We start from the raw sequence: 72,089 nt of genomic DNA on the forward strand, positions 1-72,089 counted from the left end.
TTGTTCAGACTATAATCTAACAGGGTGAGAGTGCTCTCTCCATGTTGTTCAGACTATAATCTAACAGAGTGAGAGAGCTCTCTCCATGTTGTTCAGACTATAATCTAACAGGGTGAGAGTGCTCTCTCCATGTTGTTCAGACTATAATCTAACAGGGTGAGAGTGCTCTCTCCATGTTGTACAGACTATAATCTAACAGAGTGAGAGTGCTCTCTCCATGTTGTTCAGACTATAATCTAACAGAGTGAGAGTGCTCTCTCCATGTTGTTCAGACTATAATCTAACAGGGTGAGAGTGCTCTCTCCATGTTGTTCAGACTATAATCTAACAGGGTGAGAGTGCTCTCTCCATGTTGTTCAGACTATAATCTAACAGAGTGAGAGTGCTCTCTCCATGTTGTTCAGACTATAATCTAACAGGGTGAGAGTGCTCTCTCCATGTTGTTCAGACTATAATCTAACAGAGTGAGAGAGCTCTCTCCATGTTGTTCAGACTATAATCTAACAGGGTGAGAGTGCTCTCTCCATGTTGTTCAGACTATAATCTAACAGGGTGAGAGTGCTCTCTCCATGTTGTTCAGACTATAATCTAACAGAGTGAGAGAGCTCTCTCCATGTTGTTCAGACTATAATCTAACAGAGTGAGAGTGCTCTCTCCATGTTGTTCAGACTATAATCTAACAGGGTGAGAGTGCTCTCTCCATGTTGTTCAGACTATAATCTAACAGAGTGAGAGAGCTCTCTCCATGTTGTTCAGACTATAATCTAACAGGGTGAGAGTGCTCTCTCCATGTTGTTCAGACTATAATCTAACAGGGTGAGAGTGCTCTCTCCATGTTGTACAGACTATAATCTAACAGAGTGAGAGTGCTCTCTCCATGTTGTTCAGACTATAATCTAACAGAGTGAGAGTGCTCTCTCCATGTTGTTCAGACTATAATCTAACAGGGTGAGAGTGCTCTCTCCATGTTGTTCAGACTATAATCTAACAGGGTGAGAGTACTCTCTCCATGTTGTTCAGACTATAATCCAACAGGGTGAGAGTGTTCTCTCCATGTTGTTCAGACTATAATCTAACAGGGTGAGAGTGCTCTCTCCATGTTGTTCAGACTATAATCTAACAGGGTGAGAGTGCTCTCTCCATGTTGTTCAGACTATAATCTAACAGGGTGAGAGTGCTCTCTCCATGTTGTTCAGACTATAATCTAACAAGGTGAGAGTGCTCTCTCCATGTTGTTCAGACTATAATCTAACAGGGTGAGAGTGCTCTCTCCATGTTGTTCAGACTATAATCTAACAGGGTGAGAGTGCTCTCTCCATGTTGTATAGACTATAATCTAACAGTGTGAGAGTGCTCTCTCCATGTTGTACAGACTATAATCTAACAGAGTGAGAGTGCTCTCTCCATGTTGTTCAGACTATAATCTAACAGTGTGAGAGTGCTCTGTCCATGTTGTACAGACTATAATCTAACAGAGTGAGAGTGCTCTCTCCATGTTGTTCAGACTATAATCTAACAGAGTGAGAGTGCTCTCTCCATGTTGTTCAGACTATAATCTAACAGGGTGAGAGTGCTCTCTCCATGTTGTTCAGACTATAATCTAACAGGATGAGAGTGCTCTCTCCATGTTGTTCAGACTATAATCTAACAGGGTGAGAGTGCTCTCTCCATGTTGTACAGACTATAATCTAACAGGGTGAGAGTGCTCTCTCCATGTTGTACAGACTATAATCTAACAGAGTGAGAGTGCCCTCTCCATGTTGTTCAGACTATAATCTAACAGAGTGAGAGTGCTCTCTCCATGTTGTTCAGACTATAATCTAACAGGGTGAGAGTGCTCTCTCCATGTTGTACAGACTATAATCTAACAGGGTGAGAGTGCTCTCTCCATGTTGTTCAGACTATAATCTAACAGAGTGAGAGTGCTCTCTCCGTGTTGTACAGACTATAATCTTACAGGGTGAGAGTGCTCTCTCCATGTTGTACAGACTATAATCTAACAGGGTGAGAGTGCTCTCTCCATGTTGTACAGACTATAATCTAACAGAGTGAGAGTCTTCTCTCCATGTTGTACAGACTATAATCTAACAGAGTGAGAGTGCTCTCTCCATGTTGTTCAGACTATAATCTAACAGGGTGAGAGTGCTCTCTCCATGTTGTTCAGACTATAATCTAACAGAGTGAGTGTCTTCTCTCCATGTTGTACAGACTATAATCTAACAGGGTGAGAGTGCTCTCTCCATGTTGTTCAGACTATAATCTAACAGATTGAGAGTCTTCTCTCCATGTTGTACAGACTATAATCTAACAGAGTGAGAGTGCTCTCTCTATGTTGTACAGACTATAATCTAACAGAGTGAGAGTGCTCTCTCCATGTTGTACAGACTATAATCTAACAGGGTGAGAGTGCTCTCTCCATGTTGTACAGACTATAATCTAACAGGGTGAGAGTGCCCTCTCCATGTTGTACAGACTATAATTTATCAGAGTGAGAGTGCTCTCTCCATGTTGTACAGACTATAATCTAACAGAGCGATAGTGCTCTCTCCATGTTGTACAGACTAAAATCTAACAGTGTGAGAGTGCTCTCTCCATGTTGTACTGACTATAATCGAACAGAGTGAGAGTGCTCTCTCCATGTTGTACAGACTATAATCTAACAGGGTGAGAGTGTTCTCTCCATGTTGTACAGACTGGAATAAAACAGGGTGAGAGTGCTCTCTCCATGTTGTACAGACTATAATAAAACAGGGTGAGAGTGTTCTCTCCATGTTGTACGGACTATAATAAAACAGGGTGAGAGTGTTCTCTCCATGTTGTACAGACTGGAATAAAACAGGGTGAGAGTGCTCTCTCCATGTTGTACAGACTATAATAAAACAGGGTGAGAGTGTTCTCTCCATGTTGTACAGACTATAATAAAACAGGGTGAGAGTGTTCTCTCCATGTTGTACAGACTATAATAAAACAGGGTGAGAGTGCTCTCTCCATGTTGTACAGACTATAATAAAACAGGGTGAGAGTGTTCTCTCCATGTTGTACAGACTATAATAAAACAGGGTGAGAGTGCTCTCTCCATGTTGTACAGAGTATAATAAAACAGGGTGAGAGTGTTCTCTCCATGTTGTACAGACTATAATAAAACAGGGTGAGAGTGTTCTCTCCATGTTGTACAGACTATAATAAAACAGGGTGAGAGTGCTCTCTCCATGTTGTTCAGACTATAATCTAACAGAGTGAGAGTGCTCTCTCCATGTTGTTCAGACTATAATCTAACAGGGTGAGAGTGCTCTCTCCATGTTGTTCAGACTATAATCTAACAGGGTGAGAGTGCTCTCTCCATGTTGTACAGACTATAATCTAACAGGGTGAGAGTGCTCTCTCCATGTTGTACAGACTATAATCTAACAGAGTGAGAGTGCTCTCTCCATGTTGTTCAGACTATAATCTAACAGGGTGAGAGTGCTCTCTCCATGTTGTTCAGACTATAATCTAACAGAGTGAGAGTGCTCTCTCCATGTTGTTCAGACTATAATCTAACAGAGTGAGAGTGCTCTCTCCATGTTGTTCAGAATATAATCTAACAGAGTGAGAGTGCTCTCTCCATGTTGTTCAGACTATAATCTAACAGGGTGAGAGTGCTCTCTCCATGTTGTTCAGACTATAATCTAACAGGGTGAGAGTGCTCTCTCCATGTTGTTCAGACTATAATCTAACAGGGTGAGAGTGCTCTCTCCATGTTGTTCAGACTATAATCTAACAGGGTGAGAGTGCTCTCTCCATGTTGTTCAGACTATAATCTAACAAGGTGAGAGTGCTCTCTCCATGTTGTTCAGACTATAATCTAACAGGGTGAGAGTGCTCTCTCCATGTTGTTCAGACTATAATCTAACAGGGTGAGAGTGCTCTCTCCATGTTGTACAGACTATAATCTAACAGGGTGAGAGTGCTCTCTCCATGTTGTAACAACTATAATCTAACAGAGTGAGAGTGCTCTCTCCATGTTGTTCAGACTATAATCTAACAGAGTGAGAGTGCTCTGTCCATGTTGTACAGACTATAATCTAACAGTGTGAGAGTGCTCTGTCCATGTTGTACAGACTATAATCAAACAGAGTGAGAGTGCTCTCTCCATGTTGTTCAGAGTATAATCTAACAGAGTGAGAGTGCTCTCTCCATGTTGTTCAGACCATAATCTAACAGAGTGAGAGTGCTCTCTCCATGTTGTTCAGACTATAATCTAACAGGATGAGAGTGCTCTCTCCATGTTGTTCAGACTATAATCTAACAGGGTGAGAGTGCTCTCTCCATGTTGTACAGACTATAATCTAACAGGGTGAGAGTGCTCTCTCCATGTTGTACAGACTATAATCTAACAGAGTGAGAGTGCCCTCTCCATGTTGTTCAGACTATAATCTAACAGAGTGAGAGTGCTCTCTCCATGTTGTTCAGACTATAATCTAACAGGGTGAGAGTGCTCTCTCCATGTTGTACAGACTATAATCTAAGAGGGTGAGAGTGCTCTCTCCATGTTGTACAGACTATAATCTAACAGGGTGAGAGTGCTCTCTCCATGTTGTTCAGACTATAATCTAACAGAGTGAGAGTGCTCTCTCCGTGTTGTACAGACTATAATCTAACAGGGTGAGAGTGCTCTCTCCATGTTGTACAGACTATAATCTAACAGGGTGAGAGTGCTCTCTCCATGTTGTACAGACTATAATCTAACAGAGTGAGAGTCTTCTCTCCATGTTGTACAGACTATAATCTAAAAGAGTGAGAGTGCCCTCTCCATGTTGTTCAGACTATAATCTAACAGAGTGAGAGTGCTCTCTCCATGTTGTTCAGACTATAATCTAACAGGGTGAGAGTGCTCTCTCCATGTTGTTCAGACTATAATCTAACAGAGTGAGAGTCTTCTCTCCATGTTGTACAGACTATAATCTAACAGGGTGAGAGTGCTCTCTCCATGTTGTTCAGACTATAATCTAACAGAGTGAGAGTCTTCTCTCCATGTTGTACAGACTACAATCTAACAGAGTGAGAGTGCTCTCTCTATGTTGTACAGACTATAATCTAACAGTGTGAGAGTGCTCTCTCCATGTTGTACAGACTATAATCTAACAGAGTGAGAGTGCTCTCTCCATGTTGTACAGACTATAATCTAACAGGGTGAGAGTGCTCTCTCCATGTTGTACAGACTATAATCTAACAGGGTGAGTGTGCCCTCTCCATGTTGTACAGACTATAATTTATCAGAGTGAGAGTGCTCTCTCCATGTTGTACAGACTATAATCTAACAGAGCGATAGTGCTCTCTCCATGTTGTACAGACTAAAATCTAACAGTGTGAGAGTGCTCTCTCCATGTTGTACTGACTATAATCGAACAGAGTGAGAGTGCTCTCTCCATGTTGTACAGACTATAATCTAACAGGGTGAGAGTGTTCTCTCCATGTTGTGCAGACTGGAATAAAACAGGGTGAGAGTGCTCTCTCCATGTTGTACAGACTATAATAAAACAGGGTGAGAGTGTTCTCTCCATGTTGTACAGATTATAATAAAACAGGGTGAGAGTGTTCTCTCCATGTTGTACAGACTGGAATAAAACAGGGTGAGAGTGCTCTCTCCATGTTGTACAGACTATAATAAAACAGGGTGAGAGTGTTCTCTCCATGTTGTACAGACTATAATAAAACAGGGTGAGAGTGTTCTCTCCATGTTGTACAGACTGGAATAAAACAGGGTGAGAGTGCTCTCTCCATGTTGTACAGACTGGAATAAAACAGGGTGAGAGTGTTCTCTCCATGTTGTACAGACTATAATAAAACAGGGTGAGAGTGCTCTCTCCATGTTGTACAGACTATAATCTAACAGAGCGATAGTGCTCTCTCCATGTTGTACAGACTAAAATCTAACAGTGTGAGAGTGCTCTCTCCATGTTGTACAGACTATAATCTAACAGGGTGAGAGTGTTCTCTCCATGTTGTGCAGACTGGAATAAAACAGGGTGAGAGTGCTCTCTCCATGTTGTACAGACTATAATAAAACAGGGTGAGAGTGTTCTCTCCATGTTGTACAGACTGGAATAAAACAGGGTGAGAGTGCTCTCTCCATGTTGTACAGACTATAATAAAACAGGGTGAGAGTGTTCTCTCCATGTTGTACAGACTGGAATAAAACAGGGTGAGAGTGTTCTCTCCATGTTGTACAGACTGGAATAAAACAGGGTGAGAGTGCTCTCTCCATGTTGTACAGACTATAATAAAACAGGGTGAGAGTGTTCTCTCCATGTTGTACAGACTATAATAAAACAGGGTGAGAGTGTTCTCTCCATGTTGTACAGACTATAATAAAACAGGGTGAGAGTGCTCTCTCCATGTTGTACAGACTATAATAAAACAGGGTGAGAGTGTTCTCTCCATGTTGTACAGACTATAATAAAACAGGGTGAGAGTGTTCTCTCCATGTTGTACAGACTATAATAAAACAGGGTGAGAGTGCTCTCTCCATGTTGTACAGACTATAATAAAACAGGGTGAGAGTGTTCTCTCCATGTTGTACAGACTATAATAAAACAGGGTGAGAGTGTTCTCTCCATGTTGTACAGACTATAATAAAACAGGGTGAGAGTGTTCTCTCCATGTTGTACAGAGTATAATAAAACAGGGTGAGAGTGTTCTCTCCATGTTGTACAGACTATAATAAAACAGGGTGAGAGTGTTCTCTCCATGTTGTACAGACTATAATAAAACAGGGTGAGAGTGCTCTCTCCATGTTGTACAGACTATAATAAAAAAGGGTGAGAGTGTTCTCTCCATGTTGTACAGACCATAATAAAACAGGGTGAGAGTGCTCTCTCCATGTTGTACAGACTATAATAAAACAGGGTGAGAGTGTTCTCTCCATGTTGTACAGAGTATAATAAAACAGGGTGAGAGTGTTCTCTCCATGTTGTACAGACTATAATAAAACAGGGTGAGAGTGCTCTCTCCATCTTGTACAGACCATAATAAAACAGGGTGGGAGTGTTCTCTCCATGTTGTACAGACCATAATAAAACAGGGTGAGAGTGCTCTCTCCATCTTGTACAGACCATAATAAAACAGGGTGGGAGTGTTCTCTCCATGTTGTACAGACCATAATAAAACAGGGTGAGAGTGCTCTCTCCACGTTGTACAGGCTGTAATAAAACAGGGTGAGAGTGCACTCTCCATGTTGTACAGACCATAATAAAACAGGGTGAGAGTGCTCTCTCCACGTTGTACAGGCTGTAATAAAACAGGGTGAGAGTGCACTCTCCATGTTGTACAGACTATAATAAAACAGGGTGAGAGTGTTCTCTCCATGTTGTACAGACCATAATAAAACAGGGTGAGAGTGCTCTCTCCACATTGTACAGGCTGTAATAAAACAGGGTGAGAGTGCACTCTCCATGTTGTACAGGCTGTAATAAAACAGGGTGAGAGTGCACTCTCCATGTTGTACAGACCATAATAAAACAGGGTGAGAGTGTTCTCTCCATGTTGTACAGACCATAATAAAACAGGGTGAGAGTGCTCTCTCCACATTGTACAGGCTGTAATAAAACAGGGTGAGAGTGCACTCTCCATGTTGTACAGACCATAATAAAACAGGGTGAGAGTGCTCTCTCCACGTTGTACAGGCTGTAATAAAACAGGGTGAGAGTGTTCTCTCCATGTTGTACAGACTATAATAAAACAGGGTGAGAGTGTTCTCTCCATGTTGTACAGACTATAATAAAACAGGGTGAGAGTGCACTCTCCATGCTGTACAGGCTGTAATAAAACAGGGTGAGAGTGCACTCTCCATGTTGTACAGACTATAATAAAACAGGGTGAGAGTGCTCTCTCCACGTTGTACAGACCATAATAAAACAGGGTGAGAGTGCTCTCTCCACATTGTACAGGCTGTAATAAAACAGGGTGAGAGTGCACTCTCCATGTTGTACAGACTATAATAAAACAGGGTGAGAGTGTTCTCTCCATGTTGTACAGACTATAATAAAACAGGGTGAGAGTGTTCTATCCATGTTGTACAGACAATAATAAAACAGGGTGAGAGTGCTCTCTCCATGTTGTACAGACTATAATAAAACAGGGTGAGAGTGCTCTCTCCATGTTGTACAGACTGTAATAAAACAGGGTGAGAGTGTTCTCTCCATGTTGTACAGACCATAATAAAACAGGGTGAGAGTGCTCTCTCCATGTTGTACAGACTATAATAAAACAGGGTGAGAGTGCTCTCTCCATGTTGTACAGACTATAATAAAACAGGGTGAGAGTGTTCTCTCCATGTTGTACAGACTATAATAAAACAGGGTGAGAGTGTTCTCTCCATGTTGTACAGACCATAATAAAACAGGGTGAGAGTGCACTCTCCATGTTGTACAGACTATAATAAAACAGGGTGAGAGTGTTCTCTCCATGTTGTACAGACCATAATAAAACAGGGTGAGAGTGCTCTCTCCATGTTGTACAGACTATAATAAAACAGGGTGAGAGTGCTCTCTCCATGTTGTACAGACTGTAATCTAACAGGGTGAGAGTGCACTCTCCATGTTGTACAGACTGTAATAAAACAGGGTGAGAGTGCACTCTCCATGTTGTACAGACTATAATAAAACAGGGTGAGAGTGCTCTCTCCATGTTGTACAGACTGTAATAAAACAGGGTGAGAGTGCACTCTCCATGTTGTACAGACTATAATAAAACAGGGTGAGAGTGTTCTCTCCATGTTGTACAGACCATAATAAAAGAGAGTGAGAGTGCTCTCTCCATGTTGTACAGACTATAATGAAACAGGGTGAGAGTGTTCTCTCCATGTTGTACAGACCATAATAAAACAGGGTGAGAGTGCTCTCTCCATGTTGTACAGACTGTAATAAAACAGGGTGAGAGTGTTCTCTCCATGTTGTACAGACCATAATAAAACAGGGTGAGAGTGCTCTCTCCATGTTGTACAGACTATAATAAAACAGGGTGAGAGTGTTCTCTCCATGTTGTACAGACCATAATAAAACAGGGTGAGAGTGCACTCTCCATGTTGTACAGACTATAATAAAACAGGGTGAGAGTGTTCTCTCCATGTTGTACAGACCATAATAAAACAGGGTGAGAGTGCTCTCTCCATGTTGTACAGACTATAATAAAACAGGGTGAGAGTGCACTCTCCATGTTGTACAGACTATAATAAAACAGGGTGAGAGTGCTCTCTCCATGTTGTACAGACTGTAATAAAACAGGGTGAGAGTGCACTCTCCATGTTGTACAGACTATAATAAAACAGGGTGAGAGTGTTCTCTCCATGTTGTACAGACCATAATAAAACAGGGTGAGAGTGCTCTCTCCATGTTGTACAGACTATAATAAAACAGGGTGAGATTGCTCTCTCCATGTTGTACAGACTATAATAAAACAGGGTGAGAGTGTTCTCTCCATGTTGTACAGACCATAATAAAACAGGGTGAGAGTGCTCTCTCCACATTGTACAGGCTGTAATAAAACAGGGTGAGAGTGCACTCTCCATGTTGTACAGACCATAATAAAACAGGGTGAGAGTGCTCTCTCCACGTTGTACAGGCTGTAATAAAACAGGGTGAGAGTGCACTCTCCATGTTGTACAGACTATAATAAAACAGGGTGAGAGTGTTCTCTCCATGTTGTACAGACCATAATAAAACAGGGTGAGAGTGTTCTCTCCACGTTGTACAGGCTGTAATAAAACAGGGTGAGAGTGCTCTCTCCATGTTGTACAGACTATAATAAAACAGGGTGAGAGTGTTCTCTCCATGTTGTACAGACCATAATAAAACAGGGTGAGAGTGTTTTCTCCATGTTGTACAGACCATAATAAAACAGGGTGAGAGTGTTCTCTCCACGTTGTACAGGCTGTAATAAAACAGGGTGAGAGTGCTCTCTCCATGTTGTACAGACTATAATAAAACAGGGTGAGAGTGTTCTCTCCATGTTGTACAGACCATAATAAAACAGGGTGAGAGTGTTCTCTCCACGTTGTACAGGCTGTAATAAAACAGGGTGAGAGTGCTCTCTCCATGTTGTACAGACTATAATAAAACAGGGTGAGAGTGTTCTCTCCATCTTGTACAGACCATAATAAAACAGGGTGGGAGTGTTCTCTCCATGTTGTACAGACCATAATAAAACAGGGTGAGAGTGCTCTCTCCACGTTGTACAGGCTGTAATAAAACAGGGTGAGAGTGCACTCTCCATGTTGTACAGACCATAATAAAACAGGGTGGGAGTGTTCTCTCCATGTTGTACAGACCATAATAAAACAGGGTGAGAGTGCTCTCTCCATCTTGTACAGACAATAATAAAACAGGGTGGGAGTGTTCTCGCCATGTTGTACAGACCATAATAAAACAGGGTGAGAGTGCACTCTCCATGTTGTACAGACTATAATCTAACAGGGTGAGAGTGTTCTCTCCATGTTGTACAGACTATAATAAAACAGGGTGAGAGTGTTCTCTCCATGTTGTACAGACTATAATAAAACAGGGTGAGAGTGTTCTCTCCATGTTGTACAGACTATAATAAAACAGGGTGAGAGTGCACTCTCCATGTTGTACAGGCTGTAATAAAACAGGGTGAGAGTGCACTCTCCATGTTGTACAGACCATAATAAAACAGGGTGAGAGTGCTCTCTCCACGTTGTACAGACCATAATAAAACAGGGTGAGAGTGCTCTCTCCACATTGTACAGGCTGTAATAAAACAGGGTGAGAGTGCACTCTCCATGTTGTACAGACTATAATAAAACAGGGTGAGAGTGTTCTCTCCATGTTGTACAGACTATAATAAAACAGGGTGAGAGTGTTCTATCCATGTTGTACAGACAATAATAAAACAGGGTGAGAGTGCTCTCTCCATGTTGTACAGACTATAATAAAACAGGGTGAGAGTGCTCTCTCCATGTTGTACAGACTGTAATAAAACAGGGTGAGAGTGTTCTCTCCATGTTGTACAGACCATAATAAAACAGGGTGAGAGTGCTCTCTCCATGTTGTACAGACTATAATAAAACAGGGTGAGAGTGCTCTCTCCATGTTGTACAGACTATAATAAAACAGGGTGAGAGTGTTCTCTCCATGTTGTACAGACTATAATAAAACAGGGTGAGAGTGTTCTCTCCATGTTGTACAGACCATAATAAAACAGGGTGAGAGTGCACTCTCCATGTTGTACAGACTATAATAAAACAGGGTGAGAGTGTTCTCTCCATGTTGTACAGACCATAATAAAACAGGGTGAGAGTGCTCTCTCCATGTTGTACAGACTATAATAAAACAGGGTGAGAGTGCTCTCTCCATGTTGTACAGACTGTAATCTAACAGGGTGAGAGTGCACTCTCCATGTTGTACAGACTGTAATAAAACAGGGTGAGAGTGCACTCTCCATGTTGTACAGACTATAATAAAACAGGGTGAGAGTGCTCTCTCCATGTTGTACAGACTGTAATAAAACAGGGTGAGAGTGCACTCTCCATGTTGTACAGACTATAATAAAACAGGGTGAGAGTGTTCTCTCCATGTTGTACAGACCATAATAAAAGAGAGTGAGAGTGCTCTCTCCATGTTGTACAGACTATAATGAAACAGGGTGAGAGTGTTCTCTCCATGTTGTACAGACCATAATAAAACAGGGTGAGAGTGCTCTCTCCATGTTGTACAGACTGTAATAAAACAGGGTGAGAGTGTTCTCTCCATGTTGTACAGACCATAATAAAACAGGGTGAGAGTGCTCTCTCCATGTTGTACAGACTATAATAAAACAGGGTGAGAGTGTTCTCTCCATGTTGTACAGACCATAATAAAACAGGGTGAGAGTGCACTCTCCATGTTGTACAGACTATAATAAAACAGGGTGAGAGTGTTCTCTCCATGTTGTACAGACCATAATAAAACAGGGTGAGAGTGCTCTCTCCATGTTGTACAGACTATAATAAAACAGGGTGAGAGTGCACTCTCCATGTTGTACAGACTATAATAAAACAGGGTGAGAGTGCTCTCTCCATGTTGTACAGACTGTAATAAAACAGGGTGAGAGTGCACTCTCCATGTTGTACAGACTATAATAAAACAGGGTGAGAGTGTTCTCTCCATGTTGTACAGACCATAATAAAACAGGGTGAGAGTGCTCTCTCCATGTTGTACAGACTATAATAAAACAGGGTGAGATTGCTCTCTCCATGTTGTACAGACTATAATAAAACAGGGTGAGAGTGTTCTCTCCATGTTGTACAGACCATAATAAAACAGGGTGAGAGTGCTCTCTCCACATTGTACAGGCTGTAATAAAACAGGGTGAGAGTGCACTCTCCATGTTGTACAGACCATAATAAAACAGGGGAGAGTGCTCTCTCCACGTTGTACAGGCTGTAATAAAACAGGGTGAGAGTGCACTCTCCATGTTGTACAGACTATAATAAAACAGGGTGAGAGTGTTCTCTCCATGTTGTACAGACCATAATAAAACAGGGTGAGAGTGTTCTCTCCACGTTGTACAGGCTGTAATAAAACAGGGTGAGAGTGCTCTCTCCATGTTGTACAGACTATAATAAAACAGGGTGAGAGTGTTCTCTCCATGTTGTACAGACCATAATAAAACAGGGTGAGAGTGTTTTCTCCATGTTGTACAGACCATAATAAAACAGGGTGAGAGTGTTCTCTCCACGTTGTACAGGCTGTAATAAAACAGGGTGAGAGTGCTCTCTCCATGTTGTACAGACTATAATAAAACAGGGTGAGAGTGTTCTCTCCATGTTGTACAGACCATAATAAAACAGGGTGAGAGTGTTCTCTCCACGTTGTACAGGCTGTAATAAAACAGGGTGAGAGTGCTCTCTCCATGTTGTACAGACTATAATAAAACAGGGTGAGAGTGTTCTCTCCATCTTGTACAGACCATAATAAAACAGGGTGGGAGTGTTCTCTCCATGTTGTACAGACCATAATAAAACAGGGTGAGAGTGCTCTCTCCACGTTGTACAGGCTGTAATAAAACAGGGTGAGAGTGCACTCTCCATGTTGTACAGACCATAATAAAACAGGGTGGGAGTGTTCTCTCCATGTTGTACAGACCATAATAAAACAGGGTGAGAGTGCTCTCTCCATCTTGTACAGACAATAATAAAACAGGGTGGGAGTGTTCTCGCCATGTTGTACAGACCATAATAAAACAGGGTGAGAGTGCACTCTCCATGTTGTACAGACTATAATCTAACAGGGTGAGAGTGTTCTCTCCATGTTGTACAGACTATAATAAAACAGGGTGAGAGTGCTCTCTCCATGTTGTACAGACTATAATAAAACAGGGTGAGAGTGTTCTCTCCATGTTGTACAGACCATAATAAAACAGGGTGAGAGTGCTCTCTCCACGTTGTACAGGCTGTAATAAAACAGGGTGAGAGTGCACTCTCCATGTTGTACAGGCTGTAATAAAACAGGGTGAGAGTGCACTCTCCATGTTGTACAGACCATAATAAAACAGGGTGAGAGTGCTCTCTCCACGTTGTACAGGCTGTAATAAAACAGGGTGAGAGTGCACTCTCCATGTTGTACAGACCATAATAAAACAGGGTGAGAGTGTTCTCTCCATGTTGTACAGACTATAATAAAACAGGGTGAGAGTGCTCTCTCCACGTTGTACAGACTATAATAAAACAGGGTGAGAGTGTTCTCTCCATGTTGTACAGACCATAATAAAACAGGGTGAGAGTGTTCTCTCCATGTTGTACAGACCATAATAAAACAGGGTGAGAGTGCTCTCTCCATGTTGTACAGACCATAATAAAACAGGGTGAGAGTGCTCTCTCCATGTTGTACAGACCATAATAAAACAGGGTGAGAGTGCTCTCTCCATGTTGTACAGACCATAATAAAACAGGGTGAGAGTGTTCTCTCCATGTTGTACAGACCATAATAAAACAGGGTGAGAGTGCTCTCTCCATGTTGTACAGACCATAATAAAACAGGGTGAGAGTGTTCTCTCCATGTTGTACAGACTATAATAAAACAAGGTGAGAGTGTTCTCTCCATGTTGTACAGACCATAATAAAACAGGGTGAGAGTGTTCTCTCCATGTTGTACAGACCATAATAAAACAGGGTGAGAGTGCTCTCTCCATGTTGTACAGACCATAATAAAACAGGGTGAGAGTGCTCTCTCCATGTTGTACAGACCATAATAAAACAGGGTGAGAGTGCACTCTCCATGTTGTACAGACCATAATAAAACAGGGTGAGAGTGCTCTCTCGATGTTGTACAGACCATAATAAAACAGGGTGAGAGTGTTCTCTCCATGTTGTACAGACTATAATAAAACAGGGTGAGAGTGCTCTCTCCACGTTGTACAGGCTGTAATAAAACAGGGTGAGAGTGCTCTCTCCATGTTGGACAGACTATAATAAAACAGGGTGAGAGTGTTCTCTCCATGTTGTACAGACTATAATAAAACAGAGTGAGAGTGCTCTCTCCACGTTGTACAGGCTGTAATAAAACAGGGTGAGAGTGTTCTCTCCATGTTGTACAGACTATAATAAAACAGAGTGAGAGTGCTCTCTCCACGTTGTACAGGCTGTAATAAAACAGGGTGAGAGTGCTCTCTCCATGTTGTACAGACCATAATAAAACAGGGTGAGAGTGCTCTCTCCATGTTGTACAGACCATAATAAAACAGGGTGAGAGTGTTCTCTCCATGTTGTACAGACTATAATAAAACAAGGTGAGAGTGTTCTCTCCATGTTGTACAGACCATAATAAAACAGGGTGAGAGTGTTCTCTCCATGTTGTACAGACCATAATAAAACAGGGTGAGAGTGTTCTCTCCATGTTGTACAGACTATAATAAAACAGGGTGAGAGTGCTCTCTCCACGTTGTACAGGCTGTAATAAAACAGGGTGAGAGTGCTCTCTCCATGTTGTACAGACTATAATAAAACAGGGTGAGAGTGCTCTCTCCACGTTGTACAGGCTGTAATAAAACAGGGTGAGAGTGCTCTCTCCATGTTGTACAGACTATAATAAAACAGGGTGAGAGTGCTCTCTCCACGTTGTACAGGCTGTAATAAAACAGGGTGAGAGTGATCTCTCCATGTTGTACAGACCATAATAAAACAGGGTGAGAGTGTTCTCTCCATGTTGTACAGACTATAATAAAACAGGGTGAGAGTGCTCTCTCCACGTTGTACAGGCTGTAATAAAACAGGGTGAGAGTGCTCTCTCCATGTTGTACAGACTATAATAAAACAGGGTGAGAGTGTTCTCTCCATCTTGTACAGACCATAATAAAACAGGGTGGGAGTGTTCTCTCCATGTTGTACAGACCATAATAAAACAGGGTGAGAGTGCTCTCTCCACGTTGTACAGGCTGTAATAAAACAGGGTGAGAGTGCACTCTCCATGTTGTACAGACCATAATAAAACAGGGTGGGAGTGTTCTCTCCATGTTGTACAGACCATAATAAAACAGGGTGAGAGTGCTCTCTCCATCTTGTACAGACCATAATAAAACAGGGTGGGAGTGTTCTCGCCATGTTGTACAGACCATAATAAAACAGGGTGAGAGTGCACTCTCCATGTTGTACAGACTATAATAAAACAGGGTGAGAGTGCTCTCTCCATGTTGTACAGACCATAATAAAACAGGGTGAGAGTGCTCTCTCCACGTTGTACAGGCCGTAATAAAACAGGGTGAGAGTGCACTCTCCATGTTGTACAGACCATAATAAAACAGGGTGAGAGTGTTCTCTCCATGTTGTACAGACTATAATAAAACAAGGTGAGAGTGCACTCTCCATGTTGTACAGGCTGTAATAAAACAGGGTGAGAGTGCACTCTCCATGTTGTACAGACCATAATAAAACAGGGTGAGAGTGCTCTCTCCACGTTGTACAGGCTGTAATAAAACAGGGTGAGAGTGCACTCTCCATGTTGTACAGACCATAATAAAACAGGGTGAGAGTGTTCTCTCCATGTTGTACAGACTATAATAAAACAGGGGGAGAGTGCACTCTCCATGTTGTACAGGCTGTAATAAAACAGGGTGAGAGTGCACTCTCCATGTTGTACAGACCATAATAAAACAGGGTGAGAGTGCTCTCTCCACGTTGTACAGGCTGTAATAAAACAGGGTGAGAGTGCACTCTCCATGTTGTACAGACCATAATAAAACAGGGTGAGAGTGTTCTCTCCATGTTGTACAGACTATAATAAAACAGGGTGAGAGTGCTCTCTCCACGTTGTACAGACTATAATAAAACAGGGTGAGAGTGTTCTCTCCATGTTGTACAGACCATAATAAAACAGGGTGAGAGTGTTCTCTCCATGTTGTACAGACCATAATAAAACAGGGTGAGAGTGCACTCTCCATGTTGTACAGGCTGTAATAAAACAGGGTGAGAGTGCACTCTCCATGTTGTACAGACCATAATAAAACAGGGTGAGAGTGCTCTCTCCACGTTGTACAGGCTGTAATAAAACAGGGTGAGAGTGCACTCTCCATGTTGTACAGACCATAATAAAACAGGGTGAGAGTGTTCTCTCCATGTTGTACAGACTATAATAAAACAGGGTGAGAGTGCACTCTCCATGTTGTACAGGCTGTAATAAAACAGGGTGAGAGTGCACTCTCCATGTTGTACAGACCATAATAAAACAGGGTGAGAGTGCTCTCTCCACGTTGTACAGGCTGTAATAAAACAGGGTGAGAGTGCACTCTCCATGTTGTACAGACCATAATAAAACAGGGTGAGAGTGTTCTCTCCATGGTGTACAGACTATAATAAAACAGGGTGAGAGTGCTCTCTCCACGTTGTACAGACTATAATAAAACAGGGTGAGAGTGTTCTCTCCATGTTGTACAGACCATAATAAAACAGGGTGAGAGTGTTCTCTCCATGTTGTACAGACCATAATAAAACAGGGTGAGAGTGCTCTCTCCATGTTGTACAGACCATAATAAAACAGGGTGAGAGTGCTCTCTCCATGTTGTACAGACCATAATAAAACAGGGTGAGAGTGCTCTCTCCATGTTGTACAGACCATAATAAAACAGGGTGAGAGTGTTCTCTCCATGTTGTACAGACCATAATAAAACAGGGTGAGAGTGCTCTCTCCATGTTGTACAGACTATAATAAAACAGGGTGAGAGTGTTCTCTCCATCTTGTACAGACCATAATAAAACAGGGTGGGAGTGTTCTCTCCATGTTGTACAGACCATAATAAAACAGGGTGAGAGTGCTCTCTCCACGTTGTACAGGCTGTAATAAAACAGGGTGAGAGTGCACTCTCCATGTTGTACAGACCATAATAAAACAGGGTGGGAGTGTTCTCTCCATGTTGTACAGACCATAATAAAACAGGGTGAGAGTGCTCTCTCCATCTTGTACAGACAATAATAAAACAGGGTGGGAGTGTTCTCGCCATGTTGTACAGACCATAATAAAACAGGGTGAGAGTGCACTCTCCATGTTGTACAGACTATAATCTAACAGGGTGAGAGTGTTCTCTCCATGTTGTACAGACTATAATAAAACAGGGTGAGAGTGTTCTCTCCATGTTGTACAGACTATAATAAAACAGGGTGAGAGTGTTCTCTCCATGTTGTACAGACTATAATAAAACAGGGTGAGAGTGCACTCTCCATGTTGTACAGGCTGTAATAAAACAGGGTGAGAGTGCACTCTCCATGTTGTACAGACCATAATAAAACAGGGTGAGAGTGCTCTCTCCACGTTGTACAGACCATAATAAAACAGGGTGAGAGTGCTCTCTCCACATTGTACAGGCTGTAATAAAACAGGGTGAGAGTGCACTCTCCATGTTGTACAGACTATAATAAAACAGGGTGAGAGTGTTCTCTCCATGTTGTACAGACTATAATAAAACAGGGTGAGAGTGTTCTATCCATGTTGTACAGACAATAATAAAACAGGGTGAGAGTGCTCTCTCCATGTTGTACAGACTATAATAAAACAGGGTGAGAGTGCTCTCTCCATGTTGTACAGACTGTAATAAAACAGGGTGAGAGTGTTCTCTCCATGTTGTACAGACCATAATAAAACAGGGTGAGAGTGCTCTCTCCATGTTGTACAGACTATAATAAAACAGGGTGAGAGTGCTCTCTCCATGTTGTACAGACTATAATAAAACAGGGTGAGAGTGTTCTCTCCATGTTGTACAGACTATAATAAAACAGGGTGAGAGTGTTCTCTCCATGTTGTACAGACCATAATAAAACAGGGTGAGAGTGCACTCTCCATGTTGTACAGACTATAATAAAACAGGGTGAGAGTGTTCTCTCCATGTTGTACAGACCATAATAAAACAGGGTGAGAGTGCTCTCTCCATGTTGTACAGACTATAATAAAACAGGGTGAGAGTGCTCTCTCCATGTTGTACAGACTGTAATCTAACAGGGTGAGAGTGCACTCTCCATGTTGTACAGACTGTAATAAAACAGGGTGAGAGTGCACTCTCCATGTTGTACAGACTATAATAAAACAGGGTGAGAGTGCTCTCTCCATGTTGTACAGACTGTAATAAAACAGGGTGAGAGTGCACTCTCCATGTTGTACAGACTATAATAAAACAGGGTGAGAGTGTTCTCTCCATGTTGTACAGACCATAATAAAAGAGAGTGAGAGTGCTCTCTCCATGTTGTACAGACTATAATGAAACAGGGTGAGAGTGTTCTCTCCATGTTGTACAGACCATAATAAAACAGGGTGAGAGTGCTCTCTCCATGTTGTACAGACTGTAATAAAACAGGGTGAGAGTGTTCTCTCCATGTTGTACAGACCATAATAAAACAGGGTGAGAGTGCTCTCTCCATGTTGTACAGACTATAATAAAACAGGGTGAGAGTGTTCTCTCCATGTTGTACAGACCATAATAAAACAGGGTGAGAGTGCACTCTCCATGTTGTACAGACTATAATAAAACAGGGTGAGAGTGTTCTCTCCATGTTGTACAGACCATAATAAAACAGGGTGAGAGTGCTCTCTCCATGTTGTACAGACTATAATAAAACAGGGTGAGAGTGCACTCTCCATGTTGTACAGACTATAATAAAACAGGGTGAGAGTGCTCTCTCCATGTTGTACAGACTGTAATAAAACAGGGTGAGAGTGCACTCTCCATGTTGTACAGACTATAATAAAACAGGGTGAGAGTGTTCTCTCCATGTTGTACAGACCATAATAAAACAGGGTGAGAGTGCTCTCTCCATGTTGTACAGACTATAATAAAACAGGGTGAGATTGCTCTCTCCATGTTGTACAGACTATAATAAAACAGGGTGAGAGTGTTCTCTCCATGTTGTACAGACCATAATAAAACAGGGTGAGAGTGCTCTCTCCACATTGTACAGGCTGTAATAAAACAGGGTGAGAGTGCACTCTCCATGTTGTACAGACCATAATAAAACAGGGTGAGAGTGCTCTCTCCACGTTGTACAGGCTGTAATAAAACAGGGTGAGAGTGCACTCTCCATGTTGTACAGACTATAATAAAACAGGGTGAGAGTGTTCTCTCCATGTTGTACAGACCATAATAAAACAGGGTGAGAGTGTTCTCTCCACGTTGTACAGGCTGTAATAAAACAGGGTGAGAGTGCTCTCTCCATGTTGTACAGACTATAATAAAACAGGGTGAGAGTGTTCTCTCCATGTTGTACAGACCATAATAAAACAGGGTGAGAGTGTTTTCTCCATGTTGTACAGACCATAATAAAACAGGGTGAGAGTGTTCTCTCCACGTTGTACAGGCTGTAATAAAACAGGGTGAGAGTGCTCTCTCCATGTTGTACAGACTATAATAAAACAGGGTGAGAGTGTTCTCTCCATGTTGTACAGACCATAATAAAACAGGGTGAGAGTGTTCTCTCCACGTTGTACAGGCTGTAATAAAACAGGGTGAGAGTGCTCTCTCCATGTTGTACAGACTATAATAAAACAGGGTGAGAGTGTTCTCTCCATCTTGTACAGACCATAATAAAACAGGGTGGGAGTGTTCTCTCCATGTTGTACAGACCATAATAAAACAGGGTGAGAGTGCTCTCTCCACGTTGTACAGGCTGTAATAAAACAGGGTGAGAGTGCACTCTCCATGTTGTACAGACCATAATAAAACAGGGTGGGAGTGTTCTCTCCATGTTGTACAGACCATAATAAAACAGGGTGAGAGTGCTCTCTCCATCTTGTACAGACAATAATAAAACAGGGTGGGAGTGTTCTCGCCATGTTGTACAGACCATAATAAAACAGGGTGAGAGTGCACTCTCCATGTTGTACAGACTATAATCTAACAGGGTGAGAGTGTTCTCTCCATGTTGTACAGACTATAATAAAACAGGGTGAGAGTGCTCTCTCCATGTTGTACAGACTATAATAAAACAGGGTGAGAGTGTTCTCTCCATGTTGTACAGACCATAATAAAACAGGGTGAGAGTGCTCTCTCCACGTTGTACAGGCTGTAATAAAACAGGGTGAGAGTGCACTCTCCATGTTGTACAGGCTGTAATAAAACAGGGTGAGAGTGCACTCTCCATGTTGTACAGACCATAATAAAACAGGGTGAGAGTGCTCTCTCCACATTGTACAGGCTGTAATAAAACAGGGTGAGAGTGCACTCTCCATGTTGTACAGACCATAATAAAACAGGGTGAGAGTGTTCTCTCCATGTTGTACAGACTATAATAAAACAGGGTGAGAGTGCTCTCTCCACGTTGTACAGACTATAATAAAACAGGGTGAGAGTGTTCTCTCCATGTTGTACAGACCATAATAAAACAGGGTGAGAGTGTTCTCTCCATGTTGTACAGACCATAATAAAACAGGGTGAGAGTGCTCTCTCCATGTTGTACAGACCATAATAAAACAGGGTGAGAGTGCTCTCTCCATGTTGTACAGACCATAATAAAACAGGGTGAGAGTGCTCTCTCCATGTTGTACAGACCATAATAAAACAGGGTGAGAGTGTTCTCTCCATGTTGTACAGACCATAATAAAACAGGGTGAGAGTGCTCTCTCCATGTTGTACAGACCATAATAAAACAGGGTGAGAGTGTTCTCTCCATGTTGTACAGACTATAATAAAACAAGGTGAGAGTGTTCTCTCCATGTTGTACAGACCATAATAAAACAGGGTGAGAGTGTTCTCTCCATGTTGTACAGACCATAATAAAACAGGGTGAGAGTGCTCTCTCCATGTTGTACAGACCATAATAAAACAGGGTGAGAGTGCTCTCTCCATGTTGTACAGACCATAATAAAACAGGGTGAGAGTGCACTCTCCATGTTGTACAGACCATAATAAAACAGGGTGAGAGTGCTCTCTCGATGTTGTACAGACCATAATAAAACAGGGTGAGAGTGTTCTCTCCATGTTGTACAGACTATAATAAAACAGGGTGAGAGTGCTCTCTCCACGTTGTACAGGCTGTAATAAAACAGGGTGAGAGTGCTCTCTCCATGTTGGACAGACTATAATAAAACAGGGTGAGAGTGTTCTCTCCATGTTGTACAGACTATAATAAAACAGAGTGAGAGTGCTCTCTCCACGTTGTACAGGCTGTAATAAAACAGGGTGAGAGTGTTCTCTCCATGTTGTACAGACTATAATAAAACAGAGTGAGAGTGCTCTCTCCACGTTGTACAGGCTGTAATAAAACAGGGTGAGAGTGCTCTCTCCATGTTGTACAGACCATAATAAAACAGGGTGAGAGTGCTCTCTCCATGTTGTACAGACCATAATAAAACAGGGTGAGAGTGTTCTCTCCATGTTGTACAGACTATAATAAAACAAGGTGAGAGTGTTCTCTCCATGTTGTACAGACCATAATAAAACAGGGTGAGAGTGTTCTCTCCATGTTGTACAGACCATAATAAAACAGGGTGAGAGTGTTCTCTCCATGTTGTACAGACTATAATAAAACAGGGTGAGAGTGCTCTCTCCACGTTGTACAGGCTGTAATAAAACAGGGTGAGAGTGCTCTCTCCATGTTGTACAGACTATAATAAAACAGGGTGAGAGTGCTCTCTCCACGTTGTACAGGCTGTAATAAAACAGGGTGAGAGTGCTCTCTCCATGTTGTACAGACTATAATAAAACAGGGTGAGAGTGCTCTCTCCACGTTGTACAGGCTGTAATAAAACAGGGTGAGAGTGATCTCTCCATGTTGTACAGACCATAATAAAACAGGGTGAGAGTGTTCTCTCCATGTTGTACAGACTATAATAAAACAGGGTGAGAGTGCTCTCTCCACGTTGTACAGGCTGTAATAAAACAGGGTGAGAGTGCTCTCTCCATGTTGTACAGACTATAATAAAACAGGGTGAGAGTGTTCTCTCCATCTTGTACAGACCATAATAAAACAGGGTGGGAGTGTTCTCTCCATGTTGTACAGACCATAATAAAACAGGGTGAGAGTGCTCTCTCCACGTTGTACAGGCTGTAATAAAACAGGGTGAGAGTGCACTCTCCATGTTGTACAGACCATAATAAAACAGGGTGGGAGTGTTCTCTCCATGTTGTACAGACCATAATAAAACAGGGTGAGAGTGCTCTCTCCATCTTGTACAGACCATAATAAAACAGGGTGGGAGTGTTCTCGCCATGTTGTACAGACCATAATAAAACAGGGTGAGAGTGCACTCTCCATGTTGTACAGACTATAATAAAACAGGGTGAGAGTGCTCTCTCCATGTTGTACAGACCATAATAAAACAGGGTGAGAGTGCTCTCTCCACGTTGTACAGGCCGTAATAAAACAGGGTGAGAGTGCACTCTCCATGTTGTACAGACCATAATAAAACAGGGTGAGAGTGTTCTCTCCATGTTGTACAGACTATAATAAAACAAGGTGAGAGTGCACTCTCCATGTTGTACAGGCTGTAATAAAACAGGGTGAGAGTGCACTCTCCATGTTGTACAGACCATAATAAAACAGGGTGAGAGTGCTCTCTCCACGTTGTACAGGCTGTAATAAAACAGGGTGAGAGTGCACTCTCCATGTTGTACAGACCATAATAAAACAGGGTGAGAGTGTTCTCTCCATGTTGTACAGACTATAATAAAACAGGGGGAGAGTGCACTCTCCATGTTGTACAGGCTGTAATAAAACAGGGTGAGAGTGCACTCTCCATGTTGTACAGACCATAATAAAACAGGGTGAGAGTGCTCTCTCCACGTTGTACAGGCTGTAATAAAACAGGGTGAGAGTGCACTCTCCATGTTGTACAGACCATAATAAAACAGGGTGAGAGTGTTCTCTCCATGTTGTACAGACTATAATAAAACAGGGTGAGAGTGCTCTCTCCACGTTGTACAGACTATAATAAAACAGGGTGAGAGTGTTCTCTCCATGTTGTACAGACCATAATAAAACAGGGTGAGAGTGTTCTCTCCATGTTGTACAGACCATAATAAAACAGGGTGAGAGTGCACTCTCCATGTTGTACAGGCTGTAATAAAACAGGGTGAGAGTGCACTCTCCATGTTGTACAGACCATAATAAAACAGGGTGAGAGTGCTCTCTCCACGTTGTACAGGCTGTAATAAAACAGGGTGAGAGTGCACTCTCCATGTTGTACAGACCATAATAAAACAGGGTGAGAGTGTTCTCTCCATGTTGTACAGACTATAATAAAACAGGGTGAGAGTGCACTCTCCATGTTGTACAGGCTGTAATAAAACAGGGTGAGAGTGCACTCTCCATGTTGTACAGACCATAATAAAACAGGGTGAGAGTGCTCTCTCCACGTTGTACAGGCTGTAATAAAACAGGGTGAGAGTGCACTCTCCATGTTGTACAGACCATAATAAAACAGGGTGAGAGTGTTCTCTCCATGGTGTACAGACTATAATAAAACAGGGTGAGAGTGCTCTCTCCACGTTGTACAGACTATAATAAAACAGGGTGAGAGTGTTCTCTCCATGTTGTACAGACCATAATAAAACAGGGTGAGAGTGCTCTCTCCATGTTGTACAGACCATAATAAAACAGGGTGAGAGTGCTCTCTCCATGTTGTACAGACCATAATAAAACAGGGTGAGAGTGTTCTCTCCATGTTGTACAGACCATAATAAAACAGGGTGAGAGTGCTCTCTCCATGTTGTACAGACCATAATAAAACAGGGTGAGAGTGTTCTCTCCATGTTGTACAGACTATAATAAAACAGGGTGAGAGTGTTTTCTCCATGTTGTACAGACCATAATAAAACAGGGTGAGAGTGTTCTCTCCATGTTGTACAGACCATAATAAAACAGGGTGAGAGTGCTCTCTCCATGTTGTACAGACCATAATAAAACAGGGTGAGAGTGCTCTCTCCATGTTGTACAGACCATAATAAAACAGGGTGAGAGTGCACTCTCCATGTTGTACAGACCATAATAAAACAGGGTGAGAGTGCTCTCTCGATGTTGTACAGACCATAATAAAACAGGGTGAGAGTGTTCTCTCCATGTTGTACAGACTATAATAAAACAGGGTGAGAGTGCTCTCTCCACGTTGTACAGGCTGTAATAAAACAGGGTGAGAGTGCTCTCTCCATGTTGGACAGACTATAATAAAACAGGGTGAGAGTGTTCTCTCCATGTTGTACAGACTATAATAAAACAGAGTGAGAGTGTTCTCTCCATGTTGTACAGACCATAATAAAACAGGGTGAGAGTGCTCTCTCCACGTTGTACAGACTATAATAAAACAGGGTGAGAGTGCTCTCTCCACGTTGTACAGGCTGTAATAAAACAGGGTGAGAGTGCTCTCTCCATGTTGTACAGACTATAATAAAACAGGGTGAGAGTGCTCTCTCCACGTTGTACAGGCTGTAATAAAACAGGGTGAGAGTGTTCTCTCCATGTTGTACAGACTATAATAAAACAGAGTGAGAGTGCTCTCTCCACGTTGTACAGGCTGTAATAAAACAGGGTGAGAGTGCTCTCTCCATGTTGTACAGGCTGTAATAAAACAGGGTGAGAGTGCACTCTCCATGTTGTACAGACCATAATAAAACAGGGTGAGAGTGCTCTCTCCATGTTGTCCAGACCATAATAAAACAGGGTGAGAGTGTTCTCTCCATGTTGTACAGACTATAATAAAACAGGGTGAGAGTGCTCTCTCCACGTTGTACAGGCTGTAATAAAACAGGGTGAGAGTGCTCTCTCCATGTTGTACAGACTATAATAAAACAGGGTGAGAGTGCTCTCTGCACGTTGTACAGGCTGTAATAAAACAGGGTGAGAGTGCTCTCTCCATGTTGTACAGACTATAATAAAACAGGGTGAGAGTGCTCTCTCCACGTTGTACAGGCTGTAATAAAACAGGGTGAGAGTGTTCTCTCCATGTTGTACAGACCATAATAAAACAGGGTGAGAGTGTTCTCTCCATGTTGTACAGACTATAATAAAACAGGGTGAGAGTGCTCTCTCCACGTTGTACAGGCTGTAATAAAACAGGGTGAGAGTGCTCTCTCCATGTTGTACAGACTATAATAAAACAGGGTGAGAGTGTTCTCTCCATCTTGTACAGACCATAATAAAACAGGGTGGGAGTGTTCTCTCCATGTTGTACAGACCATAATAAAACAGGGTGAGAGTGCTCTCTCCACGTTGTACAGGCTGTAATAAAACAGGGTGAGAGTGCACTCTCCATGTTGTACAGACCATAATAAAACAGGGTGGGAGTGTTCTCTCCATGTTGTACAGACCATAATAAAACAGGGTGAGAGTGCTCTCTCCATCTTGTACAGACCATAATAAAACAGGGTGGGAGTGTTCTCGCCATGTTGTACAGACCATAATAAAACAGGGTGAGAGTGCACTCTCCATGTTGTACAGACTATAATCTAACAGGGTGAGAGTGTTCTCTCCATGTTGTACAGACTATAATAAAACAGGGTGAGAGTGCTCTCTCCATGTTGTACAGACTATAATAAAACAGGGTGAGAGTGTTCTCTCCATGTTGTACAGACCATAATAAAACAGGGTGAGAGTGCTCTCTCCACGTTGTACAGGCTGTAATAAAACAGGGTGAGAGTGCACTCTCCATGTTGTACAGGCTGTAATAAAACAGGGTGAGAGTGTTCTCTCCATGTTGTACAGACCATAATAAAACAGGGTGAGAGTGTTCTCTCCATGTTGTACAGACTATAATAAAACAGGGTGAGAGTGCTCTCTCCACGTTGTACAGGCTGTAATAAAACAGGGTGAGAGTGCTCTCTCCATGTTGTACAGACTATAATAAAACAGGGTGAGAGTGTTCTCTCCATCTTGTACAGACCATAATAAAACAGGGTGGGAGTGTTCTCTCCATGTTGTACAGACCATAATAAAACAGGGTGAGAGTGCTCTCTCCACGTTGTACAGGCTGTAATAAAACAGGGTGAGAGTGCACTCTCCATGTTGTACAGACCATAATAAAACAGGGTGGGAGTGTTCTCTCCATGTTGTACAGACCATAATAAAACAGGGTGAGAGTGCTCTCTCCATCTTGTACAGACCATAATAAAACAGGGTGGGAGTGTTCTCGCCATGTTGTACAGACCATAATAAAACAGGGTGAGAGTGCACTCTCCATGTTGTACAGACTATAATCTAACAGGGTGAGAGCGTTCTCTCCATGTTGTACAGACTATAATAAAACAGGGTGAGAGTGCTCTCTCCATGTTGTACAGACTATAATAAAACAGGGTGAGAGTGTTCTCTCCATGTTGTACAGACCATAATAAAACAGGGTGAGAGTGCTCTCTCCACGTTGTACAGGCTGTAATAAAACAGGGTGAGAGTGCACTCTCCATGTTGTACAGGCTGTAATAAAACAGGGTGAGAGTGCACTCTCCATGTTGTACAGACCATAATAAAACAGGGTGAGAGTGCTCTCTCCACGTTGTACAGGCTGTAATAAAACAGGGTGAGAGTGCACTCTCCATGTTGTACAGACCATAATAAAACAGGGTGAGAGTGTTCTCTCCATGTTGTACAGACTATAATAAAACAGGGTGAGAGTGCTCTCTCCATGTTGTACAGACCATAATAAAACAGGGTGAGAGTGCTCTCTCCATGTTGTACAGACCATAATAAAACAGGGTGAGAGTGCTCTCTCCATGTTGTACAGACCATAATAAAACAGGGTGAGAGTGCTCTCTCCATGTTGTACAGACCATAATAAAACAGGGTGAGAGTGCTCTCTCCATGTTGTACAGACCATAATAAAACAGGGTGAGAGTGTTCTCTCCATGTTGTACAGACTATAATAAAACAGGGTGAGAGTGTTCTCTCCATGTTGTACAGACCATAATAAAACAGGGTGAGAGTGTTCTCTCCATGTTGTACAGACCATAATAAAACAGGGTGAGAGTGCTCTCTCCATGTTGTACAGACCATAATAAAACAGGGTGAGAGTGCTCTCTCCATGTTGTACAGACCATAATAAAACAGGGTGAGAGTGCACTCTCCATGTTGTACAGACCATAATAAAACAGGGTGAGAGTGCTCTCTCGATGTTGTACAGACCATAATAAAACAGGGTGAGAGTGTTCTCTCCATGTTGTACAGACTATAATAAAACAGGGTGAGAGTGCTCTCTCCACGTTGTACAGGCTGTAATAAAACAGGGTGAGAGTGCTCTCTCCATGTTGGACAGACTATAATAAAACAGGGTGAGAGTGTTCTCTCCATGTTGTACAGACTATAATAAAACAGAGTGAGAGTGCTCTCTCCACGTTGTACAGGCTGTAATAAAACAGGGTGAGAGTGTTCTCTCCATGTTGTACAGACTATAATAAAACAGAGTGAGAGTGCTCTCTCCACGTTGTACAGGCTGTAATAAAACAGGGTGAGAGTGCTCTCTCCATGTTGTACAGGCTGTAATAAAACAGGGTGAGAGTGCACTCTCCATGTTGTACAGACCATAATAAAACAGGGTGAGAGTGCTCTCTCCATGTTGTCCAGACCATAATAAAACAGGGTGAGAGTGTTCTCTCCATGTTGTACAGACTATAATAAAACAGGGTGAGAGTGCTCTCTCCACGTTGTACAGGCTGTAATAAAACAGGGTGAGAGTGCTCTCTCCATGTTGTACAGACTATAATAAAACAGGGTGAGAGTGCTCTCTCCACGTTGTACAGGCTGTAATAAAACAGGGTGAGAGTGCTCTCTCCATGTTGTACAGACTATAATAAAACAGGGTGAGAGTGCTCTCTCCACGTTGTACAGGCTGTAATAAAACAGGGTGAGAGTGCACTCTCCATGTTGTACAGACCATAATAAAACAGGGTGAGAGTGTTCTCTCCATGTTGTACAGACTATAATAAAACAGGGTGAGAGTGCTCTCTCCATGTTGTCCAGACCATAATAAAACAGGGTGAGAGTGTTCTCTCCATGTTGTACAGACTATAATAAAACAGGGTGAGAGTGCTCTCTCCACGTTGTACAGGCTGTAATAAAACAGGGTGAGAGTGTTCTCTCCATGTTGTACAGACTATAATAAAACAGGGTGAGAGTGCTCTCTCCATGTTGTACAGACTATAATAAAACAGGGTGAGAGTGCTCTCTCCATGTTGTACAGACTATAATAAAACAGGGTGAGAGTGCTCTCTCCATGTTGTCCAGACCATAATAAAACAGGGTGAGAGTGTTCTCTCCATGTTGTACAGACTATAATAAAACAGGGTGAGAGTGCTCTCTCCATGTTGTCCAGACCATAATAAAACAGGGTGAGAGTGTTCTCTCCATGTTGTACAGACTATAATAAAACAGGGTGAGCGTGCTCTCTCCACGTTGTACAGGCTGTAATAAAACAGGGTGAGAGTGCACTCTCCATGTTGTACAGACCATAATAAAACAGGGTGAGAGTGCTCTCTCCATGTTGTACAGACCATAATAAAACAGGGTGAGAGTGCTCTCTCCATGTTGTACAGACCATAATAAAACAGGGTGAGAGTGCTCTCTCCATGTTGTACAGACCATAATAAAACAGGGTGAGAGTGCTCTCTCCATGTTGTACAGACCATAATAAAACAGGGTGAGAGTGTTCTCTCCATGTTGCACAGACCATAATAAAACAGGGTGAGAGTGCTCTCTCCATGTTGTACAGACCATAATAAAACAGGGTGAGAGTGTTCTCTCCATGTTGTACAGACTATAATAAAACAGGGTGAGAGTGTTCTCTCCATGTTGTACAGACCATAATAAAACAGGGTGAGAGTGTTCTCTCCATGTTGTACAGACCATAATAAAACAGGGTGAGAGTGCTCTCTCCATGTTGTACAGACCATAATAAAACAGGGTGAGAGTGCTCTCTCCATGTTGTACAGACCATAATAAAACAGGGTGAGAGTGCACTCTCCATGTTGTACAGACCATAATAAAACAGGGTGAGAGTGCTCTCTCCATGTTGTACAGACCATAATAAAACAGGGTGAGAGTGTTCTCTCCATGTTGTACAGACTATAATAAAACAGGGTGAGAGTGCTCTCTCCACGTTGTACAGGCTGTAATAAAACAGGGTGAGAGTGCTCTCTCCATGTTGGACAGACTATAATAAAACAGGGTGAGAGTGTTCTCTCCATGTTGTACAGACTATAATAAAACAGAGTGAGAGTGCTCTCTCCACGTTGTACAGGCTGTAATAAAACAGGGTGAGAGTGTTCTCTCCATGTTGTACAGACTATAATAAAACAGAGTGAGAGTGCTCTCTCCACGTTGTACAGGCTGTAATAAAACAGGGTGAGAGTGCTCTCTCCATGTTGTACAGGCTGTAATAAAACAGGGTGAGAGTGCACTCTCCATGTTGTACAGACCATAATAAAACAGGGTGAGAGTGCTCTCTCCATGTTGTCCAGACCATAATAAAACAGGGTGAGAGTGTTCTCTCCATGTTGTACAGACTATAATAAAACAGGGTGAGAGTGCTCTCTCCACGTTGTACAGGCTGTAATAAAACAGGGTGAGAGTGCTCTCTCCATGTTGTACAGACTATAATAAAACAGGGTGAGAGTGCTCTCTCCACGTTGTACAGGCTGTAATAAAACAGGGTGAGAGTGCTCTCTCCATGTTGTACAGACTATAATAAAACAGGGTGAGAGTGCTCTCTCCACGTTGTACAGGCTGTAATAAAACAGGGTGAGAGTGCACTCTCCATGTTGTACAGACCATAATAAAACAGGGTGAGAGTGTTCTCTCCATGTTGTACAGACTATAATAAAACAGGGTGAGAGTGCTCTCTCCATGTTGTCCAGACCATAATAAAACAGGGTGAGAGTGTTCTCTCCATGTTGTACAGACTATAATAAAACAGGGTGAGAGTGCTCTCTCCACGTTGTACAGGCTGTAATAAAACAGGGTGAGAGTGTTCTCTCCATGTTGTACAGACTATAATAAAACAGGGTGAGAGTGCTCTCTCCATGTTGTACAGACTATAATAAAACAGGGTGAGAGTGCTCTCTCCATGTTGTACAGACTATAATAAAACAGGGTGAGAGTGCTCTCTCCATGTTGTCCAGACCATAATAAAACAGGGTGAGAGTGTTCTCTCCATGTTGTACAGACTATAATAAAACAGGGTGAGAGTGCTCTCTCCATGTTGTCCAGACCATAATAAAACAGGGTGAGAGTGTTCTCTCCATGTTGTACAGACTATGATAAAACAGGGTGAGAGTGCTCTCTCCATGTTGTACAGACTATAATAAAACAGGGTGAGAGTGCACTCTCCATGTTGTACAGACCATAATAAAACAGGGTGAGAGTGTTCTCTCCATGTTGTACAGACCATAATAAAACAGGGTGAGCGTGCTCTCTCCACGTTGTACAGGCTGTAATAAAACAGGGTGAGAGTGCACTCTCCATGTTGTACAGACCATAATAAAACAGGGTGAGAGTGCTCTCTCCATGTTGTACAGACCATAATAAAACAGGGTGAGAGTGCTCTCTCCACGTTGTACAGGCTGTAATAAAACAGGGTGAGAGTGCTCTCTCCACGTTGTACAGGCTGTAATAAAACAGGGTGAGAGTGCTCTCTCCATGTTGTCCAGACCATAATAAAACAGGGTGAGAGTGCTCTCTCCATGTTGTGCAGACCATAATACAACAGGGTGAGAGTGCTCTCTCCATGTTGTCCAGACCATAATAAAACAGGGTGAGAGTGTTCTCTCCATGTTGTACAGACTATAATAAAACAGGGTGAGAGTGCTCTCTCCATGTTGTGCAGACCATAATAAAACAGGGTGAGAGTGTTCTCTCCATGTTGTACAGACCATAATAAAACAGGGTGAGTGCGCTCTCTCCACGTTGTACAGGCTGTAATAAAACAGGGTGACAGTGCACTCTCCATGTTGTACAGACCATAATAAAACAGGGTGAGAGTGCTCTCTCCATGTTGTACAGACCATAATAAAACAGGGTGAGAGTGCTCTCTCCATGTTGTACAGACCATAATAAAACAGGGTGAGAGTGCTCTCTCCATGTTGTACAGACTATAATCGAACAGGGTGAGAGTGTTCTCTCCATGTTGTACAGACCATAATAAAACAGGGTGAGAGTGTTCTCTCCATGTTGTACAGACTATAATAAAACAGGGTGAGAGTGCTCTCTCCATGTTGTACAGACTATAATAAAACAGGGTGAGAGTGCTCTCTCCATGTTGTACAGACTATAATCGAACAGGGTGAGAGTGTTCTCTCCATGTTGTACAGACTGGAATAAAACAGGGTGAGAGTGCTCTCTCCATGTTGTACAGACCATAATAAAACAGGGTGAGAGTGCTCTCTCCATGTTGTACAGACTATAATAAAACATGGTGAGAGTGTTCTCCCCATGTTGTACAGAATATAATAAAACAGGGTGAGAGTGCTCTCTCCATGTTGTACAGACCATAATAAAACAGGGTGAGAGTGTTCTCTCCATGTTGTACAGACTATAATAAAACAGGGTGAGAGTGTTCTCTCCATGTTGTACAGACTATAATAAAACAGGGTGAGAGTGTTCTCTCCATGTTGTACAGACTATAATAAAACAGGGTGAGAGTGTTCTCTCCATGTTGTACAGACTATAATAAAACAGGGTGAGAGTGTTCTCTCCACGTTGTACAGGCTGTAATAAAACAGGGTGAGAGTGCACTCTCCATGTTGTACAGACCATAATAAAACAGGGTGAGAGTGCTCTCTCCATGTTGTACAGACTATAATAAAACAGGGTGAGAGTGTTCTCTCCATGTTGTACAGACTATAATAAAACAGGGTGAGAGTGTTCTCTCCATGTTGTACAGACTATAATAAAACAGGGTGAGAGTGTTTTCTCCATGTTGTACAGACTATAATAAAACAGGGTGAGAGTGTTCTCTCCATGTTGTACAGACTATAATAAAACAGGGTGAGAGTGTTCTCTCCATGTTGTACAGACTATAATAAAACAGGGTGAGAGTGTTCTCTCCATGTTGTACAGACCATAATAAAACAGGGTGAGAGTGCACTCTCCATGTTGTACAGACTATAATAAAACAGGGTGAGAGTGTTCTCTCCATGTTGTACAGACTATAATAAAACAGGGTGAGAGTGTTCTCTCCATGTTGTACAGACCATAATAAAACAGGGTGAGAGTGCACTCTCCATGTTGTACAGACCATAATAAAACAGGGTGAGAGTGCACTCTCCATGTTGTACAGACTATAATAAAACAGGGTGAGAGTGTTCTCTCCATGTTGTACAGACTATAATAAAACAGGGTGAGAGTGCTCTCTCCATGTTGTACAGACTATAATAAAACAGGGTGAGAGTGTTCTCTCCATGTTGTACAGACTATAATAAAACAGGGTGAGAGTGTTTTCTCCATGTTGTACAGACTATAATAAAACAGGGTGAGAGTGCTCTCTCCATGTTGTACAGACCATAATAAAACAGGGTGAGAGTGTTTTCTCCATGTTGTACAGACTATAATAAAACAGGGTGAGAGTGCTCTCTCCATGTTGTACAGACATTAATAAAACAGGGTGAGAGTGTTCTCTCCATGTTGTACAGACTATAATAAAACAGGGTGAGAGTGTTTTCTCCATGTTGTACAGACTATAATAAAACAGGGTGAGAGTGTTCTCTCCATGTTGTACAGACTATAATAAAACAGGGTGAGAGTGTTTTCCCCATGTTGTACAGACTATAATAAAACAGGGAGAGAGTGTTCTCTCCATGTTGTACAGACTATAATAAAACAGGGTGAGAGTGTTCTCTCCATGTTGTACAGACTATAATAAAACAGGGTGAGAGTGTTTTCTCCATGTTGTACAGACTATAATAAAACAGGGTGAGAGTGTTCTCACCATGTTGTACAGACTATAATAAAACAGGGTGAGAGTGTTCTCTCCATGTTGTACAGACTATAATAAAGCAGGGTGAGAGTGCTCTCTCCATGTTGTACAGACCATAATAAAACAGGGTGAGAGTGCACTCTCCATGTTGTACAGACCATAATAAAACAGGGTGAGAGTGTTCTCTCCATGTTGTACAGACCATAATAAAACAGGGTGAGAGTGTTCTCTCCATGTTGTACAGACCATAATAAAACAGGGTGAGAGTGCTCTCTCCATGTTGTACAGACTATAATAAAACAGGGTGAGAGTGTTCTCTCCATGTTGTACAGACTATAATAAAACAGGGTGAGAGTGTTCTCTCCATGTTGTACAGACTATAATAAAACAGGGTGAGAGTGTTCTCTCCATGTTGTACAGACTATAATAAAACAGGGTGAGAGTGCTCTCTCCATGTTGTACAGACTATAATAAAACAGGGTGAGAGTGTTCTCTCCATGTTGTACAGACTATAATAAAACAGGGTAAGAGTGTTCTCTCCATGTTGTACAGACTATAATAAAACAGGGTGAGAGTGTTCTCTCCATGTTGTACAGACTATAATAAAACAGGGTGAGAGTGTTCTCTCCATGTTGTACAGAGTATAATAAAACAGGGTGAGGGTGTTCTCTCCATGTTGTACAGACTATAATAAAACAGGGTGAGAGTGTTCTCTCCATGTTGTACAGACTATAATAAAACAGGGTGAGAGAGTTCTCTCCATGTTGTACAGACTATAATAAAACAGGGTGAGAGTGCTCTCTCCATGTTGTACAGACTATAATAAAACAGGGTGAGAGTGTTCTCTCCATGTTGTACAGACTATAATAAAACAGGGTGAGAGTGTTCTCTCCATGTTGTACAGACTATAATAAAACAGGGTGAGAGTGTTCTCTCCATGTTGTACAGACTATAATAAAACAGGGTGAGAGTGCTCTCTCCGTGTTGTACAGACTATAATAAAACAGGGTGAGAGTGTTCTCTCCATGTTGTACAGACCATAATAAAACAGGGTGAGAGTGCACTCTCCATGTTGTGCAGACTATAATAAAACAGGGTGAGAGTGTTCTCTCCATGTTGTACAGACTATAATAAAACAGGGTGAGAGTGCACTCTCCATGTTGTACAGACCATAATAAAACAGGGTGAGAGTGCTCTCTCCATGTTGTACAGAGTATAATAAAACAGGGTGAGAGTGTTCTCTCCATGTTGTACAGACTATAATAAAACAGGGTGAGAGTGCACTCTCCATGTTGCACAGACCATAATAAAACAGGGTGAGAGTGCTCTCTCCATGTTGTACAGACCATAATAAAACAGGGTGAGAGTGTTCTCTCCATGTTGTACAGATTGTAATAAAACAGGGTGAGAGTGCTCTCTCCATGTTGTACAGACCATAATAAAACAGGGTGAGAGTGCTCTCTCCATGTTGTACAGAGTATAATAAAACAGGGTGAGAGTGCTCTCTCCATGTTGTACAGACCATAATAAAACAGGGTGAGAGTGCTCTCTCCATGTTGTACAGAGTATAATAAAACAGGGTGAGAGTGCTCTCTCCATGTTGTACAGACCATAATAAAACAGGGTGAGAGTGCTCTCTCCATGTTGTACAGAGTATAATAAAACAGGGTGAGAGTGCACTCTCCATGTTGTACAGACCATAATAAAACAGGGTGAGAGTGCTCTCTCCATGTTGTAGAGGCTGTAATAAAACAGGGTGAGAGTGCTCTCTCCATGTTGTACAGACTATAATAAAACAGGGTGAGAGTGCACTCTCCATGTTGTACAGACCATAATAAAACGGGGTGAGAGTGCTCTCTCCATGTTGTACAGACTATAATCTAACAGAGTGAGAGTGCTCTCTCCATGTTGTTCAGACTATAATTTAACAGAGTGAGGTGCTCTCTCCATGTTGTCCAGACTGTAATTTAACAGAGTGAGAGTGCTCTCTCCATGTTGTCCAGACTGTAATTTAACAGAGTGAGAGTGCTCTCTCCATGTTGTCCAGACTATAATCTAACAGAGTGAGAGTGCTCTCTCCATGTTGTTCAGACTATAATCTAACAGGGTGAGAGTGCTCTCTCCATGTTGTACAGACTGTAATCTAACAGAGTGAGAGTGCTCTCTCCATGTTGTGCAGACTATAATCTAACAGGGTGAGAGTGCTCTCTCCATGTTGTACAGACTATAATTTATCACAGTGAGAGTGCTCTCTCCATGTTGTACAGACTATAATCTAACAGAGCGATAGTGCTCTCTCCATGTTGTACAGACTAAAATCTAACAGTGTGAGAGTGCTCTCTCCATGTTGTACAGACTATAATCGAACAGAGTGAGAGTGCTCTCTCCATGTTGTACAGACTATAATTTAACAGGGTGAGAGTGCTCTCTCCATGTTGTACAGACTATAATCTGACAGAGTGAGAGTGCTCTCTCTATGTTGTACAGACTATAATCTAACAGGGTGAGAGTGCTCTCTCCATGTTGTACAGTCTATAATCTAACAGTGTGAGAGTGCTCTCTCCATGTTGTACAGACTATAATCTAACAGAGTGAGAGTGCTCTCTCCATGTTGTACAGACTATAATCTAACAGAGTGAGAGTGCTCTCTCCATGTTGTACAGTCTATAATCTAACAGAGTGAGAGTGCTCTCTCCATGTTGTACAGACTATAATCTAACAGAGTGAGAGTGCTCTCTCCATGTTGTACAGACTATAATCTAACAGGGTAAGAGTGCTCTCTCCATGTTGTACAGACTATAATAAAACAGGGTGAGAGTGTTTTCTCCATGTTGTACAGACTATAATAAAACAGGGTGAGAGTGTTCTCTCCATGTTGTACAGACTATAATAAAACAGGGTGAGAGTGTTCTCTCCGTGTTGTGCAGACTATAATAAAACAGGGTGAGAGTGTTCTCTCCATGTTGTACAGACCATAATAAAACAGGGTGAGAGTGCTCTCTCCATGTTGTACAGACTATAATAAAACAGGGTCAGAGTGCACTCTCCATGTTGTACAGACCATAATAAAACAGGGTGAGAGTGTTCTCTCCATGTTGTACAGACTATAATAAAACAGGGTGAGAGTGCTCTCTCCATGTTGTGCAGACTATAATAAAACAGGGTGAGAGTGTTCTCTCCATGTTGTACAGACTATAATAAAACAGGGTGAGAGTGCTCTCTCCATGTTGTGCAGACTGTAATAAAACAGGGTGAGAGTGCACTCTCCATGTTGTACAGACCATAATAAAACAGGGTGAGAGTGTTCTCTCCATGTTGTACAGACCATAATAAAACAGGGTGAGAGTGCACTCTCCATGTTGTACAGACCATAATAAAACAGGGTGAGAGTGTTCTCTCCATGTTGTACAGACCATAATAAAACAGGGTGAGAGTGTTCTCTCCATGTTGTACAGACCATAATAAAACAGGGTGAGAGTGCTCTCTCCATGTTGTACAGACCATAATAAAACAGGGTGAGAGTGTTCTCTCCATGTTGTACAGACCATAATAAAACAGGGTGAGAGTGCTCTCTCCATGTTGTACAGACCATAATAAAACAGGGTGAGAGTGTTCTCTCCATGTTGTACAGACCATAATAAAACAGGGTGAGAGTGCTCTCTCCATGTTGTACAGACTATAATAAAACAGGGTGAGAGTGCACTCTCCATGTTGTACAGACCATAATAAAACAGGGTGAGAGTGTTCTCTCCATGTTGTACAGACCATAATAAAACAGGGTGAGAGTGTTCCCTCCATGTTGTACAGACCATAATAAAACAGGGTGAGAGTGCTCTCTCCATGTTGTACAGACCATAACAAAACAGGGTGAGAGTGTTCTCTCCATGTTGTACAGACCATAATAAAACAGGGTGAGAGTGCTCTCTCCATGTTGTACAGACCATAATAAAACAGGGTGAGAGTGTTCTCTCCATGTTGTACAGACCATAATAAAACAGGGTGAGAGTGCTCTCTCCATGTTGTACAGACTATAATAAAACAGGGTGAGAGTGCACTCTCCATGTTGTACAGACCATAATAAAACAGGGTGAGAGTGTTCTCTCCATGTTGTACAGACTATAATAAAACAGGGTGAGAGTGTTCTCTCCATGTTGTACAGACTATAATAAAACAGGGTGAGAGTGTTCTCTCCATGTTGTACAGACCATAATAAAACAGGGTGAGAGTGTTCTCTCCATGTTGTACAGACCATAATAAAACAGGGTGAGAGTGTTCTCTCCATGTTGTACAGACTATAATAAAACAGGGTGAGAGTGTTCTCTCCATGTTGTACAGACCATAATAAAACAGGGTGAGAGTGTTCTCTCCATGTTGTACAGACTATAATAAAACAGGGTGAGAGTGCTCTCTCCATGTTGTACAGACCATAATAAAACAGGGTGAGAGTGCTCTCTCCATGTTGTACAGAGTATAATAAAATAGGGTGAGAGTGCTCTCTCCATGTTGTACAGACCATAATAAAACAGGGTGAGAGTGCTCTCTCCATGTTGTACAGAGTATAATAAAACAGGGTGAAAGTGCTCTCTCCATGTTGTACAGACCATAATAAAACAGGGTGAGAGTGCTCTCTCCATGTTGTACAGAGTATAATAAAACAGGGTGAGAGTGCACTCACCATGTTGTACAGACCATAATAAAACAGGGTGAGAGTGCTCTCTCCATGTTGTAGAGGCTGTAATAAAACAGGGTGAGAGTGCTCTCTCCATGTTGTACAGACTATAATAAAACAGGGTGAGAGTGCACTCTCCATGTTGTACAGACCATAATAAAACAGGGTGAGAGTGCTCTCTCCATGTTGTACAGACTATAATAAAACAGGGTGAGAGTGCTCTCTCCATGTTGTACAGACTATAATAAAACAGGGTGAGAGTGCTCTCTCCATGTTGTACAGACTATAATCTAACAGAGTGAGAGTGCTCTCTCCATGTTGTTCAGACTATAATTTAACAGAGTGAGAGTGCTCTCTCCATGTTGTCCAGACTGTAATTTAACAGAGTGAGAGTGCTCTCTCCATGTTGTCCAGACTGTAATTTAACAGAGTGAGAGTGCTCTCTCCATGTTGTCCAGACTATAATCTAACAGAGTGAGAGTGCTCTCTCCATGTTGTTCAGACTATAATCTAACAGGGTGAGAGTGCTCTCTCCATGTTGTACAGACTATAATCTAACAGAGTGAGAGTGCTCTCTCCATGTTGTACAGACTATAATCTAACAGGGTGAGAGTGCTCTCTCCATGTTGTACAGACTATAATTTATCACAGTGAGAGTGCTCTCTCCATGTTGTACAGACTATAATCTAACAGAGCGATAGTGCTCTCTCCATGTTGTACAGACTAAAATCTAACAGTGTGAGAGTGCTCTCTCCATGTTGTACAGACTATAATCGAACAGTGAGAGTGCTCTCTCCATGTTGTACAGACTAAAATCTAACAGTGTGAGAGTGCTCTCTCCATGTTGTACAGACTATAATTTAACAGGGTGAGAGTGCTCTCTCCATGTTGTACAGACTATAATCTGACAGAGTGAGAGTGCTCTCTCTATGTTGTACAGACTATAATCTAACAGGGTGAGAGTGCTCTCTCCATGTTGTACAGTCTATAATCTAACAGTGTGAGAGTGCTCTCTCCATGTTGTACAGACTATAATGTAACAGAGTGAGAGTGCTCTCTCCATGTTGTACAGACTATAATCTAACAGAGTGAGAGTGCTCTCTCCATGTTGTACAGTCTATAATCTAACAGAGTGAGAGTGCTCTCTCCATGTTGTACAGACTATAATCTAACAGTGTGAGAGTGCTCTCTCCATGTTGTACAGACTATAATCTAACAGGGTAAGAGTGCTCTCTCCATGTTGTACAGACTATAATCTAACAGGGTGAGAGTGCTCTCTCCATGTTGTACAGACTATAATCTAACAGGGTAAGAGTGCTCTCTCCATGTTGTACAGACTATAATCTAACAGGGTGAGAGTGCTCTCTCCATGTTGTACAGACTATAATCTAACAGAGTGAGAGTGCTCTCTCCATGTTGTACAGACTATAATCTAACAGGGTAAGAGTGCTCTCTCCATGTTGTACAGACTATAATCTAACAGGGTGAGAGTGCTCTCTCCATGTTGTACAGACTATAATCTAACAGAGCGATAGTGCTCTCTCCATGTTGTACAGACTAAAATCTAACAGTGTGAGAGTGCTCTCTCCATGTTGTACAGACTATAATCGAACAGAGTGAGAGTGCTCTCTCCATGTTGTACAGACTATAATCTGACAGAGTGAGAGTGCTCTCTCCATGTTGTACAGACTAAAATCTAACAGTGTGAGAGTGCTCTCTCCATGTTGTACAGACTATAATCTAACAGAGCGATAGTGCTCTCTCCATGTTGTACAGACCATAATAAAACAGGGTGAGAGTGCTCTCTCCATGTTGTACAGACCATAATAAAACAGGGTGAGAGTGCTCTCTCCATGTTGTACAGACTATAATCTGACAGAGTGAGAGTGCTCTCTCCATGTTGTACAGTCTATAATCTAACAGAGTGAGAGTGCTCTCTCCATGTTGTACAGACTATAATCTAGCAGGGTGAGAGTGCTCTCTCCATGTTGTACAGACCATAATAAAACAGGGTGAGAGTGCTCTCTCCATGTTGTACAGACTATAATAAAACAGGGTGAGAGTGTTCTCTCCATGTTGTACAGACCATAATAAAACAGGGTGAGAGTGCTCTCTCCATGTTGTACAGACTATAATAAAACAGGGTGAGAGTGTTCTCTCCATGTTGTACAGACTATAATAAAACAGGGTGAGAGTGTTCTCTCCATGTTGTACAGACTATAATAAAACAGGGTGAGAGTTTTCTCTCCATGTTGTACAGACCATAATAAAACAGGGTGAGAGTGTTCTCTCCATGTTGTACAGACCATAATAAAACAGGGTGAGAGTGTTCTCTCCATGTTGTACAGACTATAATAAAACAGGGTGAGAGTGTTCTCTCCATGTTGTACAGACCATAATAAAACAGGGTGAGAGTGTTCTCTCCATGTTGTACAGACTATAATAAAACAGGGTGAGAGTGCTCTCTCCATGTTGTACAGACCATAATAAAACAGGGTGAGAGTGCTCTCTCCATGTTGTACAGAGTATAATAAAATAGGGTGAGAGTGCTCTCTCCATGTTGTACAGACCATAATAAAACAGGGTGAGAGTGCTCTCTCCATGTTGTACAGAGTATAATAAAACAGGGTGAAAGTGCTCTCTCCATGTTGTACAGACCATAATAAAACAGGGTGAGAGTGCTCTCTCCATGTTGTACAGAGTATAATAAAACAGGGTGAGAGTGCACTCACCATGTTGTACAGACCATAATAAAACAGGGTGAGAGTGCTCTCTCCATGTTGTAGAGGCTGTAATAAAACAGGGTGAGAGTGCTCTCTCCATGTTGTACAGACTATAATAAAACAGGGTGAGAGTGCACTCTCCATGTTGTACAGACCATAATAAAACAGGGTGAGAGTGCTCTCTCCATGTTGTACAGACTATAATAAAACAGGGTGAGAGTGCTCTCTCCATGTTGTACAGACTATAATAAAACAGGTTGAGAGTGCTCTCTCCATGTTGTACAGACTATAATCTAACAGAGTGAGAGTGCTCTCTCCATGTTGTTCAGACTATAATTTAACAGAGTGAGAGTGCTCTCTCCATGTTGTCCAGACTGTAATTTAACAGAGTGAGAGTGCTCTCTCCATGTTGTCCAGACTGTAATTTAACAGAGTGAGAGTGCTCTCTCCATGTTGTCCAGACTATAATCTAACAGAGTGAGAGTGCTCTCTCCATGTTGTTCAGACTATAATCTAACAGGGTGAGAGTGCTCTCTCCATGTTGTACAGACTATAATCTAACAGAGTGAGAGTGCTCTCTCCATGTTGTACAGACTATAATCTAACAGGGTGAGAGTGCTCTCTCCATGTTGTACAGACTATAATTTATCACAGTGAGAGTGCTCTCTCCATGTTGTACAGACTATAATCTAACAGAGCGATAGTGCTCTCTCCATGTTGTACAGACTAAAATCTAACAGTGTGAGAGTGCTCTCTCCATGTTGTACAGACTATAATCGAACAGTGAGAGTGCTCTCTCCATGTTGTACAGACTAAAATCTAACAGTGTGAGAGTGCTCTCTCCATGTTGTACAGACTATAATTTAACAGGGTGAGAGTGCTCTCTCCATGTTGTACAGACTATAATCTGACAGAGTGAGAGTGCTCTCTCTATGTTGTACAGACTATAATCTAACAGGGTGAGAGTGCTCTCTCCATGTTGTACAGTCTATAATCTAACAGTGTGAGAGTGCTCTCTCCATGTTGTACAGACTATAATGTAACAGAGTGAGAGTGCTCTCTCCATGTTGTACAGACTATAATCTAACAGAGTGAGAGTGCTCTCTCCATGTTGTACAGTCTATAATCTAACAGAGTGAGAGTGCTCTCTCCATGTTGTACAGACTATAATCTAACAGAGTGAGAGTGCTCTCTCCATGTTGTACAGACTATAATCTAACAGGGTAAGAGTGCTCTCTCCATGTTGTACAGACTATAATCTAACAGGGTGAGAGTGCTCTCTCCATGTTGTACAGACTATAATCTAACAGGGTAAGAGTGCTCTCTCCATGTTGTACAGACTATAATCTAACAGGGTGAGAGTGCTCTCTCCATGTTGTACAGACTATAATCTAACAGAGTGAGAGTGCTCTCTCCATGTTGTACAGACTATAATCTAACAGGGTAAGAGTGCTCTCTCCATGTTGTACAGACTATAATCTAACAGGGTGAGAGTGCTCTCTCCATGTTGTACAGACTATAATCTAACAGAGCGATAGTGCTCTCTCCATGTTGTACAGACTAAAATCTAACAGTGTGAGAGTGCTCTCTCCATGTTGTACAGACTATAATCGAACAGAGTGAGAGTGCTCTCTCCATGTTGTACAGACTATAATCTGACAGAGTGAGAGTGCTCTCTCCATGTTGTACAGACTAAAATCTAACAGTGTGAGAGTGCTCTCTCCATGTTGTACAGACTATAATCTAACAGAGCGATAGTGCTCTCTCCATGTTGTACAGACCATAATAAAACAGGGTGAGAGTGCTCTCTCCATGTTGTACAGACCATAATAAAACAGGGTGAGAGTGCTCTCTCCATGTTGTACAGACTATAATCTGACAGAGTGAGAGTGCTCTCTCTATGTTGTACAGACTATAATCTAACAGGGTGAGAGTGCTCTCTCCATGTTGTACAGTCTATAATCTAACAGAGTGAGAGTGCTCTCTCCATGTTGTACAGACTATAATCTAGCAGGGTGAGAGTGCTCTCTCCATGTTGCACAGACTATAATCTAACAGAGTGAGAGTGCTCTCTCCATGTTGTACAGACTATAATAAAACAGGGTGAGAGTGCTCTCTCCATGTTGTGCAGACTATAATAAAACAGGGTGAGAGTGTTCTCTCCATGTTGTGCAGACTATAATAAAACAGGGTGAGAGTGTTCTCTCCATGTTGTACAGACCATAATAAAACAGGGTGAGAGTGCTCTCTCCATGTTGTACAGACTATTAAAAAACAGGGTGAGAGTGTTCTCTCCATGTTGTACAGACTATAATAAAACAGAGTGAGAGTGTTCTCTCCATGTTGTACAGACCATAATAAAACAGGGTGAGAGTGCTCTCTCCATGTTGTACAGACTATAATAAAACAGGGTGAGAGTGTTCTCTCCATGTTGTACAGACTATAATAAAACAGGGTGAGAGTGCACTCTCCATGTTGTACAGACCATAATAAAACAGGGTGAGAGTGTTCTCTCCATGTTGTACAGACCATAATAAAACAGGGTGAGAGTGCTCTCTCCATGTTGTACAGACCATAATAAAACAGGGTGAGAGTGTTCTCTCCATGTTGTACAGACTATAATAAAACAGGGTGAGAGTGTTCTCTCCATGTTGTACAGACTATAATAAAACAGGGTGAGTGTGTTCTCTCCATGTTGTACAGACTATAATAAAACAGGGTGAGAGTGTTCTCTCCATGTTGTACAGACTATAATAAAACAGGGTGAGAGTGTTCTCTCCATGTTGTACAGACTATAATAAAACAGGGTGAGAGTGTTCTCTCCATGTTGTACAGACCATAATAAAACAGGGTGAGAGTGTTCTCTCCATGTTGTACAGACCATAATAAAACAGGGTGAGAGTGTTCTCTCCATGTTGTACAGACTATAATAAAACAGGGTGAGAGTGTTCTCTCCATGTTGTACAGACCATAATAAAACAGGGTGAGAGTGTTCTCTCCATGTTGTACAGACTATAATAAAACAGGGTGAGAGTGCTCTCTCCATGTTGTACAGACCATAATAAAACAGGGTGAGAGTGCTCTCTCCATGTTGTACAGAGTATAATAAAATAGGGTGAGAGTGCTCTCTCCATGTTGTACAGACCATAATAAAACAGGGTGAGAGTGCTCTCTCCATGTTGTACAGAGTATAATAAAACAGGGTGAAAGTGCTCTCTCCATGTTGTACAGACCATAATAAAACAGGGTGAGAGTGCTCTCTCCATGTTGTACAGAGTATAATAAAACAGGGTGAGAGTGCACTCACCATGTTGTACAGACCATAATAAAACAGGGTGAGAGTGCTCTCTCCATGTTGTAGAGGCTGTAATAAAACAGGGTGAGAGTGCTCTCTCCATGTTGTACAGACTATAATAAAACAGGGTGAGAGTGCACTCTCCATGTTGTACAGACCATAATAAAACAGGGTGAGAGTGCTCTCTCCATGTTGTACAGACTATAATAAAACAGGGTGAGAGTGCTCTCTCCATGTTGTACAGACTATAATAAAACAGGGTGAGAGTGCTCTCTCCATGTTGTACAGACTATAATCTAACAGAGTGAGAGTGCTCTCTCCATGTTGTTCAGACTATAATTTAACAGAGTGAGAGTGCACTCTCCATGTTGTCCAGACTGTAATTTAACAGAGTGAGAGTGCTCTCTCCATGTTGTCCAGACTGTAATTTAACAGAGTGAGAGTGCTCTCTCCATGTTGTCCAGACTATAATCTAACAGAGTGAGAGTGCTCTCTCCATGTTGTTCAGACTATAATCTAACAGGGTGAGAGTGTTCTCTCCATGTTGTACAGACTATAATCTAACAGAGTGAGAGTGCTCTCTCCATGTTGTACAGACTATAATCTAACAGAGTGAGAGTGCTCTCTCCATGTTGTACAGACTATAATCTAACAGAGTGAGAGTGCACTCTCTATGTTGTGCAGACTATAATCTAACATGGTGAGAGTGCTCTCTCCATGTTGTGCAGACTATTATTAAACAGGGTGAGAGTGCTCTCTCCATGTTGTACAGACTATAATCAAACAGGGTGAGAGTGTTTTCTCCATGTTGTACAGACTATAATAAAACAGGGTGAGAGTGTTCTCTCCATGTTGTACAGACTATAATAAAACAGGGTGAGAGTGTTCTCTCCATGTTGTACAGACTATAATAAAACAGGGTGAGAGTGTTCTCTCCATGTTGTACAGACTATAATAAAACAGGGTGAGAGTGCTCTCTCCATGTTGTACAGACTATAATAAAACAGGGTGAGAGTGTTCTCTCCATGTTGTACAGACTATAATAAAACAGGGTGAGAGTGCTCTCTCCATGTTGTACAGACTATAATAAAACAGGGTGAGAGTGCTCTCTCCATGTTGTACAGACTATAATAAAACAGGGTGAGAGTTTTCTCTCCATGTTGTACAGACTATAATCAAACAGGGTGAGAGTGTTCTCTCCATGTTGTACAGACTATAATAAAACAGGGTGAGAGTGTTCTCTCCATGTTGTACAGACTATAATAAAACAGGGTGAGAGTGTTCTCTCCATGTTGTACAGACTATAATAAAACAGGGTGAGAGTGTTCTCTCCATGTTGTACAGACTATAATAAAACAGGGTGAGAGTGTTCTCTCCATGTTGTACAGACTATAATAAAACAGGGTGAGAGTGTTCTCTCCATGTTGTACAGACTATAATAAAACAGGGTGAGAGTGCTCTCTCCATGTTGTACAGACTATAATAAAACAGGGTGAGAGTGTTCTCTCCATGTTGTACAGACTATAATAAAACAGGGTGAGAGTGCTCTCTCCATGTTGTACAGACTATAATAAAACAGGGTGAGAGTGCTCTCTCCATGTTGTACAGACTATAATAAAACAGGGTGAGAGTTTTCTCTCCATGTTGTACAGACTATAATCAAACAGGGTGAGAGTGTTCTCTCCATGTTGTACAGACTATAATAAAACAGGGTGAGAGTGTTCTCTCCATGTTGTACAGACTATAATAAAACAGGGTGAGAGTGTTCTCTCCATGTTGTACAGACTATAATAAAACAGGGTGAGAGTGTTCTCTCCATGTTGTACAGACTATAATCAAACAGGGTGAGAGTATTCTCTCCATGTTGTACAGACTATAATAAAACAGGGTGAGAGTGTTCTCTCCATGTTGTACAGACTATAATAAAACAGGGTGAGAGTGTTCTCTCCATGTTGTACAAACTATAATAAAACAGGGTGAGAGTGTTCTCTCCATGTTGTACAGACTATAATAAAACAGGGTGAGAGTGTTTTCTCCATGTTGTACAGACTATAATAAAACAGGGTGAGAGTGCTCTCTCCATGTTGTACAGAGTATAATAAAACAGGGTGAGAGTGTTCTCTCCATGTTGTACAGACTATAATAAAACAGGGTGAGAGTGTTCTCTCCATGTTGTACAGACTATAATAAAACAGGGTGAGAGTGTTTTCTCCATGTTGTACAGACTATAATAAAACAGGGTGAGAGTGTTCTCTCCATGTTGTACAGACTATAATAAAACAGGGTGAGAGTGTTCTCTCCATGTTGTACAGACTATAATAAAACAGGGTGAGAGTGTTCTCTCCATGTTGTACAGACTATAATCTAACAGAGTGAGAGTGCTCTCTCCATGTTGTACAGACTATAATCTAACAGAGTGAGAGTGCTCTCTCCATGTTGTACAGACTATAATCTAACAGAGTGAGAGTGCACTCTCTATGTTGTGCAGACTATAATCTAACATGGTGAGAGTGCTCTCTCCATGTTGTGCAGACTATTATTAAACAGGGTGAGAGTGCTCTCTCCATGTTGTACAGACTATAATCTGACAGAGTGAGAGTGCACTCTCTATGTTGTGCAGACTATAATCTAACAGGGTGAGAGTGCTCTATCCATGTTGTACAGTCTATAATCTAACAGAGTGAGAGTGCTCTCTCCATGTTGTACAGACTATAATCTAACAGAGTGAGAGTGCTCTCTCCATGTTGTCCAGACTATAATCTAACAGAGTGAGAGTGCACTCTCTATGTTGTGCAGACTATAATCTAACAGGGTGAGAGTGCTCTCTCCATGTTGTGCAGACTATAATAAAACAGGGTGAGAGTGCTCTCTCCATGTTGTACAGATATAATAAAACAGGGTGAGAGTGCTCTCTCCATGTTGTGCAGACTGTAATAAAACAGGGTGAGAGTGCTCTCTCCATGTTGTACAGACTATAATCTGACAGAGTGAGAGTGCACTCTCTATGTTGCACAGACTATAATCTAACAGGGTGAGAGTGTTCTCTCCATGTTGTGCAGACTATAATAAAACAGGGTAAGAGTGTTCTCTCCATGTTGTACAGACCATAATAAAACAGGGTGAGAGTGCTCTCTCCATGTTGTACAGATATAATAAAACAGGGTGAGAGTGCTCTCTCCATGTTGTACAGATATAATAAAACAGGGTGAGAGTGCTCTCTCCATGTTGTACAGACTATAATAAAACAGGGTGAGAGTGTTGTCTCCATGTTGTACAGACTATAATAAAACAGGGTGAGAGTGTTCTCTCCATGTTGTACAGACTATAATAAAACAGGGTGAGAGTGCTCTCTCCATGTTGTACAGACTATCATAAAACAGGGTGAGAGTGTTCTCTCCATGTTGTACAGAGTATAATCAAACAGGGTGAGAGTGTTTTCTCCATGTTGTACAGACTATAATAAAACAGGGTGAGAGTGCTCTCTCCATGTTGTACAGACTATAATAAAACAGGGTGAGAGTGTTCTCTCCATGTTGTACAGACTGTAATAAAACAGGGTTAGAGTGCTCTCTCCATGTTGTACAGATATAATAAAACAGGGTGAGAGTGTTCTCTCCATGTTGTACAGACTATAATAAAACAGGGTGAGAGTGTTCTCTCCATGTTGTACAGACTATAATAAAACAGGGTGAGAGTGCTCTCTCCATGTTGTACAGACTGTAATAAAACAGGGTGAGAGTGCTCTCTCCATGTTGTACAGACCATAATAAAACAGGGTGAGAGTGTTCTCTCCATGTTGTACAGACTATAATAAAACAGGGTTAGAGTGCTCTCTCCATGTTGTACAGACTATAATAAAACAGGGTGAGAGTGCTCTCTCCATGTTGTACAGACCATAATAAAACAGGGTGAGAGTGTTCTCTCCATGTTGTACAGACTATAATAAAACAGGGTGAGAGTGCTCTCTCCATGTTGTACAGATATAATAAAACAGGGTGAGAGTGCTCTCTCCATGTTGTACAGACCATAATAAAACAGGGTGAGAGTGCTCTCTCCATGTTGTACAGACTATAATCAAACAGGGTGAGAGTGTTTTCTCCATGTTGTACAGACTATAATAAAACAGGGTGAGAGTGTTCTCTCCATGTTGTACAGACTATAATAAAACAGGGTGAGAGTGTTCTCTCCATGTTGTACAGACTATAATAAAACAGGGTGAGAGTGTTCTCTCCATGTTGTACAGACTATAATAAAACAGGGTGAGAGTGCTCTCTCCATGTTGTACAGACTATAATAAAACAGGGTGAGAGTGTTCTCTCCATGTTGTACAGACTATAATAAAACAGGGTGAGAGTGCTCTCTCCATGTTGTACAGACTATAATAAAACAGGGTGAGAGTGCTCTCTCCATGTTGTACAGACTATAATAAAACAGGGTGAGAGTTTTCTCTCCATGTTGTACAGACTATAATCAAACAGGGTGAGAGTGTTCTCTCCATGTTGTACAGACTATAATAAAACAGGGTGAGAGTGTTCTCTCCATGTTGTACAGACTATAATAAAACAGGGTGAGAGTGTTCTCTCCATGTTGTACAGACTATAATAAAACAGGGTGAGAGTGTTCTCTCCATGTTGTACAGACTATAATCAAACAGGGTGAGAGTATTCTCTCCATGTTGTACAGACTATAATAAAACGGTGAGAGTGTTCTCTCCATGTTGTACAGACTATAATAAAACAGGGTGAGAGTGTTCTCTCCATGTTGTACAAACTATAATAAAACAGGGTGAGAGTGTTCTCTCCATGTTGTACAGACTATAATAAAACAGGGTGAGAGTGTTTTCTCCATGTTGTACAGACTATAATAAAACAGGGTGAGAGTGCTCTCTCCATGTTGTACAGAGTATAATAAAACAGGGTGAGAGTGCTCTCTCCATGTTGTACAGACTATAATAAAACAGGGTGAGAGTGTTCTCTCCATGTTGTACAGACTATAATAAAACAGGGTGAGAGTGTTTTCTCCATGTTGTACAGACTATAATAAAACAGGGTGAGAGTGTTCTCTCCATGTTGTACAGACTATAATAAAACAGGGTGAGAGTGTTCTCTCCATGTTGTACAGACTATAATAAAACAGGGTGAGAGTGTTCTCTCCATGTTGTACAGACTATAATCTAACAGAGTGAGAGTGCTCTCTCCATGTTGTGCAGACTATTATAAAACAGGGTGAGAGTGCTCTCTCCATGTTGTACAGACTATAATCTGACAGAGTGAGAGTGCACTCTCTATGTTGTGCAGACTATAATCTAACAGGGTGAGAGTGCTCTCTCCATGTTGTACAGTCTATAATCTAACAGAGTGAGAGTGCTCTCTCCATGTTGTACAGACTATAATCTAACAGAGTGAGAGTGCTCTCTCCATGTTGTACAGACTATAATCTAACAGAGTGAGAGTGCACTCTCTATGTTGTGCAGACTATAATCTAACAGGGTGAGAGTGCTCTCTCCATGTTGTGCAGACTATAATAAAACAGGGTGAGAGTGCTCTCTCCATGTTGTACAGACTATAATCTGACAGAGTGAGAGTGCACTCTCTATGTTGTGCAGACTATAATCTAACAGGGTGAGAGTGTTCTCTCCATGTTGTGCAGACTATAATAAAACAGGGTAAGAGTGTTCTCTCCATGTTGTACAGACTATAATAAAACAGGGTGAGAGTGTTCTCTCCATGTTGTACAGACTATAATAAAACAGGGTGAGAGTGTTCTCTCCATGTTGTACAGACTATAATCTAACAGAGTGAGAGTGCTCTCTCCATGTTGTACAGACTATAATAAAACAGGGTAAGAGTGCTCTCTCCATGTTGTACAGACTATAATAAAACAGGGTGAGAGTGTTCTCTCCATGTTGTACAGACTATAATAAAACAGGGGGAGAGTGCTCTCTCCATGTTGTACAGACTATAATAAAACAGGGTGAGAGTGCTCTCTCCATGTTGTACAGACTATAATAAAACAGGGTGAGAGTGTTCTCTCCATGTTGTACAGACTGTAATAAAACAGGGTTAGAGTGCTCTCTCCATGTTGTACAGATATAATAAAACAGGGTGAGAGTGTTCTCTCCATGTTGTACAGACTATAATAAAACAGGGTGAGAGTGTTCTCTCCATGTTGTACAGACTATAATAAAACAGGGTGAGAGTGCTCTCTCCATGTTGTACAGACTGTAATAAAACAGGGTGAGAGTGCTCTCTCCATGTTGTACAGACCATAATAAAACAGGGTGAGAGTGTTCTCTCCATGTTGTACAGACTATAATAAAACAGGGTTAGAGTGCTCTCTCCATGTTGTACAGACTATAATAAAACAGGGTGAGAGTGCTCTCTCCATGTTGTACAGACCATAATAAAACAGGGTGAGAGTGTTCTCTCCATGTTGTGCAGACTATAATAAAACAGGGTAAGAGTGTTCTCTCCATGTTGTACAGACCATAATAAAACAGGGTGAGAGTGCTCTCTCCATGTTGTACAGACCATAATAAAAAAGGGTGAGAGTGTTCTCTCCATGTTGTACAGACTATAATAAAACAGGGTGAGAGTGCTCTCTCCATGTTGTACAGATATAATAAAACAGGGTGAGAGTGCTCTCTCCATGTTGTACAGATATAATAAAACAGGGTGAGAGTGCTCTCTCCATGTTGTACAGACCATAATAAAACAGGGTGAGAGTGCTCTCTCCATGTTGTACAGACTATAATAAAACAGGGTGAGAGTGTTGTCTCCATGTTGTACAGACTATAATAAAACAGGGTGAGAGTGTTCTCTCCATGTTGTACAGACTATAATAAAACAGGGTGAGAGTGCTCTCTCCATGTTGTACAGACTATCATAAAACAGGGTGAGAGTGTTCTCTCCATGTTGTACAGAGTATAATCAAACAGGGTGAGAGTGTTTTCTCCATGTTGTACAGACTATAATAAAACAGGGTGAGAGTGCTCTCTCCATGTTGTACAGACTATAATAAAACAGGGTGAGAGTGTTCTCTCCATGTTGTACAGACTGTAATAAAACAGGGTTAGAGTGCTCTCTCCATGTTGTACAGATATAATAAAACAGGGTGAGAGTGTTCTCTCCATGTTGTACAGACTATAATAAAACAGGGTGAGAGTGTTCTCTCCATGTTGTACAGACTATAATAAAACAGGGTGAGAGTGCTCTCTCCATGTTGTACAGACTGTAATAAAACAGGGTGAGAGTGCTCTCTCCATGTTGTACAGACTATAATAAAACAGGGTGAGAGTGTTCTCTCCATGTTGTACAGACTATAATAAAACAGGGTTAGAGTGCTCTCTCCATGTTGTACAGACTATAATAAAACAGGGTGAGAGTGCTCTCTCCATGTTGTACAGACCATAATAAAACAGGGTGAGAGTGTTCTCTCCATGTTGTACAGACTATAATAAAACAGGGTGAGAGTGCTCTCTCCATGTTGTACAGATATAATAAAACAGGGTGAGAGTGCTCTCTCCATGTTGTACAGACCATAATAAAACAGGGTGAGAGTGCTCTCTCCATGTTGTACAGACTATAATCAAACAGGGTGAGAGTGTTTTCTCCATGTTGTACAGACTATAATAAAACAGGGTGAGAGTGTTCTCTCCATGTTGTACAGACTATAATAAAACAGGGTGAGAGTGTTCTCTCCATGTTGTACAGACTATAATAAAACAGGGTGAGAGTGCTCTCTCCATGTTGTACAGACTATAATAAAACAGGGTGAGAGTGCTCTCTCCATGTTGTACAGACTATAATAAAACAGGGTGAGAGTTTTCTCTCCATGTTGTACAGACTATAATCAAACAGGGTGAGAGTGTTCTCTCCATGTTGTACAGACTATAATAAAACAGGGTGAGAGTGTTCTCTCCATGTTGTACAGACTATAATAAAACAGGGTGAGAGTGTTCTCTCCATGTTGTACAGACTATAATAAAACAGGGTGAGAGTGTTCTCTCCATGTTGTACAGACTATAATCAAACAGGGTGAGAGTATTCTCTCCATGTTGTACAGACTATAATAAAACGGTGAGAGTGTTCTCTCCATGTTGTACAGACTATAATAAAACAGGGTGAGAGTGTTCTCTCCATGTTGTACAAACTATAATAAAACAGGGTGAGAGTGTTCTCTCCATGTTGTACAGACTATAATAAAACAGGGTGAGAGTGTTTTCTCCATGTTGTACAGACTATAATAAAACAGGGTGAGAGTGCTCTCTCCATGTTGTACAGAGTATAATAAAACAGGGTGAGAGTGCTCTCTCCATGTTGTACAGACTATAATAAAACAGGGTGAGAGTGTTCTCTCCATGTTGTACAGACTATAATAAAACAGGGTGAGAGTGTTTTCTCCATGTTGTACAGACTATAATAAAACAGGGTGAGAGTGTTCTCTCCATGTTGTACAGACTATAATAAAACAGGGTGAGAGTGTTCTCTCCATGTTGTACAGACTATAATAAAACAGGGTGAGAGTGTTCTCTCCATGTTGTACAGACTATAATCTAACAGAGTGAGAGTGCTCTCTCCATGTTGTACAGGCTATAATCTAACAGAGTGAGAGTGCTCTCTCCATGTTGTACAGACTATAATCTAACAGAGTGAGAGTGCACTCTCTATGTTGTGCAGACTATAATCTAACATGGTGAGAGTGCTCTCTCCATGTTGTGCAGACTATTATAAAACAGGGTGAGAGTGCTCTCTCCATGTTGTTCAGACTATAATCTGACAGAGTGAGAGTGCACTCTCTATGTTGTGCAGACTATAATCTAACAGGGTGAGAGTGCTCTCTCCATGTTGTACAGTCTATAATCTAACAGAGTGAGAGTGCTCTCTCCATGTTGTACAGACTATAATCTAACAGAGTGAGAGTGCTCTCTCCATGTTGTACAGACTATAATCTAACAGAGTGAGAGTGCACTCTCTATGTTGTGCAGACTATAATCTAACAGGGTGAGAGTGCTCTCTCCATGTTGTGCAGACTATAATAAAACAGGGTGAGAGTGCTCTCTCCATGTTGTACAGACTATAATCTGACAGAGTGAGAGTGCACTCTCTATGTTGTGCAGACTATAATCTAACAGGGTGAGAGTGTTCTCTCCATGTTGTGCAGACTATAATAAAACAGGGTAAGAGTGTTCTCTCCATGTTGTACAGACTATAATAAAACAGGGTGAGAGTGTTCTCTCCATGTTGCACAGACCATAATAAAACAGGGTGAGAGTGCTCTCTCCATGTTGTACAGACTATAATAAAACAGGGTGAGAGTGTTCTCTCCATGTTGTACAGACTATAATAAAACAGGGTGAGAGTGCTCTCTCCATGTTGCACAGACCATAATAAAACAGGGTGAGAGTGCTCTCTCCATGTTGTACAGACTATAATAAAACAGGGTGAGAGTGCTCTCTCCATGTTGTACAGACTATAATAAAACAGGGTGAGAGTGCTCTCTCCATGTTGCACAGACCATAATAAAACAGGGTGAGAGTGCTCTCTCCATGTTGCACAGACCATAATAAAACAGGGTGAGAGTGCTCTCTCCATGTTGCACAGACCATAATAAAACAGGGTGAGAGTGCTCTCTCCATGTTGGACAGACCATAATAAAACAGGGTGAGAGTGCTCTCTCCATGTTGCACAGACCATAATAAAACAGGGTGAGAGTGCTCTCTCCATGTTGCACAGACCATAATAAAACAGGGTGAGAGTGCTCTCTCCATGTTGCACAGACCATAATAAAACAGGGTGAGAGTGCTCTCTCCATGTTGCACAGACCATAATAAAACAGGGTGAGAGTGTTCTCTCCATGTTGTACAGACTATAATAAAACAGGGTGAGAGTGCTCGCTCCATGTTGTACAGACTATAATAAAACAGGGTGAGAGTGCTCGCTCCATGTTGTACAGACTATAATAAAACAGGGTGAGAGTGCTCGCTCCATGTTGTACAGACTATAATAAAACAGGGTGAGAGTGCTCGCTCCATGTTGTACAGACTATAATAAAACAGGGTGAGAGTGCTCGCTCCATGTTGTACAGACTATAATAAAACAGGGTGAGAGTGTTCTCTCCATGTTGTATAGACTATAATAAAACAGGGTGAGAGTGCTCTCTCCATGTTGCACAGACCATAATAAAACAGGGTGAGAGTGCTCTCTCCATGTTGCACAGACCATAATAAAACAGGGTGAGAGTGCTCTCTCCATGTTGTACAGACCATAATAAAACAGGGTGAGAGTGCTCTCTCCATGTTGTACAGACTATAATAAAACAGGGTGAGAGTGCTCTCTCCATGTTGTTCAGACTATAATCTAACAGGGTGAGAGTGCTCTCTCCATGTTGTACAGACCATAATAAAACAGGGTGAGAGTGTTCTCTCCATGTTGTTCAGACTATAATCTAACAGGGTGAGAGTGCTCTCTCCATGTTGTACAGACCATAATAAAACAGGGTGAGAGTGCTCTCTCCATGTTGTACAGACCATAATAAAACAGGGTGAGAGTGTTCTCTCCATGTTGTACAGACTATAATAAAACAGGGTGAGAGTGTTCTCTCCATGTTGTACAGACTATAATAAAACAGGGTGAGAGTGCTCTCTCCATGTTGTACAGACTATAATAAAACAGGGTGAGAGTGTTCTCTCCATGTGGTACAGACTATAATAAAACAGGGTGAGAGTGTTCTCTCCATGTTGTTCAGACTATAATCTAACAGGGTGAGAGTGCTCTCTCCATGTTGTACAGACTATAATAAAACAGGGTGAGAGTGCTCTCTCCATGTTGTTCAGACGATAATAAAACAGGGTGAGAGTGCACTCTCCATGTTACACAGACTACAACACAGCATGGCAGAGCTGAACCGCAGGTATCTACTTTTGGAGGCACCCTTCTTTTTGATAACAGAATTCTCCTGAAATACTTCAGTACTTTTTCCTCAGCATCTTTGTCTCTAACTGAGATCAACATCTTTATTTGCATTTTAATTTTCCTGTACTTTCTTTTGCTATCCTAACCCTGCCACCAAAAAAACAGTTCTGTAAAGTAAGAATTACATTTAATTTGGAACTGGAAAATGCATATTTCATTAATTATTCTTGGACTATAAATGGTTCTTTAAAAAATGTTTTGGGGCAGTAAATGTTATGTTTTCTATTTCTTACAGTTAACTTGGTGGCGATTGTGATTTTGTCTCGAGGAAATTGCGGTCTCTCCAAATGTATCACTCGTTACCTGGTGGCCATGGCAGTGTCGGATCTGATGGTGGTTATCATCAATGTGATATTACACCGAATTAATACCATGTACTTTCCAGTTAGCTTCCTGTTTATAACTCCTGTGTGTCTGGTAAACCTTTTCGCCTATGTTGTCGCTTTAGATTGTTCTGTCTGGTTTACTAGCGCCTTCACTTTTGATCGCTTTGTAGCAATTTGCTGTCCGAATCTGCAATCAAAATATAACACCGAGAAAACAGCGACAGTGGTTATTGCCACCGTGTTTGTGGTGAGCTGTCTCAAAAGTTTTCCCTTTTATTATTCATCTGAAGCTGCAGTTATAATTGACAACGTGCCTTGGTATTGTGTTCCTGCAGCTGATTATCTCACCTCCCCCTTGTGGACGGTTTACGACTGTATCCACATCATCATAACCCCTCTTTTACCAATCTTTCTAATTCTGTTGTTCAATGCTCTGACCGTCAGACACATTATAGTGGCAAATCGAGTGCGCAGGGGACTCCGGAGCAACAGTGAGAATCAGAATGATCCAGAGGTGAAGAATCGGAGGAAATCCATGATTTTGCTTTTCACAATTTCTGCCAGTTTCATACTGCTGTGGCTGACTAACATTGTCCATACGTTAAACTGGCAAGTGGTAAACTTTTATTACACAGACAAATATTACAGTAACCCGATATATATAACCCAACAAGTTGGGTTTATGCTGGACCTTCTCAGTTGCTGCACAAACACTTGTATCTATGGACTGACACAGAGGACATTCAGAGAGGAGCTGAAGAATGGGGTGAAATATTTGTTTACACTGAATAGGAAATTGTGTCAATAACAAGTAACGAACATTGATCTGGAGCAGGGTTTATAGGTTTATAAATCACTTGCTTTTATATTCCTGAAATCCTTGTGGGCAGGTGAAGGACAATGAGAAGAGTTTAACAAGATTTTGGATCGTGATGTATAATGACCATAATGTTAAAGATGAATTTTAGTGTAGGTAAATAAAATGGTAAAACATGAATATCCCAATGTTAATTTAACTGCTGGATTTGTGGCGTTACAGCAACCGTACACCATCAAAATACATCAAATTAATTCCCCATCATGGAATAGTAACACTAAATAACCTCAGGCAAGGATGTCCGGACAATCATCACAATTCACCATTGGATCAATGCATTACAACTATCTTTTTCTCAAGACCAAACTCACATTGTTGGAGAAGGCACAAATGCAGAAAAAAATGTTCCTCAAAAAGAGGCCAAAATGGATTCAAATGCGTCTTTGCCAGTATGTTGACTGTCTAATTCCCTCATACAATGTCCTGTTCTGACCTCACATTTTCTGCTTCAAGTCTTTGCAGTGGACCGCTGAATGTTTCTGCTCCACAACTGGTTCATACTGGATCACATGAAGCGGCCTCACTGTCTCTATGTTGTCATTTCTCCAGGGTCATCCTGGAATGTCAAGATATCCCCTGTGTCTCTTCTTCACTACCATTAGACTTTATAAGCACCTCTCCCTTACCTCCTCCTCCGTCAAGTCCATGAACATGTGAGAAGCTCAACGACATCTTTGCTTCTCATGTTGAGAGCAACTGTTCACCTGCTCCTGTCGAAATCAGCCTTCGATTGTCCACCAAACCAACCCTTTCTGTCTTCAACCAACTGCTTTTACCAATCTCTGTCCCAATTCCCATCAATCTCTATGTAAATTTGTCTAGTCCATGAAAGCCACCTCCTGCACCCTTGAGCTTATTTCCACTCGAATAATAACCACTTCTGTTCTGGGTCCCCATGTTAGTTGATATCTGACATGTGTCCCTCTCCTCACCTTCTCCATCCCTTTCAAAACCACTATTGTCACCTCTTCTTCCAAAGTCAAACCACACCCCTACGTTCTTAAAAGAAACTACAATCCCATCTCACACCTCCCCTTCCTCCCCAAATCCCTTCAAAGTTTTGTTCCCTCCCACATCCTTCTGACAATAATATATTTGTATCTCTTCAATCAGGTTTCCACCCCTTCCACAATACTCAAATGGTCCCAAACAAAGTGAAACATTGCACCTTCTGTGACTGTTACTGTGGTGTATAATCCCTCCACAAGACCTCCTCAGTCTCTCTGCAATCTTTGATATGGTTGACCACACAATTCTCCATCAATGCCTCTGATCCATTCACCACATAACTGGTACTGTCCTCGTGTGGTTCTGTTCTTATCTGCTGTCCGATAAAAGCCTCACTTTTTTTCTTGGAGCCTCCAAGGATCTACTCCAGCCCTCCAGCTGTTCTTTCCCATCTCCATACTGCCCTTTGAAGACATTATCAGAACACACAGGGTCAGCTTCCAAATGTACACTAACGACATATATTTATACCTCTCTATTACCACACTCAACCCTTACACTGCCACTGGGTTTCAGATTGCTTGAATGATATTGAGATGCAGTATTTATGATTCACAGGTTCCTCCAGTTAAACATTGAGAGGGCAGGAACCATAATCTTCGAGTCCAGAACACAAACTCTGCACCTTCTACTCTCTACTACTACTCCTTGGCCTTTGTCTCTGCCGGACCCATAATGTTTGTAACCTTGGTTCTCATTCGACCCCACGATGAGCATCAGGAACTCATATTCTCTCATCACAAAGACCACCTACTTCCATAACATCAAAGTCCTCCATTCACTCCGCAGTCCACGTGCTGTTGAATCTCTCATCCATGCTCTTGTCATCTCGAGACTCACTTTACCCAATGTCCTCCTGGTCGACATCCCATTTACAAGATTAATAAACCTCAGCTCCGATAAAACCCTGCTGCCCACATCTGATCCCCTCCAAGCTCCTCTCATCTGACAAACATATTCATCTTGAACTTCATTAGGTCCTTGACCTCCAAAAACTTGAATTTAAAGTTCTGATTCTTGTAGATCCTTCCATATGATAATATCTTTCTATATCAATAACATTCTCCAGCCCTACTAAAACCCACCCTCCACTCACAGCTCTCTTTTGCTCTAACACCATGTTAATGTTCTATCCCTTTGCCCTCCCATTCATGGTGATGCCTTCAACCGTCAAGTCTCCATCTAAGGATCTAATGTGCGATTATATGTAAAGAATTAATCTTTATCTCTGCCACTAGTTCCTCTATTTCATGATGATGGCTTCACGTATTCAGAGAAAGAACCTTTTTAATTTTATTGTTTTACTTCTATTCTTTGCATGGTACTTATTCCCCGATGAGCTACTGGCATTAATTTATCTTTTCCTTCCTGTCCTGCACTGCTGTCTGTAGCCAGGTCACTACACTGCTCTGTGTAGTGTTTACTTGATCTGGGTTTGATTGTATTAGCCTGTCCACTGATCAGTGTTCATTGTATTTGATTGTTTGAAACTGAAACTAAAAGAGACAGGCTGGAATGTTCGAGAAAAACAAAGGAACATTGGAGCAGGAGTAGGCCACTTAGCCCCACCATTCAGTATGATCATGGCGGATTGTGACATTGACTTCAATGCCTTTTTCCGACACTATCCGCATATCCCTTTAGGTCATTTGTATTTAAAATCTGTCAATCTCAGCTTTAAACATAATCAATGTTTGACTTTCCACAGCCCTCTGGGGCAGAGAATTCCAAAGATTCACAAGCCTCTGAGTAAAGAAATTTCTTCTCACCTCTGTCCAATGTAGCCTCCCACTTATTTTGAAATTGTGTCTCCTGGTTTTAGACTCCCCAACCTGTCTAGCCCTTTCAATATTTTGTAGGTTTCAATGAGATCACCTCTCATTCTTTGAAATTCTAGAGAATACAGGCCCAGATTCTCCAATCTCCCTTCATCCCGGAAACAGGACTGGTGAACCTTCATTGTACTCCCTCTATGGCAATAATATCCTTCCTAAGGTAAGGGGACCAAAACTGTACAGGGTACTCCAAGTGCGGTCTAACCAAGGTTCTTTATAATTGAAGCAAAACTTCACTACTCCTGCACTCAAATCCTCTTGCGATAAAAGCCAACATACCGTTAGCCTTCTTAATTGCTTGCTGCACCTGTATGTTAGGTTTCAGTGACTTATTGACAAAGACACACAGATTCCTTTGTACATCTACACTTTCTAATCCCTTACCATTTAAGATTTTCGTTGTGCAGCTTTTCCAGGAGCACAGGCATTGCGAGCGAGGAGTGAACAGCTGGGAAGTCAATTTCATCGGGAGTTTCGGTGGAGCAGGGACTGCTGGGTAAGTAGAAACCTATATATTTGGGCTGTGTAAATTCTCTTACCTTTTCGTTGTGCAGCTTTTCCAGGAGCAAAGGCATTGCGAGCGAGGAGTGAACAGCTAGGAAGTCAATTTCATCGGGAGTTTCGGTGGAGCAGGGACTGCTGGGTAAGTAGAAACCTATATATTTGGGCTGTTTCTGAACCCGAGACACTACTCTTGTAGTGTCCTCTTACCAAAAAAAAGGACTCGGTTGTGTGTAGGTAAGGTAAGGCTTTTTCTATTTCTCTTCTTGTTTTATCGTGTGATTGGTTAAAAACTTGGGAATTTAGAATAGTGGGAATGGGGGTTAAGGCAGTTGAATGTTCCTCCTGCAGAATGTGGGAGGTAAGGGTCGCCAAGGGTGTCCCTGCTGACTGCATCTGCGGGAAGTGCACCCAGCTCCAGCTCCTCCAGGACCGCGTTAGGGAACTGGAGCTGGAGCTGGAGGAACTTCGGATCATTCGGGAGGCGGAGGGGATTATTGAGAGGGGTTATCAGGAGGCAGTCACACCTCAGGTAAAAGAAGAAGGTAGATGGGTTACCGTCAGGGGAAGGAGAGGGAACCAGCAGGCAGTGCAGGGATCCCCTGTGGCCGTTTCCCTCAACAACAGGTAGACCGTTTTGGATACTGTTGGGGGAGACGACTTACCAGGGGTAGGCAATGGGATACAGGTCTCTGGCGCAGAGTCTGTCCCTGTTGCTCAGAAGGGAAGGGGTAAGAGGAGCAGAGCATTAGTCATTGGGGACTCCATAGTTAGGGGAACAGATAGGAGGTTTTGTGGGAACGAGAGAGACTCACGGTTGGTGTGTTGCCTCCCAGGTGCCAGGGTACGTGATGTCTCGGATCGTGTTTTTGGGATCCTCAAGGGGGAGGGGGAGCAGCCCCAAGTCGTGGTACACATAGGCACCAACGACATACGTAGGAAGACAGATGGGGATTTAAGGCAGAAATTCAGGGAGCTAGGGTGGAAGCTTAGAGCGAGAACAAACAGAGTTGTTATCTCTGGGTTGTTGCCCGTGCCACGTGCTAGCGAAGTGAGGAATAGGGAGAGAGAGGAGTTGAACACATGGCTGCAGGGATGGTGCAGGAGGGAGGGTTTTGGTTTCCTGGATAATTGGGGATCTTTCTGGGGTAGGTGGGACCTCTACAAACAGGATGGTCTTCACCTGAACCAGAGGGGTACCAATATCCTGGGGGGGAGATTTGCTAGTGCTCTTCGGGGGGGGTTTAAACTAATTCAGCAGGGGGATGGGAACCTAAATTGTAGTTCCAATGTGCAGGATGTTGAGAGTAGTGAGGGCAGAGATAAGGTTATAAGGACACAAGAGGGCACTGGCAAGCAAGAGCTTGGTGTAAAATGTGTCTACTTCAACGCCAGGAGCATCCGGAATAAGGTGGGTGAGCTTGCAGCATGGGTTGGTACCTGGGATCTCGATGTTGTGGCCATTTCAGAGACATGGGTAGAGCAGGGACAGGAATGGATGTTGCGGGTTCCGGGATTTAGATGTTTCACTAAGAACAGAGAAGATGGTAAAAGAGGGGGGGGTGTGGCATTGTTAATCAAGGAAAGTATTGCAGCGGCAGAAAGGACGTTTGAGGACTCGTCTACTGAGGTAGTCTGGGCTGAGGTTAGAAACAGGAGAGGAGAGGTCACCCTGTTGGGAGTTTTCTATAGACCTCCAAATAGTTCCAGAGATGTAGAGGAAAGGATAGCAAAGATGATTCTTGACAGGAGCGAGAGTAACAGGGTAGTGTTTATGGGGGACTTTAACTTTCCAAATATTGACTGGAAATACTATAGTTCGAGTACTTTAGATGGGTCTGTTTTTGTCCAGTGTGTGCAGGAGGGTTTTCTGACACAGTATGTAGACAGGCCAACCAGGGGCGATGCCACATTGGATTTGGTACTGGGTAATGAACCCGGCCAGGTGTTAGATTTAGAAGTTGGTGAGCACTTTGGTGATAGTGATCACAATTCGGTTAGGTTTACCTTAGCGATGGGCAGGGACAGGCAAATACAGCAGGGCAAGAATTATAGCTGGGGGAAAGGAAATTATGATGCGATTCGGCAAGATTTAGGATGCGTAGGATGGGGAAGGAAACTGCAGGGGTTGGGCACAATCGAAATGTGGAGCTTATTCAAGGAGCAGCTACTACGTGTCCTTGATAAGTATGTACCTGTCAGGCAGGGAGGAAGTTGTCGAGCGAGGGAGCCGTGGTTTACTAAAGAAGTTGAAGAGCTTGTCAAGAGGAAGAAGAAGGCTTATGTTCGGATGAGACGTGAAGGCTCAGTTAGGGCGCTTGAGAGTTACAAGCTAGCCAGGAAGGATCTAAAGGGAGAGATAAGAAGAGCAAGGAGAGGACACGAGAAGTCATTGGCGGATAGGATCAAAGAAAACCCTAAGGCTTTCTCTCGGTATATCAGGAATAAAAGAATGACTAGAGATAGGTTAGGGCCAATCAAGGATAGTAGTGGGAAGTTGCGTGTGGAATCGGAGGAGATAGGGGAAGTGTTAAATGAATATTTTTCGTCAGTATTTACAGTGGAGAAAGAAAATGTTGTCGAGGAGAATACTGAGATACAGACGACTAGGCTAGATGGGATTGAGTTTCACAAGGAGGTGGTGTTAGCAATTTTGGAAAGTGTGAAAATAGATAAGTCCCCTGGGCCAGATGGGATTTATCCTAGGATTCTCTGGGAAGCCAGGGAGGAGATTGCAGAGTCTTTGTCCTTGATCTTTATGTCGTCATTGTCGACAGGAATAGTGCCGGAAGACTGGAGGATAGCAAATGTTGTCCCCTTGTTCAAGAAGGGGAGTAGAGACAGCCCTGGTAATTATAGACCTGTGAACCTTACTTCGGTTGTGGGTAAAATGTTGGAAAAGGTTATAAGAGATAGGATTTATAATCATCTTGAAAAGAATAAGTTCATTAGAGATAGTCAGCACGGTTTTGTGAAGGGTAGGTCGTGTCTCACAAACCTTATTGAGTTTTTTGACAAGGTGACCAAACAGGTGGATGAGGGTAAAGCCGTGGATGTGGTCGATATGGATTTCAGTAAGGCGTTTGATAAAGTTCCCCACGGTAGGCTATTGCAGAAAATACAGAAGTATGGGATTGAAGGTGAATTAGTGCTTTGGATCAGAAATTGGCTAGCTGAAAGAAGACAGAGGGTGGTGGTTGATGGTAAATGTTCATCCTGGAGTATAGTTTCTAGTGGTGTACCGCAAGGATCTGTTTTGGGGCCACTGCTGTTTGTCATTTTTATAAATGACCTGGATGAGGGTGTAGAAGGGTGGGTTAGTAAATTTGCGGATGACACGAATGTCGGTGGAGTTGTGGATAGTGCCGAAGGATGTTGTAGGTTACAGAGGGACATAGATAGGCTGCAGAGCTGGGCTGAGAGATGGCAAATGGAGTTTAATGCGGAAAAGTGTGAGGTGATTCACTTTGGAAGGAGTAACAGGATTGCAGAATACTGGGCTAATGGGAAGATTCTTGGTAGTGTAGATGAGCAGAGAGATCTTGGTGTCCAGGTACATAAATCCCTGAAAGTTGCCACCCAGGTTAATAGAGCTGTTAAGAAGGCAGATGGTGTGTTAGCTTTTATTAGTAGGGGGATCGAGTTTCGGAGCCACGAGGTCATGCTGCAGCTGTACAGAACTCTGGTGCGGCCGCACCTGGAGTATTGCGTGCAGTTCTGGTCACCGCATTATAGGAAGGATGTGGAAGCTTTGGAAAAGGTGCAGAGGAGATTTACTGGGATGTTGCCTGGTATGGAGCGAAGGTCTTACGAGGAAAGGCTGAGGGACTTGAGGTTGTTTTCGTTGGAGAGAAGGAGGAGAAGAGGTGACTTAATAGAGACATATAAGATAATCAGAGGGCTGGACAGGGTGGATAGTGAGAGCCTTTTTCCTCGGATGGTGATGGCAAACATGAGGGGACATAGCTTCAAGTTGAGGGGTGATAGATATAGGACAGATGTCAGAGGTAGTTTCTTTACTCAGAGAGTAGTAAGGGCGTAGAACGCCCTGCCTGCAACAGTAGTAGACTCGCCAACTTTAAGGGCATTTAAGTGGTCATTGGATAGACATATGGATGAAAATGGAATAGTGTAGGTCAGATGGTTTCACAGGTCGGCGCAACATCGAGGGCTGAAGGGCCTGTACTGCGCAGTAATGTTCTATGTTCTATGTTCTAAATGCTCTGCACATCTATTCTTCCTGCCAAAGTCGATAGCCACACATTTTTCCATATTATATTCCATCTGCCACGTTCTTGTCCACTCACTAAGTCTATCCAAATCCCCTTGAAGCCGCTTTACATCTTCCTCACAACACACATTCCCACTTAGTTTTGTGTCATTCACAAACCTGGTAATCCTACATTTGGTCCCCACATACAAATCATTGATATATATTGTGAACAGCTGGGGCCCAAAGTACTGATCCCTGCAGTACCCCACTAGTCGCAGCCTGACAATGCAAGAATGAACCGTTTATTCCTACTCTCTGCTATCTGCCTGTTAACCAATCCTTAATCCATGCCAGTATATTACCTCCTATCCTATGTGCTTTAAGTTTGCTAACCAACCTCCTGTGGAGGACTTTATTAAAAATCTTCTGAAAATCCAAGTATACCACATTCATCAACTCCCATTTATCCATTCAGTTAGTTACATCCTCAAAAAAACAGAGACTGTTCTGAGAATGACATTGTACTGAGATCTTGTAAGTGCTGAGATATTTTAAAGTATGGTAATTAACCATTTGGTGATTTAATTCAAGTGCATTATCTGCATTGTTCTGAGATAAATCAGGTACATAAAATATCCAGCAAACCAGTGACAACATAACACTCTAATATAAAAGCAAAATACTGCGGATGCTGGAAATCTGAAACAAAAACAAGAAATGCTGGAATCACTCAGCAGGTCTGGCAGCATCTGTGGAAAGAGAAGCAGAGTTAACGTTTTGGGTCAGTGACCCTTCTTCTGAACTCTGTTGCCTTGACTTTTCTCTTGAGATTTAAAAACGTCCCTTCACCTGAGCCGTCTCCTAAACTTTTACAACAAGGTGATTCTTGACAACGCAGCCAGCAGCCATCATCTGACAGCGCCAACCTGCTCAAATGCGCAAATGGGCTCCCCGGGCAAATCACCCCGCCCACCCGCTCTCTCCGGCCATTCCCCACCCCCCACCGCATGCTCTCTCCGGCCATTCCCCATCCCCCCGCCTGCTCTCTCAGGCCATTCCCCCCCCGCACCCCCCCACCCCGTTCGCTCTCTCCGGCCATTCCCCTCTATCCCCGTGCCCGTCCGCTCTCTCCGGCCATTCCCCACCCCCAACCCCGCCTACTCTCTCCGGCCATTCCCAACCCCCTCACCCCCGCCCGCTCTCTCTGGCCATTCCCCAGCCAGCCGATATCTCCAGCCAATCTCTCCAGCCATTGTCTGCTGCCATTTGTTTAGGTTGCCTTTGTGTGATTGTTTGAGCAGCGCCATCTTTAATCCTGGCAGCTGCTTGAACGTCGCTGACTGACATTTTAGTTGAATTGGCTGCATTTGCGCTTGTGCCAGTGTAGCGCCACTTAGTGACTGAGTTGTCAGCAAACGCAGCCTTACTTTAAAGCCATGCCCAGATCCCTAGTTATACAATTCACCAGGACACTGATCCCAGACTCGTTTAAGTGAAGCCCATACCAATTGAACATGTTCCTCTTTGCCCAGTAATGGTGCCAGTGCCCCATGAATCGAAACCCCTCCTTTCCACACCACTTGTTGAGCCACACATTTAATTCTCTAATCGTCTTGACCTTATGCAATTGGTGCTTGGCTCAGTTAAAATTCAGAGATAATTACCTTTGAGGTTCTGCATTTTAATTTGGACACTAACTCCTCAAACTCACTCAGTAGAACATCATTCCTATTTCTACGTACGTTGCTTCTTCTAATGTGGGCCATGACAACTTCATCCCCCCCTCCCACTCCAAGTTCATCTCCCGACATGAGGAGGCACCGTGGCATGGGGAGGACACACAACCTTTGGAACTCCAGGACGTGGCTGCAGATAAAAGTATCTATTCCCCTCACTCTACTGTCCCCTATCATTGTCACATTCTGTTTCACTGCCCCACTTGAATGTCTTCCTGCACCATGGTGTTATGGTCAGTTTGCCCATCCACCCTGCAGTCCTTGTTCTCATCCACACAGGTAGCAAGTACCTCATGATTGTTGGTTAAAGTCATGGGCCAAGGCTCCTCCATCATTAAATGCTGGATCTCCAAACCTGTCTGACTCACAGTCACATCCTCCTTTCCCTGACCGCTGAATAACTCCAAAGTTAAACTTAACCTAAGGGGTGTGACTCCCTCCTGAAACAATGTGTCCAGGTAACTCTCCCCCTCTCTGAGGGTGCACAATACATGCAGCTCGGACACCACCTCAATAACTCAGAGACAAAGTTACCCGAGCTGCTTGTCCAGCATCACAATGCTCTCCACAAACTCCCACATGTTGCTGTTCCAGCACATCATCTGCTCGACCATATCTGTCTAACCTGATTTATTTATTGGATTAGTTAACTAATTACTCATTTTGTAAATTAATAGCAAGTTGCAGTCTTGGACAGTTACAGACTTGGAACACCAGCAAAGTTTTTGATTGATAATGGAGGAGAATTTGCCAATAACGAGTTCAGAGACATGTGTGAAAATATGAACATCATGGTCATGAATCCTGCAGCTGAAAGTTCTTTTAGCAATGGACTCTGTGAAAGGATTCAGGTGGTGATCGCTGAAATACTGCTAAATGTTTTAGCTGATCAACCTCACTGCAAGTTGACAACCACCTGGCATGGATGGTTCACACAAAGAATTCACTCCAGATAGTTGGAGACTATAGTCCCCATCAATTAGTCTATGGGTGAAACCCAAATCACATTCTGCTCTGTGCAATAGTCCTCCTGAGCTAGAAGATATCACAATTAGTTTCATTTTACTGCAGAACTGAATAATTGAAAATTCGAAAAGCACTGAGACATTGTTTAAGATCATCTGAGAAAAACTTCAATTCAGGAGATTTAATATCCCATAAAAGAGAGGGTCATAGGTAATGAAAAGACCCTGGGAAGGTAATAGGTGGTGTTGGGAAGTCAGTACTTATCAAATATGGCAATCAAACTGTTCATGTTCATTCATCACATTAAATGTAAAATCTCAGACTCTGAGCAGCCAATAGAGGTAACTTGTACCTCAAATGTTCATGTGTTTGTGATGGAGGTCCTGAGGAATTGTTAATCTGAGTGTGGCAGGAAGGGAAGATTGGAGGGAAGCAAAATTGGTAACAGGAAGTAAAAAAGGAGTAAGGGAAATTAGAAGATAGACGAAGCAAAGGAAACACTCAAACAGGATCAGAATGTGAAATAATGTTCAAAAGTCAAAGTGCACTCTATCTGAATACACACAACTTTCACAACAAGGTAGATGATTTGAAGGTACAAATAGAGATGAATGGGTATGATTTAATTGTCATTTCAGAGACATGGTTACAGGGTGACCGACACTGGATATTGAATATTCAAGGATATACATCATTCACTCAGAGGGTGGTGAATCTTTGAAATTCTATACCCCAAAGTGCTGTGGAAACCCAATCATTGAGCATGTTGAAGACAGAAATCGGTGTATAGCTGGATAATAATGAAATCAAGGGATATGCATATAGCGCGGGGAAGCGGCTTTGAGGCAGATGATCAGCAATGATCTCATTGAACGGCAGAGCAGGATTGACGGGCTGAATGACCTACACCTGTTCCTATGTTCCTATGTTCCTGAGAACAGAATGGGGTAGATCAAGGGCTGGTAGTGGCAATGGGAGTGATCATGACTGGACTATTACATCCACAGACCAATTGCCCAGGCTGGGTATTAGGGTGACATATATTGCAGAGTGCTCTAGTGATTAGAGAGTTGAAGCAATTATGGGGTGTGAAGTAAAAACTACTGGTAAGTTTAAATATTAGTTGAATGTTCAGGCTTAAGTCAAAGAAATTAGGTCCATAGACTGGCAGAATGGGATACAGGAGGGCTGTGTCCAAAAGTGCAATGCAAGTACTGATAGTGAGACCAGAAGTGATACTTTTGAGAGAAAGAGTCTCCGATTTTCAAAAAATCTTTAACGTGATGTGGGCATTGCTGGCAAGGCCAGCATTTGTTGCCCATCCCTAATTGACCTTGAGAAGGTGGTCGTGTAGACCCATTAAAAAACACATAAGAACTTCGTCAAAACAAAGGAGCAAGCCACAGCACAATACATAATGTGTTGAAGCATAGGGGGTTTGGGTAGAAAGTGGAACAAGACACAGATGCCCAAGGAATTGCAGACAGGACAGGAAAACATGATGAAACCAGACAGTGTCCTTGCACGTATCAGAAAAAAAAGTCGCTTTGGACACGAGATAAGATTAGACTTATGGTTAGACAATGGAGAAGTGGGAGAGATGGGACAGGCTGACCAGGCTCTCACTAAACCAAATAAGGAATAATCATTGTACCAGACCCCTCTGAGTAAGTAAGTGGAGATGGTCTTGGAAACAAGATTTAACCCCTGACTGAAACTGGGGACGGCACGAGAACCCCGGGGAAGAACACTCGACAGGACACCCTGAGCCAAGGGTTCAGAGAACAGAAGAGCAGCTGCAATTTACTGTATCTTTTCATTCGAATGTGTGAATGTTGGAAGCTTTAACGAATCAAATGAATGTCCTTGGGATGTGCAGCCTGTGTTCTGTAGAACTGACAGACGTTAACTCTTTGTTGTCTGGCCTTAATGATGAAAGCATGTGTCTGTTACATGTTCTATTTTTACATGTGTATATTTTGTGGGAATCTTGAGCCATGTTTTGGTGGTGATCTAGTTGAACCTGTGTGTTCCTTGGCATCGGGACATGGAATATGAGACACATTTTGGTGCTTTGAATTCCTAACCCATTAGAGGAATCAATTTACTAAGTTGTTTGGAATTGAGTGAGTGTGAAAAGTACTTGTTGAGTGTGTTCATTTCAATTTAAGAATGTACACCCAGGAGCGGGGTGTAAAATTGAATTACATCCTAAATTAAAGTTTTTAGTTTTATTTGAAAAGTTGGTTTTATAAATGTGAAAAGGCAATGACCAATTTTCTAAGAGATAAGCTTCAGCCTTGAAGGTCTGAAGATGTCTCACAGAAATCCAATTTGAAGTTTAAAACACTGCTTTCATTGGAGTTTCAATTTAAAATTTGTTCTTGCTTTTTTTTGGACTGTTTTAAGTAGCAAATGTCAGGAACTGCATATTGGTTTAAGGGAGAGAAGGATAAACAAAGGAGATATGGGAATGATTCTGTCTGTTTAAATTCTGTTTAAGTAGCTTGTGTTAAATATTTTGTTTTAAGAATGTTAAATAACTTTTTCTTTAGTTTTTGGTTTTATTATAGTCATTTGTAAAGGTGAACAAAAACAAAGAACAAAGAACAGTACAGCACAGTAACAGGCCATTCAGCCCTCCAAGCCTGCGCAGATCTTGATGCCTGCCTAAGCTAAAACCTTCTGCACTTCTGGGGCCCATATCCCTCTATTCCCATCCTGTTCATGTATTTGTCAAGATGTCTCTTAAACGCCGCTATTGTATCTGCTTCCACCACATCCCCTTGCAGCAAGTTCCAGGCACTCACCACCCTCTGTGTAAAGAACTTGCCTCGCACATCCCCTCTAAACTTTGCCCCTCGCACCTTAAACCTATGTCCCCGAGTAACTGACTCTTCCACCCTGGGAAAAAGCTTTTGACTATCCACTCTGTCCATGCCTCTCATAACTTTGTAAACCTCTATCATGTCGCCCCTCCAACTCCGTCGTTCCAGGGAAAACAATCCGAGTTTTTCCAACCTCTCCTCATAGCTAATGCCCTCCAGACCAGGCAACATCCTGGCAAACCTCCTCTGTACCCTCTCCAAAGCCTCCACATCCTTCTGGTAGTGTGGCGACCAGAATTGCACGCAATATTCCAAGTGTGGCCTAACTAAGGTTCTGTACAGCTGCAACATGACTTGCCAATTTTTATACTCTATGCCCCGACCGATGAAGGCAAGCATACCGTATGCCTTCTTGACGACCTTATCCACCTGCATTGCCACTTTCAGTGACCTGTGGACCTGTACGCCCAGATCTCTCTGCCTGTCAATACTCCTAAGGGTTCTGCCATTTACTGTATACCTCCCACCTGCATTAGACCTTCCAAAATGCATTACCTCACATTTGTCTGGATTAAACTCCATCTGCCATTTCTCCGCCCAAATCTCCAACCGATCTATATCCTGCTGTATCCTCTGACAATCCTCATCATTATCCGCAACTCCTCCAACCTTTGTGTCGTCCGCAAACTTACTAATCAGACCAGCTACATTTTCCTCCAAATCATTTATATATACTACAAAGAGCAAAGGTCCCAGCACTGATCCCTGCGGAACACCACTAGTCACATCCCTCCATTCAGAAAAACACCCATCCACTGATACCCTCTGTCTTCTATGACCGAGCCAGTTCTGTATCCATCTTGCCAGCTCCCCGCTGATCCCGTGTGACTTCACCTTTTGTACCAGTCTGCCATGAGGGACCTTGTCAAAGGCTTTACTGAAGTCCATATAGATAACATCCACTGCCCTTCCTTCATCAATCATCTTCGTCACTTCCTCAAAAAATTCAATCAAATCAGTGAGACACGACCTCCCCTTCACAAAACCATGCTGCCTCTTGCTAATAACTTCGTTCGTTTCAAAATGGGAGTAAATCCTGTCCCGAAGAATCCTGTCTAATTATTTCCCTACCAGTGACGTAAGGCTCACCGGCCTATAATTTCCTGGATTACCTTTGTTACCCTTCTTGAACAAAGGAACAACATTGGCTATTCTCCAGTCCCTGGGACCTCACCTTTAGCCAATGAGGATGAAAAGATTTTTGTCAAGGCCCCAGCAATTTCCTCCCTTGCCTCCCTCAGTATTCTAGGGTAGATCCCATCAGGCCCTGGGGACTTATCTACCTTAATGCTTTGGAAGACACCCAACACCTCCTCCTTTTTGATAATGAGATGACTGAGACTATCTACACTCCCTTCCCTCGGCTCATCATCCACCAAGTCCTTCTCCTTGGTGAATACTGATGCAAAGTACTCATTTAGCACCTCGCCCATTCCCTTTGACTCCACATATAGATTCCCATCTCTGTCCTTGAGTGGGCCAACCCTTTCCCTGGTTACCCTCTTGCTCTTTATATATGTATAAAAAGCCTTGGGATTTTCCTTAATCCTGTTTGCCAATGACTTTTCATGAACTCTTTTAGCCTTCCTAACTCCTTGCTTAAGTTCCTTCCTACTGTCTTTATATTCCTCAAGTGCTTCGTCTGTTCCTAGCCTTCCAGCCCTTACAAATGCTTCCTTTTTCTTTTTGACTAGGCTCACAATATCCCGCGTTATCCAAGCTTCCCGAAACTTGCCAAACTTGTCTTTCTTCCTCACAGGAACATGCTAGTCCTGGATTCTAATCAGCTGACGTTTGAAAGACTCCCACATGTCAGATGTTGATTTACCCTCAAACAGCCGCCCCCAATCTAAATTCTTCAGTACCTGCCTAATATTGTTATAATTAGCCTTCCCCCAATTTAGCACCTTCACCCGAGGACTACTCTTATCCTTATCCACAAGTACCTTAAAACTTATGGAATTATGATCACTGCTCCCGAAATGCTCCCCCACTGAAACTTCGACCACCTGGCCGGGCTCATTTCCCAATACCAGGTCCAGAATGGCCCCATCCCTACTTGGACTATCTACATACTGTTTCAAAAAGCCCTCCTGGATGCTCCTCACAAATTCTGCCCCATCCAAGCCCCTAGCACTAAGTGAGTCCCAGCCAATATAGGGGAAGTTAAAATCACCCACCACCACAACCCTGTTACCTTTTCATCTTTCCAAAATCTGTCCACATATCTGCTCCTCTACCTCTTGCTGGCTGTTGGGAGGCCTGTAGTAAACCCCCAACATCGTGACTGCACCCTTCCTATTCCTGAGCTCCACCCATATTGCCTCGCTGCATGACCACTCTGAGATGTCCTCCCGCAGTACAGCTGTGCTATTCTCCTTAACCAGTAGTGCAACTCGCCCACCCCTTTTACATCCCCCTCTATCCCGCATGAAGCTTCTAAATCCTGGAACATTTAGCTGCCAATCCTGCCCTTCCCTCAACCAAGTTTCTGTAATAGCAACAACATCATATTTCCAAGTACTAATCCAAGCTCTAAGTTCATCTGCCTTACCTGTTATACTTCTCACATTGAAACAAATGCACTTCAGACCACCAGTCCCGCTGTGCTCAGCAACATCTCCCTGCCTGCTCTTCCTCTTAGTGATTCATTTTGGAAGGTCGAATTTGAATGCGGAATACAGGCTTAAAGACAGGATTTTTGGTAGTGTGGAGGAACAGAGGGATCTTGGGGTCCATGTCCT

Source organism: Heterodontus francisci, chromosome 36 (assembly GCF_036365525.1).
Source record: "Heterodontus francisci isolate sHetFra1 chromosome 36, sHetFra1.hap1, whole genome shotgun sequence".
Lineage (NCBI taxonomy): Eukaryota > Metazoa > Chordata > Chondrichthyes > Heterodontiformes > Heterodontidae > Heterodontus > Heterodontus francisci.